The following is a 72089-nucleotide window of genomic DNA, read 5'->3' on the forward strand; positions in this document are numbered from 1 at the left end:
TGATTCTGAACTCGAAATATTTTTATTTTTCGTAACTTAAAAAAGTAATAAATAATTAAATATCAGTAATAGATAATAATCGAAATTGCAAATTAAACATTATTTTCCCGCTGCTGATCCTAATTCCAGACATGGCATCCGATTCCCAATTTCGATTAATCTTCTTATTACTTGATTTTATAATAAGATTATCTATTGCATTTTTCAGCAGCAAATATATATATATTTTTTTTTAGTTTGCCATCTGAAGAATTTAATTTTAATTTAATATCAAGATTAAATTTCCCAACTGATAATGTTAAGATCTATTGGAGAAAAGTTTCAAAAACTCCCAGATGTTCTCAAAAAATAATTTCTTTGGAAAACAATTTCAAAAGTCCCTAGCTGTATGCAAAAAAATTTCAAAAATTGAATGTGTAATGTTTATTTAAAAAAAAAAAAATTAAAGTTACATTTTTTAAACAAAAATTTCAAAACCTATAAATATTGAGAGAAAACTTAATTTTTTGGAAAGAAATTTGACAAATTAAATTTTTTGGATTAAAAAATTTCTAAATTAAATAAAATTTCCAATAAATCGTCTCATACTAGTTTCTATAGTGTTCTTTAGTGATGCTAATCGTTTGCATTTTTCAGCTTGCCTGTTGTTTTTTTTTGAGTTGTGAACTTGAAGAATGAATTTTCTTTTCCTATGCTGCTATTATTATTTTTTAAATTACTGAGGAATGAACTTCATTTTCTACCATATACAAGATATCATTGATATAAACAAAACACCGTCATGGAATCTCTGATTGTACTCATAAAAGACAGAGGATTTGTTGCAGAATTATAATTTTATGTCCTTGTTGGACTCAGAGTAGAAATAAGGATCGATAATATAATTCATTAAAACCGGAAGAAGTTGACTTTTATATCCTCTAAAAGATAGGACCAAAGGTAGATAGAGGGATTCGAAGGTAATTGAGTTGAGAATACAACGCCGGGTAAGCTATTTTTGGAAGTCCGTATTTCAAGGAAAACTAACAGCCTTTATTAAAGGGCGCAGTCAGCCTCTCCCCTCCCAAGAAGATTCCAGGTTTGCAATATTGAAGAGATCCATTCAAGATCAGTAGGGACTGACATTCTTTCAAGTATAATAACTAATTACTTTATTTGAATTTGTTCTCAGCACGGTGTTATATTGTGATATTTACTACAGGGTGTGATGTCATTATCGTTACATTGAGATAGTAAAATTTATTAAGATAATGTTTTATATTTGCTAGTACACCCAAACAAAAAATAGAATCACTCAAAAAAAAAAAAAATCGAAACGAAATCCTTGCTAATGTAATTTTTAAAACTAAATATTGAATATATTTATATAAAATAAGCTATGATATTCTCAATCAGGGTCTACAGAAGAGTGTCGTTTTCCTCATTTTTCCGACTGAAAAAATATCTTCTTTTCGAAGTGAGGTACAGAATCAATAAATATATCATAATAATAATAATGAAAATCCCTTAAAATTCATTCTACTTCAATTTGGTGATTGTCTTAATGATGAAAAATGACTCCATCCGATAAGAATCCCAAAATAATATAATCTCAGTTATTGCTGAAACCTGACAAGTCAGATAAAGACTGAAATCAGTTTTGAATTCTGCGCTTGAAGATAAGGTTCTTGGCTTTATTCCATTGGTAGAAATTCTGTGTAATATAATTGTAATGATTTTGCACATGATAATATGGTCTTAAGATTACAATGTGATTGCTTTTCGGTGATATTACCCATAGCATTTGTGGACATCAAATATAACTTACTCTACGATTATTCTTCTAAACTAAATTGCTCCGACAAATAATCTGCTATAGCTTTACTGGTATTCACATAGAAGTGATGATAAATTATTTAGTTGCATATGATTCCTAAGAATCTTGAATAAATTGGATTCTTCAATTTTCAGAGGATCAGATGGGTATTACTTGCTTATACGTAACAAGTTTGGCGTAGCAAGCCACAGAATGATATCTGAATACCGACTCATCATTTCCAAATGACCAAGAAGAATCAAATTTAACATAAATTTTGAAATAATATAAAGCTTTACTTCTCTCAATTCTCCTTTGAATAAAAATACCCACATGGTAGTCAGTACCTAACGCTATGATATAATTTAGTGCATATTCAGTACTAAATCAACTATGAAAAGTACGAAAGACATCTCTAACAACACTCTGAAGTCAAACCCTTTTTTTTGTAGACGTACACGTACTTCACTTTTAGCAATATAAGTCAAATAACGATACATACGCCATCTGGCATAAGAAAACAATAACTGACTAACTCTTATTTACAAACCAATAGATGATAAAATATTACATTATTAGCAGTTTGCTCCGATATTACAATACTATTATGAAATCATTACTTTATAAACAAATTGCCCCCAACAAAATAACTCTAATAAAACATGAAAAACTGTCCATAATGCTGAATCAATCGAATCCCTGAGCTTGTTTCTTTGAAACAAAATGGTCCCATATCAATAACCAGACTTGTCAGTGTTCCATAATTTTGATGTTCTAATCAAATATTTTTCTTTGTTCAGTGTTTATCCTTATGCCATTATTTCTGTTCTGTTCTGTGTTACAATCATAAGGTAGTACCATCCACACTGTATTTGAGAACCAAGTTTCTAGATTTTTAAAACAATCATCTGATGAATATTAGCGTTCAAATGAACTACAACTGACAAAAATCGGTTCATTCATTGTTGAAATGGAAGCCTAAAGGCAAAATTCATCCAATTTGATTCACACCCAGAAGAACAACGAGACAAAAAAACCCAGAGCGTGGACTAGTCGAGAAATCCCAAGAACGACCACTATCTCACCTACGTGGTCGAAAAAGTTCTGCCAGTCGACCAGACTGAGTTTCCAGCCTCTGCAATTATGCCTGGAATCTACATGGTTTCGAGTTTGAACGGAACCCTACTCTTTAAAAAGTTGACATCAATCCATGATTGAGTAATATATCTCTGTATAGAAAATTTGGTTACATCAATGGCCGTAGAAACAATCCAATGAAATTAAAGATATGATCTTTACAATAGACGAATACGTAAATTTGTGTGACACTTAGTTAGGGAGTCTTTTGACAATTTGAATAGTCTAGAGTTGTTAATTGTTGGAGTCCTTATTATAATTATTCTTCCAAAGAGACCGACCAATTAATATTTCAAGACTAGGGCAGTGTATTTAATCCCTCAGTAGGAGATTGATAGCACCATAATGAAAAAAAAAAATCTTAATTAATTTACAAAAGTGGTTATGGCGCCACTGATTACGTAATTATTGCAAGAAATTTTTTGTTTTAATTATGAAATAACAGGTTTATGTTTAATGAAAGTTAAAATTTTATGGAAACTGGTCAAATATTTCCATTACTTATAAGTTTCTTTGGTTCCTATATTTATGGATATATGTACCCTGTCTACAGAAAAACATGCAAGAATATTTTTTTTTTTTCAAAATTGAGTTTTGTTTACATATGCGTCATCGTAAAATTATAGCAAAACTCACATAAATGCACCAAAATTTTCATTTAAAGTAACCAAAATTGATCGTCACAATAAAAAAAATGATAAATTGATTGATTTTATTTGATAGGAGTCATATCTGAATTAATATAAGTTTCCTCAATCAAATAAAGATTTAAAACTATTTATCAAAACCCTTGAGTATCTTAACTCTTCCCAAAAGTTAAAAATAAAAAATATAATTGACTTAAATGTACTTAAGAAATATTGAAATTTATTTAAATTGAAAGAAAAAAATTATTTGGGAATTGGTGATTTTCTTGATTATTGTTCAAGATTGTTTTAAGGTTGATCCACCATCTATATGGATTTTAAAAGGTTTTGATTTCTGAATGTTTGATTTATTTTTCTTATAATAAATATAATCCACATGGTGGCTCACTATCGATTGATCATTAACTCTTTACCAACGAATAGTTGGCTTAAACGAAATGGAGTGGATTGCTACATACTTTGTAATGTACGGAGAAAAAATAATATTCATCCTTTTCAGAGGTGCATTTATAAATGAATTTAGTAATGAAAATGTATATTTCAATGGTCAGAGGTATATCAAATATACCCTAGAAAGCGGGAGTGGATTTTTCTAGTTGGAAATCTGAACAGTACCAAGGATGGGTGGTGATTTATGGGATCATGCACTTGTCATTATTAAATTCAAACTGTCTGATTCAGCTAGATCCATAACAAGCTTAAAAAAATAATGTATGGAGGTATGAATGCTTACATGGGGTGAGACCAATAGATTGATTGCTATGTTTTGAAATATTTAGTATGTTTATTTTTTATGTGATTATTTTATTAAATTTTGTGCTTGTCTTATGAAAATATTAAATTGTTTTTATGTTTAAGCTTTAGCTAGGTGGTCTAATTTTAAGCTAAAAGGATTTTTCATGTTAATATAATACAATTCTAAGGGCTTGTTGAACTTATAATAGAACTAAGGATCGAGATCAGAGTAATTTTTGCCAATGTTAAACGTTAAAACCGGAAGAAGTGGACTTCTATAGTCTCCAAGAGAAAGGAACAAAGATAGATAGAGGACATTCTAGAAAGATACATCTAACTTGATCATACTTCGCTAAAGGTGCTGTTATTTGGAACTCCATATTCTAAGAAGGACAACGGGAAGAAAATTCATCCAAGAAAAACTGTCAGGCTTCCTTAAAGAGCAGAGCAGATTTTTTCCTTGGGAAGAAGTTCCAGGATTGCAACAATGAAGATATCATTTAAAATCAGTAGGGAATTTCAATATTTCCAATATAATTAGTAATTACTTTATTTGAATTTGTTCGAAGCACGGTGTTATATTGTGTTGTTTATTAAACAGTATTTCGTCATTATCGTTACATTAAAAAACATTATTAAAGTAACGTGTTATGTGTCATAGTTCACCCTCATAATAAATATAATCACTCAAACAATACAAAACCGAACCAAAATCCTTGTAGTTGCATATAATAAATAATTCTCTTTTTTTTTAAATTAAACATTGATTGTTTTTCAATCATTTAAGCTATGATATTCCTTATATTAGGAATGATGCATAAGTTATAAGGGCCTGTAGAAGAGTATCATTTTTCAGCCTGAAATAGCAATATCTTCATTTCAGAACAAGGCACATATAATAATGAAAAACCCTTTACATCAGTTTTGTTCAATTTGGTGAGTGTCTTAATGATGAAAAATGACTCTAATCGAGAAGAGTACAAAAATAATATATTTTCAGATATTTCTGAAAGCTGACAAGCCAGATAAAGACTGAAATCAGTTTTGAATTCTGCACTTGAAGATAAGGTTTTTGGCTTTATTCCATTAGTAGAAATTCTGTGTAATATAATTGTTATGATTTTGCACATGATAATATGGTCTTAAGATTACAATGTGATTGCTTTTCGGTGATATTACCCATAGCATTTGTGGACATCAAATATAACTTACTCTACGATTATTCTTCTAAACAAAATTACTCCAACAATTAATCTGCTATAGTTTTACCAGTGTTCGAATATAAGAGAAATTAATTATTTAGTTGCATATGATTCCTAAGAATCTTGAATAAATTGGATTCTTCAATTTTCAGAGGATCAGATGGGTATTACTTGCTTATACGTAACAAGTTTGGCGTAGCAAGCCACAGAATGATATCTGAATACCGACTCATCATTTCCAAATGACCAAGAAGAATCAATGATGGCATAAATTTTGAAATCATCTAAAGCTTTACTTCTCTCAATTCTCCTTGGAATAAAAATACCCACGTGGTAGTCAGTACCTAACGCTATGTATAAATTTAGTGCATATTCAGTACAAAATCAACTATGACAAGTACTAAAGACATCTCTAACAACACTCTGCAGTTTAACCCTAATTTTATATAGAGGTACACGTACTTTACTAAATAATATAAGTAAAATAACGATACATACGCCATCTGGTATATAAAATCCATAACTGATTTTAACCTTTCTTTACAACAAATAGAGGAGAAATTATTATCACATTTCTCTAAAATTACAATGCTATTATTATTCTAGGAAATAATTTCTTTATTAGTACATAGCTTCAACAAAATAACACTATCATTATTTTTCGAGATGGAAGCCAAAAGGCCAAGTATAGCCAATTTGATTTGTGCCCGGTACAGCAACAAGACAAGAAAAACTGGACCGTGGATTAGTCGAGAAACTCCACGAACGACCTTTAGCTACGTGGTCAATGAAGTTCTACGGGATAACCAGTCTAAGTTTTCGCCCTCGGCGATTATGCTGAGAATGGTGGTATCAGACAGAAAGAGGATGCTCTTATATTGGTTCCTGAAAGGCCTGAAAAAATGTAATTGAAGGCTTATTGTCTGTTCATTTTATTATGAAAATTTATAGTTCTTGTAGATATATGTGAATTTAGATCAAATAAAAATTATGAATGGAAGATAATTATACTTTAGAAGCCCATTCACAATTAACTTAGTTACAAAGCATTCCTGTAAGAGGTATTTTATCTTATTATCAAATTGGCAAATATATGTACACAATTAGTGTGCCATTATGAGACTACAAAAATAACTCTAGGAAAGATATAATTCCTTGTTTCTATAGGTAGGTTTTTACACGTTTTAATTGGTTAATTTATTCAAATGATTCTTTGGTAGTTCCTTTCGTACATACATGTGGCTCTCATAAATAATGGCTAAGAAACATACGATAGTTCATATTATATATAATAACCAAATACCCAAACGAATGCCCACCTATTCTTCTTGGTAAAAAAAAACAAAAAAACAAAACAAAGCAACCTTCTTATTATTTATGTAGTAGATAAACTATTTATTCTGAATATTTACTTCAGTAAATAAAAGTTATTTGCCTTTTCTTATCGTAAACATCAGGACCATTTCTTCGACCAAGTCGAAGGAGGAAAAAAACAACAACAAAAACACGAATTATATTTTATTTAAAACTTTATTTCATGTTCCTACGCACTAAAAATGAAAAGTGTGTATGGTCGTGATGGAGAATTTTGGGTTTGCAACTTCCCTTCTAATGTGTGACAATATTAAAGACACTGCATTTCAATTTACATAACCACAAAAATGGGTTATTTCATGAAAATCCTACAACCTATAAAGTCAGTTGAAAGTTAATTGAAAATACCTTAAATAGATCTTTCAAATAATACCATATTAATTGGTATCAGAATTCTGGTTGCCCTTTCTGTACTTTGGGGACATAATTTTATGCCATCCTCTCTGTCTAATCTTAAGCCATTACCTTTGCAATTTAAGAAAATGGCTTAGCGTAGTCGAAATCAGTTTCTAGGTAGAGTAAATAATCTCTGATGACAGCCACAGAAGCCACATTGGCAAAATATTCCTGTGGACGTTTTGTACAGTAGAGTGTATACCTATTAAAAAACGCCAAAAATGTATCTGTCCACAAAAATGATTAATTTCTAAAAACCCAAAGACCTACAAGGTGAATTCATATTTCATTTAAAAGAACTTAAATAGATCATATATATGACGGTATATTAATTGAGCTCATACTTCCAGTTGGACCTTATGAACACTTTTGGGAGAAAATCTTTTGCCTAATCTTAACCATATTGACTTTGTAATGTAGTAAATTTACCTGTCCATAAAAATCGGCCATTTCTTAAAAACCCTATCACCTAGAAAACAAGTTTATAGTTCATTTAAAAGATGTTAATTTTTCTTTTAAATGATGCAACATTAGTCGGGATTAGACTTTTGTTTGCCCCTTATGACCACTTTTGTGACAAAATATTTTGCTACCCTCTACGCTCAATCCTAACTCTATTAAACTTGTAACGAAGGATGTACCCAAGGGAGACTTCAATGCAGCTTCTAGGGTCAGCAAAGACTGCGTGATGACAGTCGCAGATACCGCGTAGGCGACTTATTTACGAGGACATAGTTCACTGTATAGGAATTTGAAAAAAATTACGTGTTCACAAAAATCGTGGATTTTTACCCTAAAAGGTATTACACAAATGTATACTTTACTTAAAAGAACCTAAATAGATCTTTCAAATGATGCATCATTCATTGGGAGCAGAAGTGGGTTGGCTCTTGAGATTAGAATGAAGTAGATTTTGCATTATTAAGAGATCCAAAGTGCAAGTGGATGTGGCGCTCATATGCTAGAATCTGTCCGACTGAAACTTTAGTACAGAGGGAAAGCTGCCAAATACTACTAATTGTACCCTTCTTGGTCTATGGGGTATGATGCCCCAGACTTTAAGACCTAAAAGATATTTATTTTCTAATACGTTGAAAATGTAATTTATAAAAGTTTGCGTTGAATGTTTTTGTTCAGTCCAGATTGACCAAACATATTAATAACAAAGGATTCAAGGGAGGTGCTTTATGTTGACGTCTGTGTTTCTTTAGCGAAGTTACGAGCAAAAAACTGCAATAAAACTTACACGTATTGCAGCTCTCTTGACCAATGGACACAAAGTCAAGGACATTAAAAACGGAGAATACATAAAGTCGTGATAGACAATTTCGTTTTGCAATCCCCCTCCAATGTGTGGACAATATTAACGGCAAGTCTCATGCATGTATTTGTCATTAAAGTCATGAGTTTATAGTTATACAATAAAATACCTATATATAGTCAATGGTTTTTGCAAAAAGTGAATATACAAGAAGAAAAAAGATACAAAAATTCATTTATTAATTATGAACGCTCTTGCCTTATATTTTAAAAGTAGTAATCCTTTTTTCCTCTCCTCTCCCTTACTCCTCCATTTTCTATGCATGCATATACGTCATTGTGTTGATATGAGAAAAAAAATACTTTTGAGCTCTAATAATAAACATTTTCCCGACATTTTATGACTGTGTTTGCATATTTATATATGTGTGTAAATACAAAATTGACTCAAATGTTTGTTACTCGTAGCTAAATTGTAATATCTACATACCGGGTTGTCCATTGAAATCTGAACAGTAACTAATTTTATATTCAATTACGGTTGAATGATTGAAATTTATTCAAATTTCGATATATTTAAGCATAAAGAATTAGTTACAAAAAAAAAAAAAAATCTGAGCATTCTAACTTAAGTACAAGTTGAGAAGATGCCAGTTGAACGTGATCGACGAATTTCCATTCACATACTCAAAGTAGTTGGGGATCTCTAGGATCACTATCTACACCGTCAGCATGTCCTTCTATTGACATGTACAATGAGTAGTGTTGAGTTTATTCTAAGGAAAGAAAGAGCGCGAGGAAAAGACGAGAGCGAGACATTTGCTCCCTTACAGCCCTGAGCAACACCTCCTCCACAGCTCCTTTTTGATGCATGTCGAGAGGAATGCCTGCAGTGTCTGTCATCTAAACACCGATGCCCCTTAAAGCCACTGTCAGCCAGCAATGGTACGCCATGACAGAGTCATTAATCTGCAGTGGGGATCAGGCATCTACCACCCCATTGAACCAATCATTGCCACTAAGGGTGGCTACATTAATGATTAAAGGAGCTCAGACACACATCTATGGTCATGACTTTAAAACACCATCTGGTACTAAACATTTTCTATTGACAACTTGGTATGAACATTATATTATGCATAAATACTCATATTTTCACGTTGTTAAAACCTATGAATTACGTAAGGGCTAAGTGTTTTTTTCTTTTTTTCTTCTACAAATGTGCATACGTAGATTTGAGAGTTTCCTGTAGTACTTCAATGAAATAAAAATATATGATAAATTATCTAATATTTTCATTAAATATATAAATTAGCAGATTTAATGATCATATTATATTATTTGACTCCTTAATGACTGTAAGCCTGGAACACAAAGACAATCGAATTTTCTAATAAAGAGATTGTGCAAGGAAAAAAATCAATCTTCATCACAAAGAATATCATAATACCTTGAAGATAGAGTTATATTGACTCGAACAGCTATCGACTCGGTTAAAAAAACGCTAGTGGAGCTGTGGTAAATAAAATCTCCAGGTTATACAATTAGAGATAAATGCAATAAAATGCCGGACTCCAACTTAAGAACTCAAAAAGTGTCACGAGTAAATCCCTCTTGAGATTGGAATCTCGTATCCAGGACAAGCTTTTATCAATTGAGTATTTTAAATGTCACTGACTCTAACTCCAATACACATTTTTTTAATAATATAATTTATAGCCTATATAAGTGCAATTGAGTCATTTGAGTCTAAAGACTATAAATATAGGTTTAATATAAATCTGTAGGTAGTTATTAGTTATAAGTAGTAAATAGTTTTGCTAGGTATAAAGTAATTTTTTGTATTATAAGATGTTTAACAAGATCAATAATAAATGCTATGGATTAAAGTATATCTATTGCTAATACATTCATAAGCTTCTGAACATAATTTATGTACTCGTAACCAAGGAACAACAATAAAAACAACCTCTCAAATCCAAATTCTCCCCACTCTGATGACATTGACTATTCACAAGATTAAATAATGAACTAGCATGTCTTGTGGCTATAGTCTAACCAAAAAATTAATTTAGCCCTTAAACACATTCGAGAATCGTGATTGTATAGACTATAGAACACGTTTGGAATATGTGAAGTAAACTTAAAAATGAGTCAACTTTCTAGTTTCTTCAATTAATAGTACTTTGTACCTATAATTAATAACCATTTAGAAAACCCTTCACAAACACTCAAAGCCTTTCTTTAAATATAAACTGCGTTCATTTGATCCATTTTTTTAAAATTTGATTGTGGGCCTTTGTACCTATAAGTAGCTTCTAAATAAAACACAGTATTTTATATTATATCATTATATTCTACACGTACTTAAACACAAAAACATAGCATCAAATACAAATGGGTCCAATGGACCCATTAAAAGTTATACACTTATTTACAAAACTTAAAAAAATTAGAATAGAATAAGTAAGGTAATAGAAGTTCCCATATTTACAAAGATTTAAAGATAAATCATTCAAACTTTTGTAGAAATAATCTATAAAAGCTCATTGTAAGTTCTGTTTCTTTCCCCATAAGTAAACAGCTACTAACCGGAATAAAATAAGTACTTTATTGTAACGCACTTTGTTTTTTTATTCAGATAAATCTAATCCGAATAAAGGAAACTTTTATTTTATGGATGAAAGTTAACTAGGTATATCCCGCTTTTTTCTAAATCCAAAGTATGTAAAAACCACAATTTAGCAAAACTTATGTAAATCATCTTATAAAAACAAATTTTTACTATTAAAATGTACTATTTACCTGTTGATCCATTAATATCTGAACACTTTGAATCTTAAACTTCAACAAGATACAATTTATTAATTAACAATATAATTTGAACAAAATTTATACTATAAATAGATGTGTCTGCAGTCTCCTAATCATTAGCGGCAATGATGGCTTCCAGGCAGTGGAAGGATGGGCATCCGCTGTGGATCTAGTCCCCTATTATATCTTCTCAGTGCTGGCTGACAGTATCTGACCGTATTTCGATTCAACTTGATAATTTTAGCGGAACATAATTTTTTTTTTTGATTTTCTACGGAGTTACAAAACAAAATGTACCACTGATGGATTTTTTTACGAGGATTGATGGTTATTTTAAATATATAAAATACAGACTATCCTACAATACCAAATTCTGAAATTTTGTCATTTGAGTCAAATATAGGTACATTATTCACATTCCTGGAATAAGTTAAACCACTTCAGGATTTTATCTATAGTTCAAAACCTTAATTTGATTCAAAAGACATATATATTGGATATATTGGCCCCAATATGTAGTGGCCCCAATATATTAGAGTCAACTATTTGCTTATTATTTAATTATTGGCATGAATTAAGATACTCAATAATTTCAGCTATACTTTAGAACTTTTAAATGATAAAAGAGACATATAGTTGGCCTAATATCCATCTTTCTACAATAAAAAATGTCAATTTATCATTTTTTTTATTGGAACGATATATTTTGACAATTTAAATTGCAATTTACGACACACCCAAATAGTTTATAAGAATAATTTGTTTATCGGAAAGGACGAGTATTTTTCAAAATATACAAATGTAATCTATACTAAATTTTGAGAAAAAACTACTTAGGCTTGTTTTTGTGTTGACTGTGGACATATGAAACATCGAGTCAGAAAATAAACACATAATAAATTCACCATCACCCGCACCAATAAAGAAAGCAATAATCAAGTGCTTACTTACATAGGCACATATTTTTATGCTTAATATCCATATTTCATTAATTTGAGGCTTGTTGTACGTTCACATGCCATAATAATAATAACAAAAAAAAAAAATATAAAGAACTCTTTCCCTGAATTTTTCATTTATTATTCCTGAAAAATATTTTTTTTTTCTACACATATTATATCATATATGTATTACATATTATGTACTTAAAGTATGTATATCAAGGTCACCTGATAAAAATAAAGGAAGGTTCTATACACAGTATTACACTAGAGAAACTACTTTTTGTACATTTTTCCACTCTCTTTACCTCCATATTCCAACGATTTTAAATATATATGATATAGAAAGTGTGGATCATTTATTAGCATTTAATTACGATTGTAACCCCGTTATTTTTGATTCCGGGGTTTCATTACACAACAAAATCACAGCTGAAACAAAAATAATCAAGTTTTTTTTTTATCACATGTCACTAAGGATAAAAATGTCAGAGCAATAACAAAATAAGCAACGTGATATCCTCCACCAACTGTAAGCATGAAAAAGGTTACAGAAACCCTAGGTATCTCCATTTGGATTGCTAATAACAAGTCATTAAAACCGTGTGTATTTTAGACATATTAAATATAGATGGTAACACTGACAGTTTGAAGAATGTTTTGAAGGAGAGCAGCTACGCTATCAATACATTTCATTCAATCAGCTGTCACAAGGGAGGAGGGGGAAATAAACAAGGACAATATTTACTCCAACGTCGATCCTAAATTATTTTCTTTGCCCAACAAGGACATATAATTATGTCTCTGCAACAAATCCTCTGAGTTACTCTTTTATGAACATACACAGTTTTGTTTAAATCAATGACAGCTTGTATGTAGTAAAAAAGGATGTTCACACTTTAGTAATTAAATAATAGCAATAGCAGCTGTGGAACAGAAAATTCAGTCTTCAGGTTGTCAATTCTAACAAAACACTAGGCGAGCTGAAAAATGTATGTACTTGATTAGCATCACTAGAGATCACTATAAAAACTATTATAGAACGTGTTTCCTAAAAGGTTTGAATTTTTGAAATAGTGATATTAAGTAACTCTGTTTCTAAAGAGGACTTACCATTATAACTCCACAGCAACCTCTCAAGCTTACTCTCCGTTTTTTATATGCACACACGAATGTTTGACCAGGTAATTATACTAATGACAACAGCTTAGGAAATGAAAATTCATTCTTCAGATCACTAATTCCGTAAAACGGTCAAGTAAAAAAGACCACACGTTTAACATTACTAGCTTTAACATCAATAAGTCAGTTACTGCCCCATACATCTAATAAGAATCAACACTTCAACTCCAACAAAACAGCTGACTTCTGGCTTGCCTCCATGTAGCCCTTCTCCAACACAAACTTCAGTCCTTCGGACTTTGCAGTTTACGGTATCGTGTAGAAAAATGTCTGCGGATCTTTCATCCTAATTTAGAATCGTACCGAGTTGACATTGCAATGAATATGCTCTATAATATCCAATCTGTTCACCGGCGTGTCCAGACTGTTGTTTTATCTGAAGAAGGATAAAATGAATAAAGGATACAGCCAAATACATTTTGTAAACATATCACAAATTGGTTTGGAGTTGTATTTTCTCGATCTCATTAAAATCTGCTTGTCGTAATTAATTCATTTTTTCTCCACAATTTTTAAAACAAATTTTATGTTATATAATATAAATATTTTATTTTACATTTATATAAGCTGCGTTATTCAAAATAATAAATGATTGTTATAGATTCTTCATAGCATATGAAGGGCGGGTATGTTCAATATGGAACAATTTTATGCATCAATATCTTGGCAACCCTGAAATCTATGTTTATGAAAGTATCAGAGTAACAACTGTATAAGAAGAAATACAAAATTCCTGAGATTTCCTCCGAAACCGAACCCCGTGGGACATTATTGTGTGCCTTCGTCCCTGGCGCACACCCAAGGAATTTATTGAGTTAACGAAGGTGTCCAAATAAAATGTTTACGAGGAGGTTTGTATCAGACAGAAACTCCGGCCACTGTTATGGGGTTAGCCCTGATTTCCTCAGCAAGAAAGAGGCCGGTGCACACCATCAAATCAACTACCACTTATCTTTGTTGCGTTTGCATTAAACTTTTTTCTCAAAATTGAATACATCATTGAGAAGGAGTCCTTCTATTAGTAGTAACGTCTCCTATAAACTTTTATAAATAAGCGTTTAATTTGTTCTATATAAAGGGACAATAATTATGTACCACCCTGTAAATAAGTCTAGTAGGTTTCCGGAAATTTAAATAATAAGGTAAACTCATGAATATCCCCATGACTAATTAGTCATGCCCTTTTTTGTCTCGATTAAGTCGTGAGGCTATTTAATTGCTTATTGGACGGTTTACCTTGATTATAGGATATACAAATATATATTTTAAATTTGATTCCATCTATATTAATTCCTTCAGAAAAACACACTATTGACATAGCACGAAATATACTAACTTATATGTATATACTAAGCTCATATTTCTAAGTTTCACAATTGAGATAAATTGTGACTATTTTACATGTACCATTAGCTGCAGTGGTGCTCAATCTCTATTATTAGCTATTAACAGATATAATTATAAGAATAATTTACTACAAGAGCTACATGTACAAGTATACAAGAATATTTGTAATAAACTGTATCCAGTCTTGGTCCAATAAAATGTTTATCATCCTTAAAATGTAAACTTTTTAATAAAATTCAAGCCAAATAGCACAATTAAGCGCTGAATTTAAGATATTTTACCTTCAAAAATGTACTATTACTAAATGTTTATTTTGAATGAAATATTTGTTACAAGCATAAACAATTTAGCAAACTGAAAACTTGTCACTATATTATCCTGATGATCATCACAAAATTTGAATCTTGTAGCTTCGATATTGGTGAAGTTAACTTTTTTTTTGTTCAAGCTAAGCTGCTCTCCTTTCAAACATTATTCCAATAATCAGAGTAATCATATTTATTTTCAGTCTCTTTTATTTTTTATAATACGGAAAAAGCTACCAAATGCACCCTCAGATGTTGCATATCAAATTATTCAAAGGTATTTGTCTTCAGCAATGCAAAATTGATTGCTATTTAGAATATATATATATAAAGGCAACGTCTGTAAGATCTCCATATTTTTTTAATCTCCCTCCGAACTGTTTACAGCATCACGAAGTTCAATTAGGGATGGTAATTTTGTTGAGAGGGCTTCTGGCATAGAAAAGGGTCAAATCTTATCAGCTATGATATGGCTTACTTTCTGTCTACCTCCCTGTGACCCTCCTCTATACCTGATCTCAACCCTTTGGACTATACACTATACAGTTTGAAATCCCTTATACAAAAACATTAGCTGCACCTCCGAAGGGAACTTGGATTCCCTTAGACGTTCCGTCATGACACCATGATATGACATGGACACAGTCTTTATCATCAAGAGTTAAAAATCAGTTCCTTCGCATGTGGAGGCTGCTATTTCCTTTAAAGGAGGGTATATGAAATAAAGCTAAACATAGTATTTAAACAAATTAGTGTTAAGTATTACTCTCTTGAGTACATACAAATCACGTCTTTCGTCATTACGATATGCGTCTGCAATTTTTGTGTCCCCACTTTGGTAACAAAATTCCATTTTATTATTATTAAATCGTCTGAATCTGTGTTTCAATTTCACAAAACAATGTAATTCTGAAAATTTCTTTGAATAGCTTCTAGCAAATAATCTATAAATTAAACGTCATGCAGCTGAGTTCCTCTCCCCCAAACATCCTTCCAATTATCATTCATTTCTAGGATTTTTTTATATATATACTAAATAAAACTTGATTGTGAATTCTAATAATGTAGATTTCCTTCTCTAGGAGAGACGTGTGAATCGAAGCCACAATACACATTAAGTTGAGGAGAATAATGTCTTACAATCGCATTGTCGAAGAGCTACGTATGTATGCTCCTTTGTTCTTTTAATTGTATATGTATATACAACCCTGCCCTTTTATTTATGCAGATATGCACATACTTTTTTTTAACTGATTGATTTTATCTTTCTCCAACCCATTATGGATCCAATGATTTGTAAGTTCTTTGGAGATAAAATTAGTTATAGGAGGTACATAGTTACATCAATTGGTCTTTGTTTGTGTAGGTAGAGAAGGGACTATTTATAGGTACTCTCTTTATGGATAGGAAATATAATCTTTTTTTTTTTTTTTTAATTTGTATCTTTTGGAATACATATTATAATCTTATTTTGGGGGTATCGGCTATAATTATAAGGAGTTTTTTATGGCTATTCGTATAATTGCCTTTGGTCCGTGTGGGGAAAGGTATAAGTTAATTAGTTGGAGTAAAATAATAAAAGTATATGCTTCTCATCCGGGATTCAGAATAGATCCATAGATCGATAATAATATTGTGATGGAGATGAAGTAAATGGCCTGGAACGCTTCTGCCTTAACAAAGAAAACCCATTGTTTTTGAGCCATATTTTTGGAAACAACAAAAGTACCGGCACACTTTGAACAATAACTCACAAACTAAAGAACAGATTGTCATGACATTATGTCAGCTGTCTTTTGAAGGTTAGTACTAACTGGAAAAGAGGTGAATGAAATAAAAAAATAGCGTCGTCTATGTGTGAAGACCGGGAATTTTCAGTTCATGGTTTATGTACTTTTAAAATCGGCTAGTGCCAACAAAGAAATGGCTAAAAAATCGGCTAAATATATACTATATCTAGAGGGATTTAAATTTTTTTCAGCTCCTTAATACATTATTTTCAAAATTTTAGCAGGAGGATTGAGGCTGCACAAAGAAAAAATTTACTATACCTTAACAATATTAGAAAATCAGCGAGGCTGTCTACAAAGAAAAAAAAAAATACTCATAAAAAGGTGTTCTTAAAACGCTTGGGCGTCCGACTCCTTTTCTTCTCTTATACTTTACAAAGATATCAATTGTAGCTATTACATTAAAACTCTTAATTTGCATATAATCACTTTACACGCTCAAAATCGAACCAATAGTTTTTATTTATATATTCCTGATATTAGTAAAATTCGTTCAAAAATCTTTTAAACTAATGCAAAGATCAGCTAAGCTTTCAAACTACCAGCTAAAGGATATCTTATCAGCCTAAACAAGTATAATATCAGCTGACCTAGCAACACTGTCAATAATAATACTGCGATGTAATATAAAATCCCTCAGCATAGGTTTTAATGCTATATCAATATGCAACAACATATTCGGTCGACGGATAAGACTCACATTTATAATTGTTACTTAAGCCATAAAACACGAAAACAGCCATTAAAATCTTCCACCACAATAGGTTTAGTAGATATTCCACAAGTTATTTAATTATTTATCTGAAAAAATAAATCAAAATCGACCTTTTCTTCAACTATTTTTTTAAAGAGTTGTAATGTAAGATTTATTGTTTAGTTTTAGATATAGTATAAAAAAATTGACAAAATATAAACTTCCAAACATGATACTTCATTATACAGGATCTTTGTTTAATTAGACACATTTTGTAGGAATTTTATTTAAGATAACTTAATAAATGATTCATGTTTTGTTGCTCGAATGTTTTTTAACAACTATTATTACCTTTAATTTTATATAATAAGTTGTTTCACATAGAAATATGACTCTGAACCGTACCTTTATTCTAAAAAAGTGATTTAAAAAAAAAACCATTTTGTGACAATGTCTATTTTTGTTGAAGATTTTGATAGTAACTTTTGTGTTCTGTAGCTGAAATGACAATAATAATAAATGTGGCTTTGAGCCGGTGAGCGATCTAAGACCTAAAATTTGTAATTAAAGTTGTACATAGGATCCTAGATATTATAAAAAAAATGAAATCGAAAAGTGATAAGGTAACTTTAACAGTAGGAAACATGTTTTGGAGAAGAGCAACGAAGGTGTCATGACGTTATATCAAACTATTTTTGTATAATTAGGCACATTTTGTAGCATCAGTATTAGAATAACTTAATTAATAACTCATCTTTGGTTTGCTTGAATTTTTTAATTGTTATTACCTTTAATTTTCATCTACCGTAATGCCAAAAGTTGTGAATTTAGTACTCCGGATATTTTTTATTTAGTTCCTCTCAAAATAAAAATAGTCATCCTAATTCCAATAAAATGGTCCTTCATGGACGCAGTTTGATTTGAAAATCTGTAAAATCTTGAATAAAATGAAATTTTTTTAATGTTGTTTCGTTAAATTTTTTTACTTGAATCCAGTTACAGTAAGTATAGCTACTTGGAATTAGGTAATCGGTAAAAAATAACAAAAACTTTAAAAAATAACTATAAAGTTAATTTAAAAAAATTATATAAAATTAAATTCCATTTTTAACATCCAGGGGATGTAGCGCAGTGGTAGCGCGTTCGCTTTGCATGTGAAAGGCCCCGGGTTCGATCCCCGGCATCTCCATATGATATTTCTTTATATTGATACATTTTAAAATTGAATCACCCAAAATTATGTAATTTTTGGCTTTAGCGTATTTTATATTGATATTTTTTACGATTGAGTCACAGGAAATTAGGTAATTTTTGACCTTAGCGTAATTAATGCTCATAAGTTGGAAATAAATCAATATTTCACTATTTCTAAGCTACTTTTTATGAAAACAATTGAGATTAATACTTATAAGTTTAAGGTATTAAGTTTTTTCATACCATCATCGATCTCCTCATCTGAATCCAAACATGGTAATGAAAATAAAGAAGATTTATCCAATTAAATAATGTATCTATTTATTTATGTAAAAATTTGAAATCGTTTACATTAATTTTGAAATTAGTAATTCGTCAATCCAGAGCAAAAGCATCCTGGTTATATCAGACTTAGAGCTGCTATTTTTTAATAACCTTTCTTAGTCAATAGGTTATCAGATTTTTAAAAATTATTTATACCTGTTAAAAATATAAAATTTATACAATACATTTACCCGATAGCATATTTTTGCAGACAAAATATCTTAAATTTAGCGCTAAACTGTGCTATCTGGTTTAAATTTTAAGGATATATAACAATTGTATTATATTTAGAGATGTTACACTGCTAATATTCACAAAAAATGAGTTGTATATTATTACGTTTGGCTATTGAAGTAAATTATTCTTATAATTATATTTGTTCAAAGCTAATAATATGGATTGCACACCACTGCACCTAATCGTCATAATATATCTCACTTTTTAACTTGGAAATTAGAGCTTCAATGTAGGTCCTGTCATATTCACTATTGTGGAACTTATTTTTACAAATTTTTGAAATATGATATATTTATGGTGTCAAAATATTCATTTTAGAATATAAATATCATTGGCTAACTTTAAACTATTTTTGAAATTTCACTCTTTTATTAGAAAAAAATGTGTTTTGTCTTGATGTCATATATTTTTCTTGATCTGTCTACATTGTAGCTTTTTGTCAAAAAAAAAAATATATATATATATATCTACAATGTTCCCAAAAAGAAAGATAAGTGGAGCAACATGAATTGTTGGTCTCTGCCTTTCTGTCTGTTCTTTTGCGTGTCAGTGCCAAAACTTCAACTGGTACATACACAAATTTCCGAGAACATGTATACTTTACTCAGATAAACTAAATGCACAAATATGGATGACCTTAAAGAGCTTATTATTACGTTCATTTGAAGAAAAAAAATATATAACAAAATTTTGTAAAATAAATCAAAAATTAGGATTTTTTTAGGATGCCCTTAGTAACATATTCAGTCCTATACTACATTTCTTTTTGTCAACAGCTGAAACTTAGATCAAGTTCTTTCGTCAATTGTCGTCTTTATATTTATAGGTATTTGTCTATGGGCTTAGCGTATGCAAACTCTTTTATTTGAACGGATATGTACACGTACCCCTTGGGATTCTTGGAGGTACTCCAGGGGGTACAAGAGATTTTGAAACAATATTTTACTCGTGGGTGTAAGAAAGTGTAGGGTGTCTGCAGGGGGTAGGCTGGAGAGGTTGTAGTCCCCATACTACCAGTTAAGGAATTATTTGTTTTTTACAAGAAAAATTTTATAATGAAATTTTTTTATCAAAAAATTTAATTTTTTGTGAACAGCTGTAGATTTTGAATTTTTTTGTGAATAGTTACGGATTTTTGAAATTTTCTTCAAAAAAATTTAACTTTTTGAGAATTGCAGTTGATTTTTGATTTTTTCAAAAATTAATATTTAAAATTTTTTTCAAAAAATTTAGTTGTTGATTTTTTTTTCCTAAAAATTCAAATTTTTAGATTACTTTTCAAAAAATCCCCAAAAAATATATATAGTCCTGCAGACACTCCTATCATTGAACCTAAAATCCTATGTGCTAAAGGGGATACTTGGTTTAAATAAATATTTTACATGTGGTACATCACTAAAAAAAGGTTGAGAAGCCCTGATGTACAAGATACAATTTGTATAAATAATTAGACATTTTTCGTCTTAACATGCATAATTTAATAAAACAATTGGTCCTTCTAATTACCTTCTATTATTTAATACTATCCTTTCCTTTTGATTACTTAGAATTATATGGTTATTAATTATTTATGAATAATATAACTGTGGGCATTTGAACACTTTATAATGTGCCACGGAATACTTATATTTCACTAATTATACATTAAAATAGTCAAAGATTACACCATTAATATATCAATCATCGATGATGGAATATTCAATTAATTACATAATCCTCTGATCAAAAGAATCACTATAAATCCTTCCTTAACAATTAATGCAACTTGTACATATTGCATACACAAGTTCCAATTTGTACACAATATATGAAATAAAACTACTATATTAAATCATTAATTGTTATTTTATTTAAATCAATAGAAGGGAATAAGCTCCATCTAGCGACACAAAATGAAAAAAAAATGAATAAACACTTTGATATGATATTTGAAACAATATTCAAACCTTTGTCATTTATAATTATAAAGCTTTCAAAACCATTCAAATCACTTTAGCCCTTTAAAAGGAAGGTTTTTCTTTGTGAGGCATTCGAGTCAATAAATTACATTCAAAATATGCCTGTGTCTTTGGGTCAAAAATAACAATCCAACAAAGACAAGGGAATTCAATGCGATTTTTCAAATATAGTATGTACATAAATGCTCATTTAGTTGAGTTGTTCAATTAATGGAATAATTCTATTTGCATACGTATCTTTAAATCCTTTCATAAAAAACCATTTCTGTGACACTCAATTTATGATGCTTCCCCCAACTTCTCCTCATTTGAAAGAAGTTTTTTGAAAATGTTAAAGGCTTTGGGTAAAGAAGTTAATGAGGCGTAGATTTAAGGTTGGGGAAGCTTTCAAAAGATGAGGGGACATGATATTTGGAAGAATATACGTTTTTTCATATGTACGTACATTATAAAAAAGTGTGCCTCAAGTGAGCCTTAATGGGCTGTGAATATGTTCATAACTTCATTTATTTTCTATATGCATCATTTTATAAAAATCATAACTTCATTTACATATATAGTAAAAAAGAAAATATGGTTTCATAGAAGATTACCCCCTTATAATAAATGTGTCCCGTCAAAACAAAAAAAGCTATAATGATTTTCTCAAAATTTGACAGTTGTAGTCTCTGACAAATTATCCTTCATTTCTATGAACAAATTATTCTTATTAACCCTTTAGGTGTGTCCCAAGTTACGCGTAAAGACAGCAAAATGGATCCTAACAATAAAAGAATGATTCATAGACATATTTGATGGTTGATAGGGGCCATATTGGACCCAATACAAGTATCTTCAATTAAATAAAGATTTTAAACTATAGATAAGAATTAGGGAATGATAAAACATATCAAAAATTTGAATGCAAACCCTCTAATATAATCAAATATGTCTATAAAAATTGTGCTGTATATACAGGGCTTCTTATATAAAATGAGGATATTTCGACTAATACTTTGAATTTCGCGCTAAAAATTGCTTCTCTCTGACTGGTTATCTTTTATGTTTGATATAAGAGTTTGTTTATAAAGAAGGTCAAAGCTATGAAAGTTTTTGTATTACTTGAAGCACAAGTTCATTGCTATTCTATTTCTGTGAAAAAGATTATATTCACAGTTTAAAAAAATAATCCTGATAGAGTAAATAAAACTTTATATCACAGAAATAATATGACTTGACAATTTGGAGAAATTTTGTAGAGGAGTAGCTAAGCTGTCATGATATTTTATTGGATTTGCTGTGAGCAGATATGGGAGGAGGGATGTAAATGAAAAGTTTGTGTATCTAGTCAGGACTTATGCAGAAATTAAAAGATCCTCAAATATACTTTGAGTCTAAGAAGAACTTAAACTTATAATTCTCAAACAAATCCTCATTGTTAATCTTTCTTTTTCCCGAACCAGTGATTACTTTATACTTATATTTTATTTTTTAAAGAATAATCATAACAGCTTTGGAAAGTATGAAAACCCCTGTTTAGGATATAACTACAAAAGAGTCACACTCGACAAATGTCCTATTTTTTACAACTCTACTGACACTCCAGCTTTTTTTTTTATCCTCTCTCAACCTCAGCTCTCAAAGGGGAAATACAAAATTTAGAAAAAAAAGATATAGCAGATAGCCTTCTGTATTTTTAATTGTTGCCAACGGTTCATTATTATTTAGAGAATATCTATGTAGATTTAAGTTACTATAAATGTACATTTAATTGGTAATCTCATCAATGACTTTCAAAGACCTTTGATTTAAATAAAATAATTTAAAAATCATCTTTACTACCCCTAGTGAGTTTATAGTAGGTTGAGTACACTGCTTCAAATCATACAAATGTCACCTGATGACAATTAATGAAAACAGATTCAAGGAAAATGCACTGAATCCTGGTATATTTCAAAAAGCTGATTGCTTTATACAAGATGTGGTAGATCGATCAACAGCTAATATAAAAATGCAAAAGAATTCCTGGGGGTTGTAAGGATATCGGGTGTGACGTTGAAATCTGAACAATCTATACTTTTACCTTGAACGATATATATTTGTGTTGTCACTAAATATGCTCATAAAAAGTATTTGAATACTAGCTGCAAAGTTATAATGTATCTTCTAATATTTAATGTAGCCCCTTTTAGGATCGACGATGGCCTCGAGACGCTTGAGTACGTTTTTCTTATATATACTTTGGACATATCGACCAAGTGTTTGTATACATGGTTTTAATGTCCATGATGTCTTCGTGCCTAAGGGTGCAGGTCACACAACCAAACGACGTAGTCACAGGGTTGGAGTAGGGTAATTACGGAGTTTACTTTTATTTTTGCCAGAAATCGATGTTATCGCTCAATTTTCTTTGATAATAGGATGCAGGAGCGCTGTATTGTTGCAGGACCACACACAGAAAGTTTGCCCGAATCAACAGTAGCAAAGGAGACTCCATATTTTATTTTCTGCGTCAAGAAATGTAAGGATCTTCATGCAATTCATGCACCAATTTTTTATATAACTTAAAAAAGATACAGAATTGAAATATCGGATAAGTACTATTTCAGCGTCGCACCCCGTTAAAACTTCATACAATTTGAAATTATAAATACCTCACAAGAACATCACGCAACCTCTTTAAATCACTTCTTTTTTCCCCCCTTTACAAATCTATATAGTATACTTTTAATGTACTTTAAAGAAAAAAATCTTGAATCATTGTTATTTAAAAAACACCACCCAATGAAAATGGGTTAATTTAATCCATTTATAAAGAATAAGTATACATCTACTGCCTTAAACTACTTAGTTTTTATATACTTATATATATACCTACAGAAAGAAATGAAAGTTTTTTAAATTTATGAGAAGGAAAAAAAACAAACAATTTGGTTGTCAGTTTATTTTTACTCCATTAAAGACAATTTCCTATAGGTGTTCCAATGTAAATACAAACATAGGTAGGTAGATAGATGAACGGTAATTGATTTCACTTCATGTTTTTATAAGTGTATACCTACATTTATTTTACAGCCCTGTTGTATAGATAAAAAATCAGATCAGTTTTACAACTATTGAATCTTCTTTTCCTTCAAATAGATGCATGTCAATACAAACTCATATATACAGTGTCAAGTACTCAATTTTTTGGTTTTAGTTTTGACTAGGGTCTATCGATGTATCAGAATAGGCCAACATCAGCCTAAATAATACTGATTCGACTGATAACTTTACTAATTATTTTATTTAACTTCCCCTAATGATGCAAAGTTCCCATTACACTTTTCAAGCCATTACTTAGCTTGAACGGTACTTTTTTCTCGTCGCAGTGTAGTGTAAAATACAAACACTAACTTTTTTTTTTTTTGATCCATTGTCTTGGAAATAACAAAAGTAGCGTGACACTGGCAGTTGTAAGCCACGAACTAAAGTACAAATTGCCATTAAATTTTGACAACTGTCTTTTGAAGGTTGGTACTAACTGAAATTAAGGCAAATAGAAACAAAAATTGGGCTATCTATGTGTGAATCCTGGGACTTTTCTCCCATATTTTAGGAAAAAAAAATATAATTTATATAATTATAAACTTGAGTACAAAGATGATCTTACACGTCATTTTGAACCGATATTAAAAATGATATTTTATTTTATAAATAATTTTAGAAAATCATATACATATCTAAGAAAACTCATAGGAATGTTGAGTTATATTCTTGTAGAGACAAAAATCTAATGAGTACTGTGGAATCAGTAGATTTAGAATGACAAATAAATTTGAAACGGAATATGTATTGTATATACATGAACACTTCTCAAAAGTAACGTGTAAAAAGTTCCTTGATGAGGGAGAATTTCAAGATCCGGACTTTGAAAAGAATGTATCAGATGAAGAGGATGTCGATGAATACCTGACTCATTCTTAAATGAAGAAGTCTTCTTTTTTTTCCCTGAATGTGATATTTTCTTGCTAAAAGATGGTTAAATTGAATTAACCTCATTGGCAAAAAATAGAAACGAGTGTAGGAATTGTACTCGTAAAATCATAACAATGACTTTTGAGCCCACAAGATTCGACATAGTCCTTTCAAGGGACATCTTTCAACATTTTGCCTATCCATCACTCCCAATATTGAAAGAATCATATTGAAAATGGCTCATTTAGAGGATTTTACAAGATACGGCGAGAATTGAACAACCCTTCATAAGACTGAACTTACATAAGTTTATTGGCATAGTGTGTTATCCATCTTGTGGTGTGGCTACTCCTAGTTTTTAGAACACAGAGACTAATAAGGCAATTTTTAGGGCTATAAGCGCCGTTGAAAGCCTTGCAGACCTACGCAATGATATCAATTTTGCATCTTCAAAAACAACTGTAGAATAAGTTCTTCATGTACAAAATTTAAAAAAAAACAACAAATAAGATTTATATATATTACCCAACTTGTTCAAGCTCCTTATAGTTATCTTGTATATTTTAAATTGGTTTTTTTCATACTGCTTATTAATAAATGAAATAAATATCAGAAACATTTCATGGGACTTAGAATTATATCTGCATTTTTATAGTAATTGTTCATAAGGAATTAATTAATATCTAAATTAAAAATTATATATATAATTTATCTTAAACTGAAAATAAATATGGTGATTATTGTAAATAAAAGAGTGGATCACATATACGTGTAAGGCAAGGGGATTGTATAAAAAGTAAAGACCACACAAGGGTTGAATAAATTAATCTTAGTAACATGAGTTTTGGGTTTCAATAAGATATGAATTGATATTCATTTAATTAAAAACTTTTTAATTTTTTATTCAACTTTTTAAGAAATATTGTAAATTGTTGTTATGAATGGAGTACGTCTCAATCCTCTCATTGAAAAAAAGAAAAATCCAATAAATCAAGAGAAAATACAAAGGAACGACTTTTAAAAAAACAGTTAAACAAATTCACTAAACCTAGATTAAAAATTGGTGAATATAAAGAATTACATACAATCTGATTTAGTGTTTAGAACATCCTGTAAATTATTGTTCATACAATGTAGATTGAAAGGAATAAGAAACTCTTTTGTAAAAGAAAGTACTACATTTAGACAGAAAAGAGTTCGGAGTCAACTTTATTTTCACTCAATACGGAGCTCTGTGTCATTGCACCGACATGACTCAGGCTTTCCTGAGATACAAGATTCCGGTATTTGGGGACCTCAACATGTGGCATCTCTCCTCTATAGACGCATACCCCTTGAACTACTCTATTTAGGTACGTCTGGGGAGATGGTGTATGCTACACTTTACGGGAGTTTCCAGTCTCTTGAGCCGTACATCAAGAAGGAATGGACCAAGCTCAAGCCTGACTAGATTGTCAAGGCCTGCAAGGGAGTTAGTCCTCGTATTGAGGCAATTATTAGAGCTGAGAACTTACATATTGAAGCAAAGTTGTGCCGATAATAATTTATGGAAAAGAATAGATAAGATCAACATTTCTAGAAGATTTGGGTTTGAAGACTGAATTATAACTTACATCAATCTCTAAATGGTATCAAAAGTTATACCATCGTTTAAATATTTAATCACTTTAATAATTACTTCCAAATGGAATTCTAATTGACAAATAGAGTGTTCCAGATGATACATCAATAACGAGAGCATCCAGAAGTGGGCGAATCTTCTTTGCATGTTTGTGAATAAAGGCACACTGCGTTATTTTTATTCTATTTTTTTTTTTTTAATGAATATGTATTTACTCAAATATGTCCTGTCAAATGGTCTAATTTGAAACACGTTAACATTCAGTAAAATGAGTATATTATACGGAGAGGAAAAAAGAAGTAGGCTTCATTGTTTGATGAGGCTTGCATGCACCTACGAATATATTTTAAATTCAATATACGCGCATAGAAATTATATATACATTAGGTGTTTTGTTTTTCAACTTTTTTCGATTTTCGATTACGACTGGTGCAGATAATTGTCATGTGGTGAAGTAATAACCCATGAAGAATTTCATTATACTATAATGTTGTCTTTAGGCAACAGATCCCTTTAAAGTTTGAAAGGAAACGATAATTATTTATTTCGTCAAAAAAGTTATAATACAGCATTAATCATTATAAACATAAATTAGTTATGATAGATATTATTCTAGCCTATAAAAGATAGTTAGGATGTTTTTTTCTAAAGCTACCCTATGGAGCAAAAAGAGGGAATGAAATTCGAAAATTTGGATCTTTCCATATATAAAAATGTAAAAAAAAAGATCCGTGCGAGACACAGATCATCAACTTGTCCTAACTATTATCTCTTTATTCTGTTCCATAAGAAAACTTTAGAAAAAAGAAATTGAAAACACTTTTTATATCATTATAAAATTTAATCTTTTCTTACTAAAAATGCAAAAAAAAGAAAAAGATGCGCGTTATACACAGATCATCAAATCTTCCGTACTTTTTTCTCTTTTTTTTGTTCCATAAGACAGCTTTAGATGAAAACTTTTGATACACTTTTTATAGGTTAGATAAATGTCTGTCGAAATTATTCAGTGCAATATAACTAAAAATGTAATCTTATATATATCTATATATACAAAGAAAATACTTTTTGCCCTCATTCCTAATTTGATCGAGATGTGCCGCCTAAAGATGACCACATATGGCAGTGCAAATTTACATACATAATTTTAAACATATGACGTCTTTTCCACACTGAATGTAATTCAAATTCAAAAAAAGTTAAAAATCAAACCACTCTAATATGTATACAATTAAAATAATAGATGGAGTCATTGTTACTGAAAAGACAATTGAATGAACTATGTTCATGAAGGAAGCAGGAGTTAATTTCATTTTGTTACATTATGATTAATTAATCGTCACTATATATGTAAGTATGTGTCAGCTGTGCACCACCATTTTGAATAATATGTTCTCTACATTTAAGTCATTTTTCTTTACTTACTTAAAACTAAAGTGACTATAAGCTTGAGGAGGAACATGATCGTAGATAGATCTTTTTCCCATGCAAGATGTTGCTTACTATGATTTGTCAAATGACATAAATTAACCTTCCGTTTCAAACGCAGTTAGTAAACTATTGCACGATTATGAGACATAATTTAAATATGTCATTTAAATTTTGTATAATATTGTATATTTGATTTAAAAATTTGTACAGAATGATAACTTTATCTTTGTTTTTTGTCCTTTTAGATTAGTCATATTAAAATACTCTTTATTAGTAGATAGATTAGCAAGTGAAGGATGTAAAAACAAATATTTTTTATACTTACTTTACTATTGAATGTAGAGTTGTTCATTAGTTGAAATCAATCAAGAACAAAATATTTTTTAATTTTTAGCAGGGCTATTAGTAACCAAATTTATAGCATTTTGGACAAAACATACAATGTTGATTCAGAGGACATTGACCATTCCTTATATGATTCTAATATATCTAATGAAGAAATTACCACAGAGACAAATGGAGTAGATGTTTCATTGAACCCAACATTTACGTCGTTATTATGATACTATAAAATTTTTACTATAACGATGCACTCAATGATGATCAGAGTGATTAGAATATAAAGTAAAATCCCAAATAGTCTATCTGAACAAAAGGCTAAAAAAATTTTTTGTCCTAGAATTGTACAGCTCAACAACATCGCCATATGGTAATAAATTGATCAAATAACTGCTGACACCATCTAGGATTGCAAGTCATCAACACGATTTTATCTAAAAATATTCTGTTGTAACCTACATAAATAATTATATCGTTTATAACATTAAATACCCAAATAAATTATTGCTTCTTGACCTCAAAGTTGTAATTGACAAGAGTCTGATTAAATATTATAAAGGGGGTAATAAGGCAACCCAATTGTCTGGACCAATGAAAAGAAAAAAATTATCTGTTATAATAGACTCTTATAGTGGACATTTACCCGATTTTAATAAAAAAATGTGCTTACTCTGCAATCAAAAATATAGTAAATCGAACTTTGCCATTCATATGGCTAATAATCTTGCTTTATCCTTGATAAGAGATTGAAATTGCTTCCTTATCTTTCACATGTAAAACATTAATTATATTAATATTAATCCATTTTCCATGGTAGAATTATACTTGTTTGAATTAGAAATAAAAAATAAATCAAGATAATAAATAAATGTTAAGAATTCCCCTCCATAGCAAAACTTTAATATTTTGTTTAGATATAAAAGAAAATACAATTCACACCCCGAGGGACACCAGTGTCCCATTCAATTCTGGCAAACCTTTTGAAGTTATTAAAAAAATCAAATTAGTTTTAATATGATCCAAAAGATGACGAATTGACTATAATTTTTTTTTTTTTTGATTCTCTTTTTAATTCACTACAGAATAATATTGTTTTAACAAAATATAATTTGTTATTTTTATAATAAAAATATTTTATTTTGACAAAAATTTCTATGAAACATATTTTACTCAATGCAAACTTTTGTAATCAAATGAATACCCATCAGTTTTTGAAGAGGTTCTCTGTATTATATAAAATAAAAGATACAATATGTTATTATAAATTTGGAGCTACTTTTGTATGCCGTGGTTATCAAAAGTGATGAAAATCAGGTGTATTTTTGCCAACAGAAAATCAACATGGTAACCCTGAGAATTTATAAAATGTTTTGGAGGTGAGCACTTATAATCAGCTGTGACAAGGGAGGAGATGGAGAACGAGCTAAACAAGGACATTTGCAAGAATAACTCCAATATGGATCCTCAATTCTACTCTTAATTCAAAAAGGACTTTCAATTACAACTCTCCAACAAATCATCAAAATTACTCTCCGTTTTTTATAAGCATACAAGAACTTTCAATAATGTATTGAATATAATTGAATCTAGTACGAAAATAAGTTGGCTATTTAGGGATTAAATAATAAGGACAATTGCTAAGGAAGAAAAAACCCTTCTTCAGATTATTAATTACAAAAAAACGGAACAGCTAATAAGTAGTCTAAAATAGAAACAAAAGGAACGACTCATAAGCAAAAGAGTTACTTCTATTCACTAAAATGGATTAAAAACTGCTAAATCTATCATAAATCATCAAAAAAGCATTATTAAGATAAATAAAGAATTGCTTGTTATAAGATTAAGTACTTCTGGAGTATACTAAAAAGTATTGGGGATAAAATATTGATTCATAGGAATAAGAGTTTATTTTGTATGTTTATCTTGGGGTCTATGATATCTCAGTTCAATTACATAGGGTGAATCATTTTTTGATGATTTCTCCTAATGTTGTATGCAAATTTCACTCAGTTAAGAGGGGAAATTCATAGAGATTATATAGTTTTTCATGGAGTAATATTTAACACTTCAAACGAAGAAAAAAAATGTCGTCACGACTAACTCCTTGATCACGTGGTCTTCATTTTGTTACTTTTTTTTAAAAGGATGAATACTTACAAGTCTTTACGGTAGGAGGGGATGCGCTCGTTAAAAATATTGAAATAATGAATCAAAAAACATTTACTTCGAATATGCTCACTCATGCACATAGTTTGATGAGGGATGGGACTTTTGTAGAGCAACAGGAGAATAAAATTATAATATTTATCTATCAAAAAATCCATCTTTAATATTGACACGTGACAAAAGATGAACATTGCACACTTTTGATATTTTAAACATATCAACATTCAATGTGATATTTTTTTCTTTTTCTTTTTTAGACATGACTGACATATCATGTCTTTAGATTGTCTTTAGTTAACACGACATTATTCCCACTCACATTAGAGTTTATATCATATCTAATGTCAGATGTTTTCTTTCATTCTAAGCCCTTCTTTTTATTCTAAGCCTTTCATATTATTGTTTTGAACGTGGATTGGTTGAACAGAAATTTATCATTTTAAAGGTGTGAACATTTTCTTATGATGTGGTAGGATTCTATAATGTTGACGTTCCGACTAGTTCTAAATCTTAAGGACGCTTCTGAATCCTACGCAAAAGCATAATCTATTATGAATAACGTCATCATATAAATCAGTAAATGACGTCATCACTAATCAATCTTCACCCATTGAAAAAAAAACAAAAACAACTTTGATTAATAAAGAGAATAATAGGTGCTTAAACTTTTACTGAAGTATCTTAATTGATAAACTTTATTGTAATGATATTATAAAGGAGGTCTTATAAATGACGCTTTAAAGTTTCGAACGTTTTTCAAGGACAAATAACATAATAAAGTTTTAAGTCCTAAATTTTGGACTTAGATAAGTCTACTATTAGTCACTAAATAGTAGTCTCACGTTCTGGATGACTTGGGTAGCTACTAGTGTTGGGTATAGGTTTGAAAATGCATCTTAGACTGTTATAATTTTTAGTGAACCAATCTAATTACACAAATAATTGATACAAAGTACTCAGTCAGGTTTCTTCATGGTAGCTCCCAACCTTTTCTATGAAAACAAAAAAAATATAAACACAAACTACATAGCTGTAAATAAATCAATAGCTGATAAAAAGACTAGTGTTGGGGGTGGCTCCAAAAATCCGAGATTGTTCTAATACTGTTAGGATTTTTAGTAGACCGAACTAATTCCATCCTTTAAGGAAGTTTAAAATACGGTCTAGATCTGTCTTACAAAAGTTCAGTTTGAATGGGTATTATTTAAAACTCTGTCTATCCTGATTCAATAGATTAATTGCTGATGACATAATGTGTGTATTTCAAAAAATTTCATATGTGTGCAATAACGCCATATGAAGTGAAATATGTTACATAAATCATCTTTGCATAACTCAAACGTCAAGGATGCAGAGAAAATGGATCCAGGGAGTGAGGGCAGAAAAAAATGGATACATATATTGAGACCTACAATATTGATAATAAATAACCATATGTTTCTACATTCTCATACTAATTACCTTTTCAATACCTTAAAAAAAAGCACATAACCATTAAAACTGGCCCCATAGATACTCATAAGCTTTAGGGTTTGGCTTGAAAAATTGTAGTACGGTTATGATTTTGAGTAGACATTACTTATTTGGTCTTTTAAGGAAGTTCGGTTGTACCGGTCTCATACAAAAATTCGGTCTAGATCAGTCAATCCAAAAAAAAAAAAGATCGGTCGCATTTAAAATACAAAGTAGACCAATTCTATGGATCAATAATTGTCGATGACGTTTTCTGCTGCATTCATACTTGTAAAACTTATAAGTCAGGATAGGCAAGAAAATCGGTTCATACATTGAGACTGACAAAAATTGTTATAAATATTGTGAGCCAAAAAATCGGTCCACGATTTTTAAACAGTTCAATTTCTGTTTTCGGTCTGATATAGTGGTTTTGACCCTAAATATCGGTCTATAAGGAATCCCTATAAAGAACATTGAAAAAAAATATTGGTCTTTGACCCAGTCTCAATACTATTAATTTAATTTGGGCTTATTCCCCCCCCTTTTTGAAGGAAAGGTTGCGAGAGGGAATAAAAATAACATCAAGTCCAAAATAAGAAAAAAATAAATCCAATTTGAAATACGATTAGAATTTTTGATAGTCGAGCATTATATTATCTAAATATTTTTATGATAAAAGAAGCATTGGTTTTATGTGGAAATGAAACTATTTTTTTTTCCATTCGTTTTACTTGAGAGAAAACATTTTTTATTACTTTAAACCAAGTAAAGCTCTATAATAGTTATTATATTATTATTTTTGAAAAAAAAACAACAAAAAAACATAATTTTTATTTTAAAGCTATAAAAAATCATTGGTTATGGCAATCATGAAAATGACTCAGAACACGCGAAATAAAAAGGAACTCACCTTGTCTGCTTGGTTATTATTATTATTATTTTGAACAACAACGACAACAACTAACCAACAACCATTGGCTATGATTACTGTTATTACAATACTGTTTATCTTATTACAAGTAAAATAAGACGTAGTAACTATTACTAGAATGATATATATTTTAAGTTAATATAAGTATTTTAACTTTTTAACATAAAAATTAAAGATATAACAGTCTTTTCCTATTACAATTTTTATTGTATCTCTCTACTTTTCCTTACAAAAAGAAGCATTAAATAGGCCTGAAACCAGTTGGTAGCAGATAGCAAATACTATTGGCATAATTCCTAAATGACTTAGTGTAGACAAAACTACGATTTTTTATATATGTTTCATTCAAATAAAGCCACCAAATTAGATATAACTCTTGTTCCCACCACTAGCCTAAATCTTTATATAACAATGAATCTGTCATAAAAATGAATTAACCCCAGCAGCCACAAAAGAACAAGAATTAACCAATAAAAACACATGAGTTGGAGCAGCAATTGCAGCAGGATATCACAACCTAAAGGGCCACTGGGCCCTTTAGGCACAAGTAAGAAAAAATAGTAACAAGCCTAATCTAATGAAACACTTAGACCGAATTCACTATAAACCCTTCCTTAGTAAAATGGGATTTTATGTACCCCAGTTTATATAAAACTATCTTTTATTCTATTTAATTTATTTATAATTATTATTTCCAATGGGATTATAAGTACTTATAAAAAAATCGTTAAAAATAATGAGTTATTAATATAAATAATTTAAAATCCCAAACTAATAGCATTAACAATCTTGTTGAGCAAAGGATATATTTTTGAGAAATACTTTGAGTTCATACAAGTATTTTCATTTATTTTATTAGTACAAGATAGACGAATGGTTTAATATAATATTAAAAACTTGGTTTAACTATGAGTCTATGTGGAGAGTGTTAATTTCTTGATTTATTTTTAGGGCAAACATTTTATTCAATGTGTACAAAAAAAAGAATTTTGACTAACAAAGGTTTAAATAAACCATGATCAACACACCCATTAGCAAACTAAAACATATTGATTATTCGTAGTGTGGAAGTCTGAAGACTGTCAAATCAATTTGCTATAAAACTTTGTTTAATCAAACTTGAATTTGTAAATTATATATATATATATAAAATATATTTTTTGGGGTTGGGTAGCACTTTTGTAAAAAAATAGTGTAATTTAGAATTCGTTTTTTTTTGTGTGTGCGTTTCTTGTGAAGAAAATTGAATAGAGTTTTGAAATTATGAACGAAATAGCACAAATTTCTCAACAAAGGTACTACAAAATAAAAATAAAGCCCCAAAATAATGTGGGAAAAAAATATTTAATGCACTTTCATACAATTATTTTCAGTTACTATTTTTAAATGGAGTTTTTTGCATCTGATGTATAGAATATTTCCTTACAAAATTTAAAACAAAATATATGATATTGATAAATATAGTCTCCTTATCCACTGTCGTATGAAGTTTATTGTTTAAATTAGTTGATTTTCTCAGTGAATAAAATACACCCAATACAATCATTCAGGGAGTTGTATTATTTTGCCGCAAGGCGACAGCACAATCCCTCGCTTTCTTTACAAATTTATATAAGTAAACAACTTATATTAATTCAAATGCAAAAATGTATTCGATGTCCATAGAAAAATAAATACAACCGAATTTATTTATTCATTTTACGCCCAGAACTTCATACTCTCATGCCATCTAGTGAATAATATATTTATTTTTTAGTTAACTGACCTCCACTTTTCCCCAAACTTAAAATAAGATAATTTGAATACAACCAATTAACGTTTAAAACAATAATAAGGATACAAGAAGCTGACAAATCGAGAGCTGCCTACAAAAGTAGAGTGCAAAGATACAACGTTCGTTTGAAAAGTATGCACAAAGTCCGAGAGATGGGAATAATGGGACGTATTGAGGTTACTTTTAGTTAGTAGAATATTTTGGAAGAACACACACCACCTTTCAGCCAGATTGGTCTATTTCTTTCTGTTTGTATTCGTTTGAATGAGGAATAGCCCGGAAAGATTATGGTGACTCTACTTTGGATCTGAAAGGAATACTCCTCATCGACTATTTGGAGAAGGGTATAATTATTACAACTGCAAAATGTTAATCGTTATTTGTTCGTTACTGACCTACAAGAAAAAACCCCACGATTTGCGAGTATAAAAAAAAAGTCATTTTCTTTTACTACAATGAACCAGCTCACACGTCAGCAGTTGTGGTCCCAAAATTAATGGAATAGGGTTCCAAATTAAGATGCCCACAGCACTAGCAATCTCCCGCACCTCCTTTCTTCTGTCATCCATGATCAATTATTTCTGGGCTAGTAACCCAAAAAAAAAAATCCGAAATTTTTGAATCCCCTTATAAACTGTTTTAAGCGATGGTGGAGAGTTTCCATAATGTTTATTAATTATTTTTTAGTCACCTGAGGTATTTTTCCTTGCATAAAGTAATGTTTAATCAAAAGACGAAATTATTTTTGTCATTTTTTTTGAAAATCACTCCACTTCCTCGATTCAAACGAAGGTCAAATAGAAAGAAATAGACCGATCTATATGAAAATTGGAGCGTGTTCTTCTAAGAGTTTTTACTAATTAAACATAACCTCGCTACGCGCTAGAAGTGGCATCCCTCGGAGTTTCAAATGAACCTCGTATATTTTATAGCGTCCAAATATATTATATAATTACAGTCAAACCTGTTTTTTAGTAAGGGAAACAGAAACTTGCTAAGAGCAAGTGATCCCTTAAACCATGTTTCTTATTTTGTAAGAAATCTAAATTTAAAAACCGAATATGGCATCTAAGTGTAGTGCACGCTTAAAACAAATGTCCTTTAGGTATGGGTTGACTGTATTCATAAATATCACGCAACCCCTTCTGCATTAAAAAAAATGTATATATTTTATTTTAATTGATATATTGGTAAATAGTTAGTTGCATTAAAATGTGTACATATTATATAAGCCTCCATTTACTCGATGAAATACTCGTAAAGCGAGGATAGCATTAGGGTATGCCTTGACTTTATTGCGTAATGGCATGCATTAAGCCATAATTGAGACATGCTATTATTGACTGTTTTTCGTTCATTAAAGAATAGACATAATAAATATATTCGAAAAATAAATTTATGAAACTAGTGGTTTTTTCAGGTTAACTACTTCCCTATCAACACACCCCCTTTTGTTCGTGTGCCAGTGGCATGCAAATATGATCGCCCCTCCTCCTTGGACAGGTGATGATCCTGTGACAACAAAATGCCTCCTTTTTTTAAGGGATATGGTTGAATATCTTTGAATGAATCTATTCTGATAGATAATACATATTATTATAAAGATATGAATGTATTAAAAACCATCTGGATGGTTCAATTAGACCATTGTTATATGTTCATAAATGGTGCATTAACCTCTAATGATTTTCATCATAGGGCAAAACCAATCAACTATAGTTAGAACCAAACAACAAACAAAAAAAACCTATTAATACCAAATACGACGGCTTACAAAGACTGACTCTTTGTTCCATGAGGAAATTCACCTAGGAATGGGTTGAATTGGGCATCCATCAATGAAAAAGTGTTACTTTTAAATACAGTTTATTCATTCCTTCTACGTTTCATTCAGCTCCAAGCATCTCTGTTAAGACCCTTTCAATAACCAAATTAGTAAGTAATTTATTCAAAATAAAAGAAATTTGAGCCTAAGGCTTGAAAAGAATAGGCATTTATATATGCCCAGAGTTTAATATAAAAATATACTATTTTATATATAACTGACCCATAAGGCATTATCGCTAATTCAATATGGTAAAAAACTTTGTTTTTTTTTACAAATTTTTCAAGAAGTTACAAATTTATGATCGTATCTTCCCACCACCAAACAAAAGGTAGGTCCCTTAATTATGATTAAGAAACTTCAAAAGTCATAATATGCTTCATATGGTTCTAAAATTAACACTTTCTGTCTTTGGAAATTCAAATGACATAAACAGTCGTCCTTAACTCTTTTACGCACATCAAGCGTTATTTGAATTTAATTATGTTTACCTCCGCTAACGAAGTGGAACATAGTTCAATTCAACTCATTTTCTGTTTGAGTAGGATTGCGTAAAAATGCAAGGGAACCATTTTGATAAAACTTTGTAGAAATATTATATATTGGTCAACTGTTCAGAGTTTATTAATTTTTGTGAAGTAAACCTAATTTTTGAATAAATTGAGATACATAGCTCAAATTTAACAGATCAAAATCACAAAATTACGGAAAATTATTGTACTTGAAATCCCTGTTCCTGCTTAAAATTAAAGTCCTTGTCCATTGCTATAGACAAAAATGTTTGAATTTGTAAGTCGATCAAAATCAAAGTTGTTTTTTTTTCAGTTAGAAATATAGATTTTTTTAAGATTCAAGGAATTGACTTTGTTCTTCCAGATGTTTTTAGGAGAGTTACAACTCGAATAATAATGGTTTTATATGGAAATAAAAAAACTATTCATTATGACCTTTTTGATGGATATGTTTTTGAATCGTAAGAATTTTTGGTATGTAAAAATGTAGAAACCAAACATCAACAAAAAGTTAGAAAAACGCATTTACATATTAGTTAGTAATGAAAGTCACGTGTATTTTGGGCATGTTAAAAATATGAATCCGTAAATCAACATGGTAACCTTGACAAATAGAGCAATATTTTGAAGAAGAGCACCTTAGCTGTTATGAAGTTTTGTTAGATCAGCAATAATCAGCTGTGCCAAGGGAGAAGGAAATAAAAAAGGATATTGGGAAGAATAAATCTGATTTAGATCTTAAATCATACTCTGAGCCCAACAAGGACACACAATTATAACTCAACAACAAATCCTTGAGATTACTGAGCGTCTTTTATGAGTGCACTGAAATGTTCAATCAGGTTTTGAATATAATAGAATGAAGTTCACTATATAGGAATGAAGCAATGACATTCGAAAGAACTACTTTGATATCGATTCTCAATTCTACTCCGAGGGATAAGACACTTACACTTATAATTCCTTAACAGCTGCAGGTTGCCAAACGAAAAAAAAACAAAAAAACTTGAAACGAAAAATTATAAGTTATTATTTTGATTTTTTTTTCTGCTTAATCTTCCGCTAATTATATATTTGCAATTGTATCAAATACGTTTTAAACCAAAAAACAAATCAAGGAATCCAAAACTCACTAATCAAATATGTCGCTCTAAGTTTAATAAAATTTTAATTATTTATCCAGTAATCACAAAAATTGACATTAATTTTTTATACGAAACGTCTTAAATGTATCAACATAAGATTTTATTCATTTATTGCTTTGTTTGTTATTGTTGTCAAAATAAATAACAATTCATTTGAAAAAAAATATAAAATAGAATTAAAAAATAAGGCATGACTTATATTAGTTTGTTTACGACCGAGAGGAACACCGTCTTTTGGCAGGATAATAGCACTCCCTGAAAGATAATATTACTCAATGTATTCAGTATTTGTAAATTCAAAATCAAAGTTGTATTTAGTGAAAATATTTTTTTAATTAATTATGCTGCGCTTCCAAACTACATATTTGGAACACAAAACTTGTAGTAGTATGATTATATTATGAAAAGTCTGATTTTTAATGAATCAAGAAAAAACAACACAAGACAAATTCGTGATATCATTGAAAACAACATTACCTATATTTTTTATTCAATATATCCTCTTCACAAGTAACAACTGCCTCGACACAGGGGCGAATAAATTGGCTGCTTTTGACGATAAATGCCGTATCCAGGACGTACCCCACTTTTATGATGACAGCTCAGAGCCAACCCAATTTTGGATGAGGGGTGTAGCATACATTTTTCTCCAAGGCAGCCCAAATTGCCAATTCGAGAGAGTTGAGTTCCAGGCTGGAAAAGGTCTACATAGAGGAAGGCCGGAAGTCAACAATAATGTTTTAAATAAGATTTGCTTTTTCTTACTGCATGGGACTGTAATGGACTTTTTGATAGCTATGGGAGTCCAAATGGAGATGTCAATGGGGTCTTCATCCTTCTGGGTGCCAATAACGGCGCGGAAGAGATCGCACACGCGTTGCTTATTTTTGATTATGCTCCCACACTTTAACAATAAGAGATACGGGATAAAAAGAAAAACTTGCTATTTATGTTTCAGCTGTCACTTGGTTACGTAATAAAACTGGTATACTAATATAACGTGGATAAAAACGTAATGACAAGGTTGATTTTATCTATTGGTATCCATTTTATCAATTTCAATTTTCAAGAGTGAAATTTAAAGGAAAGGTTTTGTGATGACATTTGTTTATCAAAATGATTTAAAAATAGTTTGTGGAACAACTTTTATACAATATGTTGGGCCTCAGCTATAATGATTACCTCAATAAGAGGCTTTTACCCCTTGCAGACTTAGACTATGTAGTCAAACTCGAGCTGTGTCCGCTCATTCTTGATGAAGAATGACTAAACATTCCGGTAGGAAGTAGCGCACACACCCTCTCCTCCAGATGCGCCTAGATAAAGTAGTCCAAGGAGTTTGTGTCTTTATAAGAGGGAAGTCACATTTTGAGGTCACAAAAGTTGTCTCATAGCGGTGAAATGACAAGGAAGCTCTGTCTTAATTTAAACAAAGTTGTGCCAAATTTTTCTCTGGACCAAGGTAGCACTTTCTTAGCCAGAAGTAAGAATCTGCATTGAGCCGGCTGTTTCTCTTCACAAAAATGGGAGTGGAGTTTTCCCCTCTGCTTACCACAACGCCCAATAGCATAGTAGTGTTGAATAAGTTCTTGACACGATAAACAAGGGTACAGCTGCACATAAGCTCCTTGGATATGGCCATGGGGATATGCCACGAGAGAGAAGCTTCGTTTGATTATTTCTCGTTCATTTTGTTATTTCTTGAGTTGAAACTTTACATAACCAATCTTGAGTTATAAAGCCTATTTTTTACCGAGTTTGACGACAATCCACGAATAAATTTCTGATTAATTCAAATTTAAATTAAGTGTATCACAAGCTCCGATCAACCCTCTACGTGTTTTTACAAGTGTTGATACCCCACTCTGTACTTGGGATAATACATAATAATTATTTTTTACTTCTCTTGTCTCACATTGGGAGAAAATAAGTACATAAGTATTATTGGAGTCCAATATGGACTCCAGGGATCCTTCCTTGACCTTTACTTACAGAATACTTTATTCAATGTATTTACAATGAAAACCGTTGGTATGATTTTGAATGTCATAGTGAGTAGGAAATTGATATACCTACATACTTCAGTTTATGGTCAAAGGTACAAAAACAATTGTTGAAAGAAAATAATAACAAATCAGAGATATCGTATGTTCAAATATGGAATTACCTCAGGAAGAAGTAAAATACAAAAATGTTAAATGATATTTTTTTCCTACTTTTTTAAATTACAAATTGAATTTATTTATGATATTTTATTTATTTATTTATAAAAAATGCAAAGTTCAATCGATATATGTAAAGAAAAAAAAAGAAAGGTATATATTTATATGAGGGCTCAACATGCAACAAAAAAGTAAAGCCAAAATATACACCCATAAATAAAATGATTGTTCATGGTGGCAAAGTAAAATTAAAAGGGTTTTCGAGAAAGGTTTTCAAAAATATATAAAAAACACGTTTAATTTATTTCGTTTTCAAAATGAATAAAATATATATGTTATATGTACATACGGCTATGAATGCACTTTCCATTCGAACCTTGAAATCCTTGCTTGGTTCATTTGTCCGGTGATTGAAACATAATTTTAATGCATTTCATTAACATTATTTACAAGTTTGTTTTTGAGTTTGTTAGAACTATTATTAAATACTTCTTTTAATTTGTAATGTTGAAATAACATCCTTCAAAAAATAAAGTTTTTATTTTACTAATATATTTTGACTCATTGTCTACTTAGAGTAGTACCTAGCATTTTCTGGAGTAGTTAGACATTGACCAGCAGACATAGACATAATTTGCTTCAATACCGAGTGGTCCATTAAAATCTGAACACTTTGAATTATTTACTTCAACAAGATATAATTTGTTAATTAAGAATATGATTTGAACAAAGGTAATAATACCATAAATAGATGTGTGTCTGAGCTCTCTTAGTCATTAATGTAGCCGCCCTTAGCGGCAATGATGGCTTCAGGGTAGGGCGGAAGGCATGGAACCTCCAGCGGATGTAGATCTCTGTCAAGGTCTCCTAGTGCTGGCTGAAAGTGTCTTTGAGGGCCTTGGTGTTTATATGACGGACAATGCACTCCTTCCCCCGACATGTACCCAAAAGGTTTAGTATAGGGATTTGTCGTCAGGGCTGGAAGGGAGCAGAAGAGTCAAAAATGAGTTTAAAAGAACTCAAAAAACTCATTTTTGTAACGAAGGAGATGTGTTTCTTTCATTGTTTGTGTCAAAAGTGGCCTTTTCACCCAAGTAAGCCTCTGTCCACCTACTTTTTGATAGTTCATTGTCAGTCTGGTGTGAAACACCGGGATCTCTTCCATGGGATTACATGGACTTGAGAAAATTGGCATTGTCTGTTTTATTTAAATCCTCCAGGTCCATTTTTGCCTTTTTGACAGAGTCCTTTCCTCTCCAAGCTTTTGGGTTTGCTGAGGGTGTAAACGGTGATCTTAGAGATGCCCAATTGTTTGGAGTTCGCGAATGTAAATTCGTTGATCATTTTTCAAGTGTCATGGCCTCAACGTTTACGTAAGCTAGAGAGCTCAGATTTGTTTTGTTTGTAACTTAAATTCAATCACTCCACCTAAATTAATTAGTAAGAATTCAGATTTCAATGGACCACCCGGTAATACACAGAGTGGGGATAGGAAATCCTGAACAAGTTAAGACCTCAATATCATTGTAATGCATATGAAAGTATGTTCATGAGATTCAGCCGACAAAACTGTATAAGAAAAAAAGATTATATCCTTGGGATGTCCCCCGAATATTAACACCTCGTCCCTATTATTGAGTGCCTCCATTCAACGAGCACACACACATACAGATGATTGAGTTTACAAAGCTGTCCAACTCAACTGTTTACGATGTTGCAAAGGCTTTCAAGAAGCATGAAGGCTTGAAAACACGTAATCACATGATCGTTCTGTGACCAAATAACGCTCTTTATATTTCATGAAGGCCCTGCTGGATATAATGGACAGTGACCCTAGTATCTCCATGAGAAACCTGGCTAGCCAGATGATCCTGGGCCCATACACAATTATGACTGTCTTCAACTGTGACCTGAGGTGCAAAAATCCACAATTGTTGTTTTATAATTTGGAAATAGGAAATATGACTTCCTAACTTGCCAGATCTGAGCCATTAGACTACTTTGTATAAGACATCCTTGAGAGAGAGTCCAATAAACGTGCACATAACACTGTTTACTCCTTGTAGGCGTCCATTCTCGGAGACAGTGGTAATATGGACAAGGAGTTCTTTCATAAAGGCCTGTGCCTGGTTCAGGGCTAGATTGGAGGCTATGGTTGAATATTGAGAGCGTTGGTTTGAGGGATTTACTTCACTATGGTGCCCTACATAATTGTAAGTCGGCAAGATTTCTGAATTACAGAATTAATTACGGGAAAATAATTGTGATTTTATATTATCCTTAAATTTTCAAGATTTAAAATCCTCGGTTTGTAGAAAATCCTTCCAGGCATTTCCAAGTGTTATTTTTTGTTTTCATTAGCATACTCAGACGTAACTACTCAACTTTGTGATGTTCTCTCCTCAAGGATGAAAGAATTATACAAACAACTTATATGCAAATTGTCGAAATCCTTTGTGAGCATGCATTTAAAGAAATATAAATGTTGGTAATCTGCAAGATATCGTTCTCGTATTAATTATTTCTCCCAATTTTCCAACATATTAGTGAGTGAGAAGCACTATTATTTTTTTAGTGATCTCTCTCAACATTTAATATGATATTTATCAAAGTTGCTAAATTATACTTTTATTTATATTTTACACTCACCAAAATCTATACATTTTGCACATCCTAATAATAAATCCTTGATATTTTATCTAATATGATGTGATGACCGAGAGAATAATTTCAAATTTTTAAACTTCTAGAGCGCTCAATTGCCATGCTTTACTAATATAGGCTCTTTGCTAAACCTCATCTTTAATCACATATATTTTATTTCAGATAATGTATTACCTTTTTATTTTATTTTTTAATATGAGATTTTTTAAAAGAAGTGTCATCCGACACGAAAATAAACAGAAATACAGACAGGCTTTGCTTTATTAAAATATATATGAATATACAGGAACACCTCAACCTATAAGAAATATTGCCATTAATTTTCTTTACATTCTCATTTGCCCAAGGTGCATTTATATATATTGTAAAATAATAAATTAGTATTTTCTCTTTTTCATGTGTGTGCTCAAGATTGTTTTTATGTTCCCGTACCACAAATGTAAAGATCTTATGTGCCCCGCCCTTTAACACAAGTAATCAACACTCAAGATATATACCTACATACATAATTAGATCTATATATTGGAAAAGAAAACAGTAATTCCTAGCCGTATATTTGAAATATATATTTTAAAACTTTGTATCATTTGGATTTAAAGTGGTTTAATATCTATTTACCGACTTTAAAAAATAATGTGTATATTGCTAAAAACATTTTTTACAATATTGAGCACAATTTCATTTGAAATATATGTCCCAGTGACGTAATTAGAACCACTATTTTCTATTGTTATATATAGTCCTTCTCAACAATTAACTTATTGAAACAATAAAATTATTTAATATGGATACAGAAATACCTTGAATTACGTTCAAAATTTGCGTGGGAGAAGTAAAATACAAATGCAATACAAAATATTTTCTATGCAAAACTGACTTATTGTTTGTTTCTTAAAATTAAATTATGAACAATTATATGGTAATTTTTATTAAAATCCCTAATAATATAAAGCTGATTTATTCGTGATTTTTGTCTAGAATTAAATGGATATATAATGGGGCATTATATTTGTATTAAAGAAATGTGACCTGCCAGTTTAAGGGATTAAAGTAATTAAATATGGTCGTTTAATGTCCAAGAGTTTCTCAGCCCCCTGAAATATTATTATATTTTATATTGAGCACATGAAAAGCTGACGTCGTTATCTTTGAAATAAGATACTGCAAATAAATATGTATCCCTCCTGGAGATGGGAGATTGCAACTTTGAACCACGCTGGCCATGGACATCGTTAAGTAGCTTGGGGTTAACTGCTACACCTTATACCACATACACAAGTGTCTGTAAGATGAATCCGATGTCAAAGATAACTTTTAAGCGGTAGCCCAGTTCCAAAGCTCCCAAACACTCATTTGAAGCTAGTCCGGCCATGTGATTGGTCGAATTTGCAAAAAAAAAAAAGGGGGAAAAAAGTATCTATACCTGACTACCGTGTCAAAAGTGATTAAGGGTGATGAAAAGGGAGATGGATAAAATAAGTTTGAGAAGAGCCCAATCAAAAACAACAATAATTCTATATGGATTGTAGTAGGAGTCTTTTTAACAACTTCTTAATTAACTTCTGACCAACCCAGAGCCTGAACCTAACCCCACTGAACTACAGCATTTGGTCTTAAGTAGAGTCCAAAGCCTGCCAAGTGCATCACCGTTACATTACTGACCTCAACTCCTCCGTTAATAATGGTGAAAAAGGATGAGCCATAGTCTCACATGTTTGCAGCCTTACGGTCTGCTTAGGGGCTATCATTGCTACCAATGACGTCCAAGTTAACAGAAAATGTTCCTACATATATATTGGATAAATCTTTATAGTATGTGCAAGTTCTTTTGACTTCATTAAGATTCAAATGAAGACATCATGAAAGTTGGTGCAATAAATATTCACTAACCGGTAGCTGTCTAAAGTATGCTCCAATTTAAAAAGGTAGCCAATAAATATTTAATTGAAAATTTGGAGCAAAAACTATTAACAATGTGTTGGCAATTGTATGCCCAACATACAAGTATATTATAAGAAATAAGATATAGTTCATGGCTAAATAACGCTGGCAGATAGCTATATAAATGCAGTAGAAGCATGCTAGTGTATGGCCAAGCTCTGCTTCTTATATATCAACAAAATGTTTACTGGATATTCAGCAATGAATTGATATAAATACAAATTGCATTTATATCGAATGAGCTTCTAAAATGGAGTTTCAACTGTCTACACTTCCAAATCCATCTCATTCTATATATATTGATGTCGATCAACTGTGCATGTAATCATAAGATATCAAATAGCAATCCAACAATATCAAATACAAGGAGTGGCAAATATATAATTAAAACCATTTCTTAGAATACCAATGACTTGATTGCATACCACGACTTTTTCTCATCATGACTATCAATGAACCTTTTAGCCATATATGTACATACATTGGTACAAATGTTATGTATTTAGTGAGTTAAATGATTCCATCAATATTCGTAAATACCTATACTTTTTTTTAAAGCGACCATTCCCCCCCCCCCTCTACCAATGATTGTGACCTTTATAGGAAACGAAAAAACAAATGAATTTCTCAATACTACATACGTATGCATTGTGTAACAAAAAAAATATTGAGCATGAAAGGTAATCCAGTTTTGTTCTTCAGTTTTACAATAATTATTTTTCGATTAGAATAATAATTTAACATTTTAAGAAGGTTCAGCAAATGATAGGTTGGAAAGAAGAAAAGGTCACACTTTATTAATGTAACACCATTGATTTTCCCTATATATAATTTTAATTCAACAAAAAGAGATATAAATGCCATAAAAAAGTCATACATGGAAACTTGCCCTAGATAAAATTGTCACGAAGAACACTCTCATTCGGGCACATTCCCGTCAATTAATAAAACAATCCTGAACACCTTAGCCCAATACAATAGTAGGGCCACAATGCAGCTTCAAATCCACTGCCGCCACATGTCAAAATTTTTAGCCTCTGAATATTTCAATTGCACGTCAATTCCATGGGTTCAAAAATTCAAAACTACATTCACCACGGAGCTAACAATGAAAAACAATTATTTATATAGTACGGTAATCTTATATGGTATGGTCAGGGTAAAACCGGAACATCTAGTCAACCAACTATAAACCATATAAAAAGTAAGATACTTACAAACTACAGGGGTCCGAATTTATTAAGCAGTATTTGGAGGGGGCTTCTTACATACTTTGTCGAATATTGATGGTGGTTTTTAACTTGTTTGGTGGCCCTGCTGTACTCTTAATCAACCCATGGGCTGGAAGTTTATTTGATAACATATAGAAGGGACCTTTATGCTTTGTGATGTAGTGGCTGTGGTTTTTAACCTGTTTTATGTCTTTGTCATACCCTTAACTAACTCATTGGCCTGATATCCATTTTGAAATATTAAGATGGAACCTAAATGCTTTTTAAAGTAGCGGAAGTAGTTTTTAGCCTGTTTGGCCGAGACATTTCGATCTTTCATTATATGGCAGGAAATTTTCCCAATGGCAATTTTCAAAATTAGTAATTTTTTTTCCAGGGCAATTTCCCTATAACTGAATAAGTTTTGATCTCTTGCCAATTTTATAAGCTTACTCACTGCCAAAAAAAGAAAAAGAAGAACGGTGAGCCATCATTTGATAACCTTTAATGTTAGAGTAAAACAGTTACTTTATTCATCAACTGAACAGAGTATTGCTACCGATAAAAACAACCTTTTGGGGGGCATGACTCAACTAAGAATAGATTGTTATTGGAATTACATTATCTCCTTAAAAGCCGTTAAAACTTTTTTTTGTAAAAGTTGAAAAGGGTTATATACCCACATCCGGCTTTTCTACCTATATATTTTTTATAAGCTAATGATTATCTATCTATCTATGGTATAAAAACGATCAAGTCTTAATGAGAGGTCAATAGATGACAGATTGAAGATTTTTTTTTTTTTTCAAATCGTAATGAGGGATTATATTTATTTTTATTTTTTGACATTTGACTCCTAAATGATTTTTTTGGAGATGGATAAATTATTTGATTCACAATTACTTTTAATTATAGCTTTTCTAAATTGTTTATTGATTGATTAATACGGTTTGGTTTGTAGGTGTGTATCTTGTAGTTTAGCAATAGTTTCTATAAGTACAGATTGAGAACTCAAAAATTAGGAAATTTTAGAAGTCGTTTTCACTTCTCCATATTTTTACTTTGTGCATTTTTTTACGGAAAATTTTCAAAGCAAAAGTTGGTAATTTAACCATTTTCTACGATTTTTATCGTAGAAATCGTAGAAATTTTATCGTAGAAATTACATTTGAATGTGATCGACAAATTTCCATTCGTGCCCTTCAAGCAGTTGAGCCTCTCCAGGATCACCTTCTACGCCATCAGCAAGTCTAAAAACTTGGAGAGGAAGAAGGGTTCTTCCAAAAAGGCAAAATTGTACCCAGAGAGTGAAAGAAAACAGCCCAGGTCAAAACCTTCAACGCCCATGAGGACCTATGCAAAAGATCTCGGAGTGGGTGGAAAGAGCCTTGTGAGTGTGGAGAGGCCACTTGTGACACCAGCAATGAAAAATACCCATATGCTCCACTACAAAACACTTGGAATGAGTGTTTTGAAATCTATTTTGACACTTTTGGTAACTTACATCCCTATTGACGAAACCTTTTTGATGCATATCGAGGGGAAGGCCTGCATTGTCCGTCATCCAATCATAAATGCCATCAAAGTCACTGTCAGCCAGCATTGGTACGCCACGGCAGATGAATACATCTGCAGCAGGTGACAGTCATTCAGAAGCTCCTGGAAGCCATCATAACTGCAAAGGGAGGCTACATTAATTATTCAGAGAGCTCAGACACACATCGATTTATGTATAATATTCATTTTGTTGAAATTCTATTGTTAGTTAATAAGTGATATCTTGTTGAAGTCTAAAATTCGACGTGTTCAGATTCAGTATTTGCCGTCAATTTTCTACTAAAGCCGATTTCATCAAGAACCATTTCCTTTCTTTTTTAATCCGTTTGCCAAGGATTCAATATACAGGGAACGGGGATCAAATTGTCGGCAAAATATTTTTCTACAAAAAACAACACAAAATGTACATTTTTTAACTTTTTTATTGAAAATCAAAACTATGACGAGCATATAGGTATAGAGTAGCCATTCATTCGATATAATCACCGTTGGCATCAATAACGGCCTCAATACGGCCTCTGAACCGGCCGCAGACTCTTCTGACCATGTCATTGTCCATGTTGCCGAATACCTCCTTGATGGAGTCCATCAGGCTGGCCTTGGTGCTATGGGGATGTCTGTTGGGATGTCTCTCGACATAGTCCCAGACAAAATAGTCCAAAGGATTAAGGTTGGGAGAGTTAGGAGGCCACAAATCCTTGGTTACGACGTCATAACAGTTCTCGGTTCACCACTGCATGGAGATTTTGGACAAATGACATGGTGCTGAGTCCTGTTTCCACACCCAGGGCCTGTCTCCGGCCCAGATCCCTCGCCATGGCCTTCATGGACCTGGTAGGGTCATCCTCAACCATCTTCTTCACCTTGTCGACAAAGTCGGTGTCCCTGACCTTCCTGTCGGCGCCCTCCTCCTTGGGTGCCCTCTTTATAGTGGCATCAACATCCCAGGTGTCCTCTAGCTTCTTACGGATACGCTGAACAGTCCGTAAATTTACTCCTAAGGTTGAAGCAATCGTTGAATTGGAGATTTCACCTCCACTATTAACCAATGCCATGACTACGGCGGACCTCGAAAGCTCCTTGTTCCACTTACAGCTCTTTATCTCCTCATATGATTACAGCATGATGCTAACTGAACTACGCATCGTCAGCTGACAAGAATAGCTTTCCTATTTAGTAACCGGTTTTTTATTTGATAATGTCGTCTTCAAGTTATCAATGTTTAAAGTAGGCGACACTTTGATCCCCGCTCCCTGTATATTTGGATAGGATTTACATATTTTCCCTGTTAAAATATTCCCTAATGAGTTAATATACAACATAGCTTTGAGGAAAAAACAACTTTGGTTTTTGAGAGACTATACTTTAATGCATATATATGTAGGCAACATACATACAAATATACTTAAATATAACTCAAAAACTCTGTACGTGATTTGAAGGATTCAAATGAAAAAGGTAAAAAATTTATTTATTCTTTTTACGTTTTAGTCTTGAATAAACCTTGAATTTATATGATTATGTAGATATATGAAGAGAGAAAATAAATTCAATATTATCAACTCGTCCTGATTATATATTTTTTCTTCATTTTTCTCTACTTCAATCTTATCACTTGCCTCCCCCAACATCTTCAACTTACTTTTAACGAAGTATATATGTAAGTAAAATACCCAATATAAATTTAGGTACATACCAAACCAAGAATGTTCGTACATAAACGTCTTCATTTGAATTTATTTTATTCAATGTTAAGATTGGTATATCAAATGTCTTTATCAAATATTGGTTTAACTTTGCCCATATTAAATACGTATTGATTTGATTGGGGTTGAATTAAAAACAGGAGAATGTAATTTTTCTTTTTTAAATTCACAAAAATTTGAGTTGCATTTGTTAAAACATATTATGTAATATATATAGATGTTCTTTACAAGTTGCAACTTGTACAATACCATTGTACAAGTTGCAATTTCTTTGTCTTAAAGTGCATTATTTAATTACCACATTTTTTTGAATGTTTAAGTAATAATTAAGCCCAGTGGCGTTACTATCACCCTATTTTTGGCGGAGGTGAGCTAAATTGTATTAAGTAGTCAAAAATTACACTATTGAAATGCCATTAACGTATGGGTATTCAATTATTGCATTAACCTCATGTCAAGTACAAAAAGTCCTTCATTATAAATTGTTCCTCTTAATTTTTTATTTCAACTTATACAGTTTGATTGTACAAGTTACAACTTATACAAAAAATGTACATATAAAATAAACCCATTTATATAAGTAATTGTATTACGGTGATGATAACTCTGGGACTTAATAAAAGGTAGCAACGCCCCCGGTAGTGGGTATCACGGGAACCAAGAAGAAAGGCTATCACGGGTTGAGGCAGCTAAAAAGTTCCTAATTGTAAATATAAATTAAAGATTTACAATGAACTTTCAGGGGGCACCTACGCCTACCCTGCCCTTCTTTTTTGTAAATTGTGTATTTGCATTTAGTGTGATACAAAACTACAAAAACGTGAATTTTATGGAATCAACAAGAGATAACTTGAAAGCAATATTGGATATTATGTTTAAATATATTATTTAGCTATAAATTATTCATAATTTACTATTTAAACCGTTCACCATTATATAATTTTATATTTTGAGCATTCAATTTTGCATTCTTTGGTTTAAAATAAATACCACATTAAAAACTCTTGATGAAAAAGAGAAACATAAAATACTGTCTATTAAAATATCAATGTTCGGTTTATTCAGTGTATAAATTATCTATATGTTAAATTTGAATGCTTGTGTGTGTATGTCCTTCAATCACGGCCGGAACAATGGATGGATTTTGATGAAATTTTACATGTAGGCTCTTAAGTCTCAAGAAACGGTTATGGTATGTTCAAGGACCAGCAACCTACAACCCGCGGGGGAGGGGTATATCATTGCATATTAGAAGGGGTTCTTGGTGCTTAGAAATCCGGTAGGAGTGCAGTTTAAATGGTCTTGAGGCCCAGTACTTACCCTGTACAACCTGAGAATCCGGGTATATTTTGAGATGTTAGGAGGTAGGGTTTCTTGATTATCAGAGAAAGGACAAGCACTTCACAAGCACAACTCGTGGGCTGGAGTTTATTTCCGAATATTAAAAGGGTCCCTTGGTAACTAAAAACGTGGCTGTTGTGAAGTTTCAATTGTATTATGGCCCAATACTTAATCCTGTTCAACCTGAGGACCAGGGTGTATTTTGGCATATTAGGAGATTTCCTTGGCACTCAGGGATGCGGCTGTGAGACTTGGAGTCTGGCCCAGAATAAAGAACTACATCCTCATTGCGTGAAAGAAGATTGTCTATATATTAAGATATTCTTACTCATAAGACCAACATGAGAATAATTTTTGAAACTTTACGGTCTTTATTTTTGTTTTGTATGAAGTAGAAGAAGATTTACTTAATTTAAATTTCTTAATGTCCCTGACAACGCCGGACAAAACTACTCTAGTCTTATATGATTTTCAAAACTGTTTGAAAAAGAAAAAAGTATTGTGTACAATCAATATAAGACACAGATACAACTTTCCTAATATGAAACTTATTTGATTGCCTTTAAATAAAAGGAAAGATATATTGTTTTATCCTGTTTATGTATATCGTGCATTGACACAAACACTAGTGATGTGACGATTTAAAAAAAATCCTGATATCGACTCTGATTCGTTCATATTTTAAATAATAGTTAAAAATATCATTTTGTTATCATGGGCGTCCACAGTATTATATTTTTTTTTAAATTTCAATATTTTAATTTCAAATTTAAAAAAACAATTATTTAAAGATATATTACAGTTCTCAAAAATTAATTTTTTTAGGGAAAAATTTAATAAAAAAAATTTCCGAAAAGTTTTTAACAGAAAATTAAATGTTTTGGAAATAAATGTGAAAAAAGAAAATGAAAAAATTTAATTAAATTTCCATTTTTAAATAAAAATCAAATATTAAATTTTCTAGTAAAATCAAAAATTTCTTATTTCCATCCCCTAAAAAATTTAATAACTTAGAAAAGTAATAAGTAGTTAAATGCCAGTTGAATAAAAGTTTAATAAGAGTCGGAATTGCAAATAAAACATTGTTTTCCCGATGCCGAGTCCGATTCCAGAAAAAACAATCGATTAATCGTCCCATCACAAACAAAAATAGTCTTGTACACACAAAATAAGAGAAGTTAGATTAGTAATTAATTTTTATATTTGATAAATATGACATATAGACGACGCAATACTATATTGGTATATCCTTTTGTTTATTTATCAGATGAATATTCAAATTTCTGGGATGGTTTGAGATATTCAAGATTGTTTGATCAATAAAAACCTTCTTTTGATTTATGAAACTCTATTTGGCTCCGAAAAGGCCTTTGAAATATAATCATTTAATATATTTTTAATTTAAATATGACCTGGAATGTTTGCCAACTTTAAGAGCAAATTACGGCACTTTGAATAGATTAAATTGAATATTTTTGTTATTCAAAATGAAAAATAATATATGGAAGAAATGAAATGCATAAAATAAATTTTTATTGTAAAAATATGCCTGTCTTAATTTTATGTTGAAAGACCTCATTTGTCAACAGAGTTGTTGGGAGCTAAAACTGAGCAACAACAAAAAGGAAATTCGTGTGCGATCTCCTCTGCGCCTGTTTCAGTGTCAAGAAGGATGGGCATCTCCATCCAGACTACCTACAACATTAAAAAGTCCATAACAACCACAAACAAAAAAAAAAAAAATTATCCTACAACATTACCACTAACTTCTGGCCTGCTCCTTGTGGCCCTCCTCCAGGCCTGACCTCAACCCTCTGGACTTTGAAACTTGAGATGTCTAGGAGAAAAAGATCTGCCAAACTTTTATTCCAAATTTGTACTCGCTCCAAGATGCCGTCATCTGTTCGCGGCGTGTCGAAGCTCTTATTGCTCCTAAACAAAGACATATTGAACCCAACATATAGCTAGATATAGTATTCAAACGTATTGCAGATTGGTTTTGGGTTGTTGCTTCTTGATTGGTTGGAATTTTTTTCCTTTTGAGTATTTTTGTTGAAGATTGTTTCTATGCTGAGACACTATGTATTAGACATAGAACATGTGTACGGCCGGTTTTTTATAAAAGTACACCCTATAATAGTCAATCTGAAATATAATCAATGGACATATTTAGTCCAAATTATTTTATTTGTTGTTCTTACAAAGAGCTCGAACGTAGAGGTTACACTGTACGCCAGTACAGCAAAACATACAAACATAATGTTTTATATGTTTATTCTGTCCATGGCTTCTATTGGTGGTTATTTATCACCTTTCAAAAGTAATGTTGACGCTGTATTTGAGGCTCTGTAGGTAAATACTGCCTATCGAAAAAACAGAAAAAGGAAAGATGGTCTCATAAATCCAAAAACTAATCTCTGAGGCATAAATTACTCTACTTTCCTGCGTCAAAAATTACGACGTGAGCTCATTAAAGTTTCTAATCAGCTTAATGAAGACATCCAATGCAATAATTACTCTGCAGATAGAAACAAAATATCGAATAACAACAAGAAAAAACCCTAACAGAGCTCAAATGAAAGCTTACTTAAACACACATCAAGAAACTCAGTCATGTTCCTTGTTTAGGAAATAAATCTTAATAAATAGTTAATAAATCAACTCCTCTCCATAGACGTTACTACAACTTTTACATATTCCCAGTGGATACAACACATATCCACAAATAAACAAAACATCCATCATATACACCCCCAATAATATTATTTTTTAAGGGGGGGGGGGAGTTAGGAATTGAGGATGAAGTCAGTTGACATTGTGATTAGTTTGTATAAAGAATCGTTTGTTATGTTATTGTGATTTAAGATGTTTGGGTCGTTTTTCTATTCCCTCGTGAAGAGTCGACCCCGTTCATCAAATCATTTTTCTTATGAAAATATAAAACATCTTGAATCATAGTGATTAAACATTTGTCATTGTAAAGAGAAATGACTATTTTTTTCTATATATAACATAATGGGTTTTAAATAGGATTTACTTTCAAGACAGATTTTGTTGAGTTTATTTTTAATTTTTTACTTAGAAATAACCAAGGAATACTCACGAGAAAATATTTAAAAAAAAACCATTTTATTGTCATTTTATTTTTAGTCCAAATTATTACAAATCTACACTTTTTGGCGGATCATTTTATGTTTGTAACTTGATATAAGATACCTGTCAATTTCTTATTCTTTTATAGTGACATCCAATTTTTAAGTGCAATTTGCAACACACCCTAAGGGCTAGTTAGAATGATTAAGTGATTGAAATTGACGATAATTTGTATAAGAATACAAATGTCATCAACGCTCAATTTTGAGAAAAATCTTTAAAGCTTACTTTCGGAATGACTGGTCACATGTGTTGATTATTTTACTATACAATTAACATAAGTGACCATAGTAATTTGAAAACTAATATTGATATATCTTAGGTAGATAAAAAACAGGCTAAATTAGAAATAAAGAAAGTTAATTAGATTTATATTCTACTGAAATAGTCAGGTTTTTACGCAGTGTTAGAATCGAAATTTTTGTATACAGCCTTTTGAACTTTAATGACTTTATGGAGCTCTAACAAGCGCTGTACCATTTGGTTACGCACACTGTATTTTAATTTTAGAGTGGGAGGATTTGAGACCAATTACAAAAATTTTTAAACGTAAAATGGGTCTTCCTTAAGCTGGAAGTCCTTTGTAATTCATTATTTTTTTTACACAGAATAACTTCAAATGAGGAGATTTTAATTCGATTTTAATATATTTAAAATGTAAAATATTTAATCTTTTTAAAATTAGTTTGACCCGACTTTTTTATTGGAGTTAAACACTTTTATATTTGTGGTTAGAAAAAGTGAAAGTCCTGACTTATAAATAATTAGATCTTTTTTAATTTAAGGGTTAATTCATTAGGTATAACAAAAATCGGCTCGAACTCATTATGAAAAGGTCCAACACTCATATTTGATATTTTCTATTTGAAATCTAATAAAAGTGAATTAAATGCACTCATTTTACACTAATGAATGGAAAATGCATTAAAAATGACTTCAGGTAGAGGGAGACACATTTGAAACCTTAAATTATATCATAAAGAAGATATGTTTTTACCACAAGATATACCTATATGAGGTTGAAACTTCCCTCGGTCAAATATCCTAGAATCCTTGTTCTTAGTCCCTTAAGAGAATATTTGTCAGTTATTAGCTCTAAAAATACTAATAGTATGATGAATAATCCTTCAAATTATTATAAATCTGTAGTTTTAACACACTTATATGTCATATATGACGCCATCAAGCAACAATCACGGATCTATACTGAATTTATGTTTGTACACAATCTACATTAAACTTGCAAATAAAATTATACCGATCTCAGTCAAGGCTCGAGGATTTCCAATAGTGATTGGAAGATTTAAAGAATTAATATTTTTAGATTTTTTAAATTTGGTGCATTTTTTTGTTTTAGATTTTTTTTAAATCCAAAAATAGCAATATTTTTAAATAAAATTTTAAAATTCTGGTAAAAAGCAATTATTCTGTAATTTCGATTTATTTATATTTCATAACTTAAAAAATTAATAAATAGTTAAATATCAAAAATAAATAAGAATCGGAATTGCATATAAAACATTTTGGTCCCGATTCCAGTAAAAACACCCGATTCTCCAATTTCTGATTCTGATTAATCCCCCCCCATCACTTATTTCTAGAGACAAACCCAACACTTGATGAATAAAAATATGTTTTCTTTTGTTGATTTCTTAGATGATTATTTAAGGTTCTAAAGCCATGACTTTGAGATTTAATTCAATTCTTTTTTTAACATGTTATTTAATCTGGTTAAATTAGAGCTGTACAGTCACATCACATCAAAACAAAATATGTCTCATTACTCGAGTGAAAATATATAGTAATTTTGAAAAATCTAAGTCATTCTTTATAGTAATTATGAAGCATGATTTTAGGTTTTTTTTTTTCACCTTATTAAACATATTGCAAAATGAGTTCAGTATTTGTATTTTTTGATATTTTTTCAACAACGTCATAATTTTTTGTATTTAATCTCCACTTAATTCATGTCATTAAACCCTAGGAAAATTGTTTAATTTTTTTATAATATATCAAAATATTTGTATAGGGAGGAACTCTTTTGAAAATCAAATAATTCTATAAAATATGTATTTTGCTGCAAAATAACAATAATTTTTTTTAAACTTTGATCATTTCGTTAATAGATAGTGAATTTGAAGCACAAAATCCGTTTAGAACGACTCATTTAATAATCATATTAATGGCTTGTTCAATTAATTTAAAATGACAAGTTAGTTTGTAAAGTAGTTTAGTTTTTTACTTGGAAGGGATTCTAAGAGCTCTTCCTATAAAGTATTTATAAAAAAATTATTTTACAAGAGAAAATATAATTTTTCCTTGATTTTTATAATCTACATATGTAGTGGGTTAACATAAAAACTATTATGAAAAAAATTAAGGAAAGTAAACCAACTCTTTTTCTATATAGGTATAGATATATACAAACAGTTTATTCCTCAGATGAAAAATCTTAGTAATGAGTAACTGCACCCGAGCATGCTCATTAACAACTGAGGATTTTAGGGGGAATAATCTTCTAGATTAATATTCCAAATTTTGGCTTTTCATTGACGCTTAATAGCTCTGAGCAATGCTGAGTAATACCTGTAGTAATTAAATAAACCGTACTCCGATGAATACATTATAACTTGTACAAGCAGATTGCAATTTGTACAGAAAAAAAGTGTGTTTTATTTGAATTTTTGTATAATTGTTCATTTACGTACAAATAATTAAAGATTTTATATCCTCAATTTAATTTAAGACTAATTATAATTCGTGGTCAAACAGTTAACTTTAGGTAGGTATTTTGGTAGTAAAAAGTCTTAATTAGAGGATCTTTCTTTATTCTATAAGCAATGGCATCTCAATTGTTATTTTCGTTTTTTGTTCTTCAAACTGATTCTTCAGATATTGAATTCTCGGTTTTGAAAGAGAATCATAAATATTTCCTTGCAAACATATTCATACTTGGGTATAAAGCCATATATCAATTATATATATTGGCTGTTAAGCCAATAAAGATTATCAGAAGTTTTATTAAAGCTTCAAACTGTACATCCTAACTTTTTTCTCTTAATTAAAAAGGTTAAATTATTATATGGATGAAACTTATAGTATTACATAATTAAACAGCCTTATGTAGAAACGTATTTATATTTGTTTTTTTTAATCAAAATGTCAGTCCACATTTGGTCAAATCCCCAAATCAACCCCATCTTTGTACATAGTACCTACTTTCAGCGTTTGGCTGTTCTTTAACAACAAACTTTGAACGACTACAACAACTGTACATGCGCAGTTAGGACTTTTTTTGTTGCCTTAGCAGCTAGCCAGAAGTGTTTGTCGTCAGTAAAAAAATGACATCGATTAACCGAGTATTTATTCCACATTGTGGAGTAGGCAGAGTATCCTGGTTGCAATCGTTGCTGGACGAGACAATTATGAGATTGCGAACATGCTATGCCTGGTCAGGTCCTTTGTCTGGAGAGTAAGGAAGGAAATAGAAGAGTCTGGAGGTTATTGTGAATCAACATCAAAGAGTTCTGCTTACAAGTTGAGGTCAGACTGACAGAGGGATCAGAAAATCATTGCAAATTTGCAAACAAAAATAAAAAAATCATTGATTATGAGCCATCCAAATCGATCAAGCCCGTTGTTCAGGATCGCAACTGTTAAAAAGGCTAATAAGGAAGTGTGGGGCAGATGATTTGTGGTAAAATTCATACCAGATACAAAGAGTTGAACTATTACCTAGTTGTCGATGTTTTTGACTATGTTGAACCCAGTGTTTGGCGTCCAAGCTACTCAAACCTGATCCCCATAGATTTGTTTTGGGTTGGGTGCAGTTGAGCAACGCGCCAACAGATCCTACCGCAACACAAAATCCAAACTGAACTCCGTAATTCGGGTGAAATTTCATAATCAGCCAATGAAGGCTATCATCAAGACCTCCTTCCGTTTCTGTTGTCGAGTCGAGCCTATTATTGATGCAAAAGGTGAATACATTAACAAAAAAAAAAAAAAAATTATTTTTTATATTTTAGATTCATTTGGCATGCATTAGTTTAGAAAAAAACTTTTTTTTGTTGAATTGTCTAAAAACTTTTAACAAATTACTTAAAATTCCAATGCGACATTTTTTTTTACGATTCCATTTTTATTGCCTGCTACAGTGAATATAAGTTTAAGCTTTTCATGCCCTCAAGCCCTTTAAAAATCCCCTTCATTCCATCTACCTAAAAAGTAAATATATAGACATAATAATAGGAAGAAATAAAAAGGGAACAAATCATCTATTACCTGTATAATTGGAATAATTAATTACATCCTTGAGGTATTTTTTTATAATAAGAGAGGTAAAAATTTCAACAATACTTATAAGGAATTAAATTATATATAAATACATATATGAACATTGTACAGTTAAAATGGATGTAAAATTGTTAAAGCAGTAATTGTGAATTTTTTTATTCAATCTAACCACTTATGAGGATATTCATAAAAGGAATGAATGACCAAATATCCAAAATGGTGGTTCATAATTGTTTTTTTAGATATTAAAAAAAAAGTAATAAGAAAGCGTATTTATATAAATAAAATTCGTTAAATTACATAAATTAAACCCCTTGTTACTTCTCTATCGGGAGTACTTTCCTTGGGTGTTTATCTACTCCAACATAAAAATGCATAATTTAGTAACATTAAACGTTATTTGTTACATAAGAATGTTACTATCATAAAATAAATCGAAAATTAAAGTGGTAATCCTGACAATTTAATGATTGTTTGGGAGAATAGCAGCTTAGCTGTCCTGATGTTTTATTGCATCAGCTGTAACCAGCCGTAAGAGAAACATGTATCTTAGGAATGTTTAATAATGGCAATTTAAGCTGCCAAAAAAAGTTGCAGGAGGTGTGCACAGAAGTCCAAAAGTGTTTTGGGGATCTCCATAGAAATACTGGACTTTCATTGTGTAAATAGGGAAAACCAATTTGACGACATTTATATTTAATATAGATAATTTCTTAATATTTAATTTTTTTTCTTTAATAACTTGCTTCGTTTAAATGGTATTATATCCTGGGAACTATGTTACCTAAAGATAGTGTTCAAAACTTAAGATAAAGGTTAAAGGATCACAAAAAAGGTATAATGGACGTTTAAACATTTATTTTACAAGTATCTTTTAAGGTTTTAAACATATCTGTTGATTTAAAACGCATACATTTTAACCCGACATTAGCACCTTATAACAGTAATATATTGCTCGTCAACACAAAAGCAAGCTTGAATGGGCTGTTTCTAAATTGAGTGTGGATTACATTTGTATTTGTGGAAGTATAATAATCAACTTCAAAAGGGTAAATTATTCTCAGTTACCCTTTGAGTGTGCCGAAAAATTACATTGCTTAAGTAACCCCAATTTATTGTCACACTAAAATATTGAGTAATTGAGAAATTTTATTTGAAAAGAGCTATATCAGGGACAATATAATAATCATCATAAATCAAATAAAAGATCGGAACTAGAGAGATTAAACTCTTAATTACCTTAATTCATCCCACAAATTTGCATACAGGGCGTATAACTAACACAAATATGTCAATGAATAGGGACAGTTGATTCATAATTTTCACATTTGTAGAGAAAATAATTTTAATTGCACTTAAAGAAGCCACAGTTGATCGTCACAATACAAAAATCAGAAATGGAGAAATTTTATTCAAAAATGCTCATATCAGGACCAATATATATATATATATCTGAAATCAAATAAAGCTTATAAATTATCCCGATTTATTTTTTATTTTGTTTATTTATTATACAGAACATACTTGTATAAATAAACCGGAGCAATTGCGTAACAAGTACATAAATAAACATTATAGTTTATACTTATTGCTCTGGTGTAGAATTGCAACTGCTATTCTAAAAATCCCCCTTTAAAAAAATAGTAAACAAGCAAATTATATATATATCGATAAAAATATTTATAAAAATTATTTAAAACCGTATTAAAATATTTATATAATTACAAGAAGTCAATGGGAGGTACAGGGTTTATTCGCCTGCCAAATTTCATGACTCTTATTCTGATTTAGGAATGTTCATTGCGAGAGAGACAGTGGAGGAGGAAGCCCCCAAGTTGATACCTCCCAACGAATCTTTCCGAATAGTTTGATAGGTAGCTTATTCGGCTGGACATGAGGTCATTACAATGAAGAATGGCAAACTACAGAGCCCTTGCTACCGTAGAAGTTTCTTTATTCTTCTTTGAAATTCCAAAAAGAACAAGATCTAAAAATTAAGATATTTTAAGAGATGGCAAGGCAGTCTACAAAGGCATGAAGTGTGTTCTTATGGGTCTAACATATTTAATGCAATTTGTGGGGATTTGCAAATTGACGCTAATCTTTTTATCATCATTTATCCCCCTCAAAGAAGACACTATTCCTCTTCTCCAACTCATTGTGAGTCCAAAAAAAATTATTGGGGATCTTAACTATCCCAGTAATTTTAAGTCAAACGTAATAATCTACTTAAATATATCTATGAAATACCGGACTGTATGGATGAGTAGTAAAAATATATTGGATTTGTTTATTTCTTGCTCAAGATTGCTTATATGCTGATGTATCACATATACTTTCAACTTATATCAGGAGCTAATTTTTCAAGAGAATAAATATTGTGAGTAGTCGTACTCCAGCACTTTGTACTCGTTTATAAGTCAATTTTCTCCCCTACTGAATACAATTAACTAACGCCCTCTTACAAAGTGGTTTGCGTATCTACCTATGCATCTATCAACTTGAGGCCATAACATCCACCCTACCTTTAAGGCATTCAAAACATTTGCATACTAAATACTTTTTTATTTACCGATTTATGTGTATTTTTTATACACTTCTAATTAAACGCCTTATAAATTTGTTTTTTCATAGGTACAAAAAAAATGATTGAACTATTTATATATGAGGATATTTTTTACAAACAAAGCAGAACAAGTTGTTTTTGTTTGAAGCCATTTGACCGTTTATATAGAGCCTTTAAATATACACAACTGATGTTAATAACAATTCATAAATAGAATCAGTCTTCAGGGAATTTTAAGTGAAACTAATTCAGACCATTTTTTTTTAAAGATCGGTCTAGACTAAACTTTCTTTGAGGACCGAATTCATTTGCTTCACTAAAAATCATAACAATCTCTGACCAGGTCCAGGATTTTAAGATCAAAACAAAAACATCTATAGAATCGGACTAAACCGAATTTTGGATGTTAGAACGATCTACATCGATTTTTTTACATTATTTTTTTTATATTAAGATTGCTCTTTAAAGGAGATAATTATTTCATTCCACTAAAAATCATAATAGTCCCAGACAGGTCTAAGATCAACTGACCAAATCCCAATACTAGAAATAACGGAATTTTCTGTCCATATCGACGTATTTGTTTCGGTCGTAATATATGGACTTATTTTCTCGCCAACACACCTGATTGATGCTGTGTACAAATATGACTTATGCAACAAACTTAACTTCATATGACGTTATTGTAGGTTTATGTTAGTAAACCTGAAACACAACTGATGTCATTAACAATTAATATATTGAATAGGTATATGCAAAATGCTAATATGACTTATTATTATATTTGACCAATCTGATCAAATTTTTCATTTCCTACTAATCTAGAACCAATTTTTCTTTAACGCCAGTCCAACCTACACTTCTTGAAAGGACGGTATGAGTTTGGTCGACTAAAAACCATAATGGTCTTGGACCGGTCTGGATTTTCAGACCAATATCCAACACTAGTATTTACCTGACCCAATAATTTAATTTACTTTTTTTTTTTCCTTAACAAAAGGCATTTACAACCAAATTCTTATGCTAATTTTCTCTTCCCCTCCTCTACTTCTAACCTTGCTTTAAAAAAAAGATAAAAGTGGTTGTAAACCTATCTTTTGTACATATCTTTTGGGTGTAAAAGACAGGGGAGGAAATCACCATTTCCTAATGGTGTTTTTCATATTCTTCTTTTCCATTATTTTTAAGTTGGTTCTAAGTATATCTGTAGTAAGTATGTATTAGTGTTAAGTTTCGGTTTGAATATCCTAGACCTATCTGAAACTGTTAGGATTTTTAGTGGAGTACAGTAGTTTTGACCGGTCTCAAAGAAAACTTCAGTCTAGATGACGGTGTTACATTGCTAACATTACAGCATACAGTTTATTTTGTTTTCATCCGTTAACATTCCTACTTCCTTGTTCCTTCTCAGTCTTTGGAACGTTGATTGATTGAATTAGAACAAGCTTATTAAATAATAATTCCATAGTTGGGAAGATTTGGCTAACTACCAATTGATTTTTGCCCTTTTTTTGTTTCTTTTCGGAGGCAGGTTATTTGACAAAAGAATGGTAAAGACGTGCTATATATTGGAACCGAATAGACATGTCTCCTTTAAAATTTTGCATAGACTGATTATATAAATAAAATGTTGATGATTTCAGTTATGTGTTTGAAAATTGAATTGTGGACATAGGGCATAATATTGTAATATGGACTGTAAAGTATTGATATAAATTAGGATATAAGCCCCTCCGTCTAAAATATAACACCTTTTTGAACAGGGCACCTTTGTCCTATTTATTATAGTTTTATAATTCACCCAGATAACTTATTGTAAAAAATGGTGTAAAGAAACTGTAAACAAAAAATAAACAAAGTCAACCGAGAAATAAGCTTGTCGTAAATGAAAATATGTAACAGCACAGACCTGTAATGTTGCTTGGTATAGAAAGACTTAAGCGTTAATGCATACAAGAAAACTCTTTGTCAGTGTTTAAAGGCTTTAAATCTAGTAAATCATGCGACACGGTGCAAAATCCTCCTCAAAAGCTTGAAAAGTAAGGTTCTTTCCCTCCAAACATACACAACTGTTCTCTTTTGGACTTTGGCATTTTTAGGCACCTCAAGCCTTTGGGAGTCCAATACACAAAAAATGACCAAATGAGAGGCCTTCATTGTTTGATCCAAACCAGAGACAAACTTTATAAAGAACTCTTGTGCAGGCCGGAACTGTTTATTAAGGCAAATAACGGCTCTATTGATTATGAATGTCAATACATTGTCCTTTGAATATATTTATGAATTAATTTTTTTTTTTAATTTGATGATATTTTTTGAAATATAACCATTCTTTTTTAAATTTCAAAAAGTCTTACATTTTAGACAGAGAAACCTATATTATGCGAAAAGATTAGTACCCAAAAAAATTTGCAAATATAGAGACCAAAAAATTGTTTTACCATTTCAAAAATAAAAAATTTCGATCTACGGTCTGAAATCGCAATCTCGACCAAATTTTCAGCCCAAATCGCTCTAGAAAAATCATTTATGAGCAAAGTGAAATAATTCGGTCTCGGACCGAGTCACAACACTACTAAGTACATAGGTGTACAACTCTGGCTGATGACCTATTAAGAAGTCAAAACGGTAAGCAACAATAGAGGGGGAAATTAATGAGAAACGTTTCATTAGCGTTTCACTCTAAGGGCATTCAATATGTTTGATATATATAATGGTCATTCCTTGAAATACTAATAATTAAACCATTGGTTTTGGTTTAGAAATACATTCTAATAATAAACATTTATAAAAATGAATATTAGACATGAATTGGCTTCAACACACAAATGATGTCTTTGGGTTTGGAAGATAAGAGGTTGAATTTGTACATACCAATATGAAATATTGTAAAGAATAAATTATTGAATAGTTTACTTTAGGTTTAATGCTTATAGATCTAAGCAAATTTTCTGAATTGAAACCAATTCACGTGTTTAACTAACCCATTGGTTATTTTAATATTACAAAGCTCCATAAATAACTAAACAAACTCCCATTTTTTTAACAAACAATTCGGGCAGTTTAATATGATGATTGCCATTATTAAATAAACTTTATTACTCTTCTAGAAACTCAGATATGTAAAAAAATAATTATGGTAAGAAAAGACAACTCTCTTTTAGTCATAAAGGACCTCCAATCTTCAAAATTACTCTCCAGAAATTTCTTAGTAATGAAGATTGTAGATTAGTTTCATTGTTTATTCTTTTGTAAATAAATAAATTCTTAGTATAACCATTTAAAAGTATGAATATAACAGGTAAATTGGTTGCAAATCCCAAGATTTGCTTAATTTTATAAGTATTACATCTCGAAAAACTATTTAGTGTCAAATTAAATAAAATCAATACTAATTTAAAAAATAATTTTTACCTTTTTTTTCCTTAATCTTCTTGCCAATCAAAACGGTTGATACATGAGGGTTGGACTCAAGAATTTCCATTATTTGATCCACATTTTTCACAATTGGCTTTTCATCTTTAACAACAAAATTACCGGAATTGAATCGACGAAACCAAAATTGTGCATGATTACCTGTTATAGAATCAGGATCAAGAACACTATTCATATTTTCTGCCCCTTGCCTTGCGTTTTTCCTTAGTTTGAAGAAAAGTTTTAAAAAATGGTTTGTTTCCTCTTTTCTTGTGTCTATCTTCAACGCATGCTTAAGCAACAAAGGTGGGTTAAACAATCACTTGTCGAAATTTTATCTAGCTAACACAATCACGTGTGACCCAATCACACTTATACAACGTTAGATGAATGTTACGAAAGATATTTTTTGAAGTATATTAGATGTTTTTTACTACACCTACAATAATTATATCAACAAATTAAACATTTCAATCCTCTTCAGCCCTTAACCATTGTTATTTTTTTTTTCTAGAGGAAGATATTCATTTGATCATGTTTTATTAAATTTTTATCAAAATCAGATGATATCATGTTGGAAATATTGAAGATAAAAAAAATATGGTCAGATCAACCTTACAGTTTTATAACAAAATATTTAAACAAAATTTGTGCTAAGAATTTTGTTGCATAACTCAATAGGTATCAAATCAAGGGTCTTCAAGACGATTTATTATCACATTTACTATGAAAATGATCCCATAATATTGAATTAGAGCTCTGAAATTTCATTTTTGCGTGTCCAAATAATTGTTTATTTGTCTTAACAAATTTATTCAAATCCGATGAAAAAAAATAAAAGTTGTACATTTTCCATGGGTAATCCATTTTACTATGAGGATTGCTGGTCCTTTTAAAGGGGAATAACTTATTGTATTTTATTCTTATTTTCTGAATTATGTATATTGACGAATATTATTTATTTATTTTTGCTTTGTGGATTTTTTTTATTTGAGGGATATTTATAAACTAAAATGTTTTACATGATGAAATAATGACAAAAATGAATGATAACCTCAATTTAAAAGTATAATAAAATAAAAGATGTTATTTACTAAATTGGACTTCTTTTTGTAAAAAATACCTATTCCTCGTCAACCTTTTTTGAAAAGTTATTTAAAGAAAACATAAAGAGGAGAAAATAACTGAATATTTAAGTACTAAAGTTCAATGTATGGACAATAGGAGGCGTCATCTCTCTGATATGAGGTCCAAATCCAGAGGTGGACAAGTCCGTATCAAAAGTGTACTTCCGTACCGGTATGCAAACAAAAAATAGTACGGACATACAGATACGGAACCGTCTAAAAAAAGGTACGGCCATACGGTACGAACTTCATCCAAATTGTAAACCATATCGTGATTTTTATTTATATTAGAAACTTTGTATCTCAGTTTATTTAAGTTGATCAATTGGAAAGAACGAGGGGAAAAATGAAAAATATCTCCTAAGTTCCTATTAGAAAAAAAAAGTACACTCGAAACAACTTGTTTCTCCAGTAAAATATATCCTTGTCCTCATCCGCGGGGGTGGTGAGGCTCCTTATTTTGGGAGTTTAGGGGGAGGAAGAGATGGCATAAATTGTTTATTTCATTTTTTATTCATAATTTCTTATTTTAATATACTTATTTAATTTTACATATATTATTCATATTTTATTAATTCATATTTATTAGAAGATAATGCAATCAATAAAATTGCATTTTTATTATTATACTTTTTATGTGATGTCTTTTTGAGTATTTGTTACTGGAATATCCTTGATTCGTTATACATCATTGTGTGCAGTAAAGATATACGTCGTACGGAACAATAATCTGCAAAAATGGTGCGGATACAACACCAACAATTTAAGTACGTTGCCCAGCAATGTTTCAACCTGTATCAAATAAAACTTTGAATGTGTTTTATCATTATGAAACGACGCTAAAAGTTTTTTTATTTATAAAATTATTTTATTGCCATTTGGCAAAAAAGGAAGTTAGGATACTTTAGGATCAAAATTAGCTCCATTAGGATTTGACGACAAATTGCAGAGTACAGAAGACATTTGTACTAAATATAAGTACAATTTCCGGATACACTACTTCAGTGGACACTCCATCCAACCTCCTCAGTACTCTAATTTAAAGTTGCGCTTTTAACTTCCTTCCATTTGAGATGAGAGAGAGGAACGGAGCTGAAGTCGAATAAAACATGACATTACATAATTTGATGAAGGAATAGAGTTTCCTAATTATGAAGGAGAGTCATCTTCGAAGGCTTGAAGTTGAACCAACTCCTGATTCGAAGAGACAATCAATTGAGAGCTGCTCTGTCGAATTTGTCATCTCTAGATTCCAGACAGAATCACTGATATTTGACAAAGGATCTTGATCGGATGATGGATTTTGGGTCCCTACTTACTCTTTCAGCTTTCTTTTACCATTGTTTCAGATTAATCAAGGATCAGAGCTACGCACAGATTCCTGTTCCTTTCCACTATTGGATCCCATGAAAAAAAAAACCTAGAAAGTGATTAAACATGGTGTGGTTTCTCATAAACTTTAGATCTTCTTTCGATTTTTTTTTGTCAATTAAATAGGCACATCAATACAAAAAAATGCTAATTCTTATAAATAGTTTTTGTAAAAAAGATTTGTAAATGATTTAAATAAATTGTCAGGGTCTCCTTATTTTTTCATTTTTTTTTTCTTCTATCATTTTCAAGTCATACAAACGTTCTTTTGATGATAAGAAATCATAGGACGGTCCATGTGGTTATTAAATGTAAGTAAATAAAATAATTTTATGTCATGATTGATGATTGTCCAAGATGTGGTATCTCTAGACCTTGATATGTAGGTATTTATTTATGGACAATAATATCCTCAAGTCGTTTTCTTCTTCAAAAATATACTTTACGCATGTATATTTAAAATTTATTTGATAATAATTCTGTCAAAGAAATAGATATTTGTAAATATTACATATACAGGGTGGAGATTTTTAATCTGAAACAAGTTTAAACCTCAATTTCTATATTTATGAAACTTTGCTCATCATATTCAGCTCACACATCTCTATAATAAAATTTACAAATTCCAGTGGATGTCCTTCGAATACGAAGAATGTGCCGTCATTATTGTGTGCCTACGTGCCAGGCTCACGTCCAAGGAGATTATTGAGTTTATGAAGCTACTCAAGTCATTTATTTATTAATTTGCCACGGCTGGCATGGAGGCTGATGGGTCAGAAATACCAGCAAGGAAGACTCATGATCGTTCTGAGAGAGAAAAAAAACACACTCTAGACGTCCTGACTGTTTTGGGAAAAGTGTAAAATTCATCAAAGATTAAATATCTCTCTGAATGTTTTTAGATATGCAAGGTTGGGATTTTAAACGAAGAACAAGCTTAAACTTGAATATCTTACCAAACTTATGATGTTTATGAAAGAGTACACATCAGATTCAGCTGACAAAACCGTATAAAAAACAATTAAAAGAATCATTGAAATGTCCTTCGAACCCAACCACTGTGAACCCATTATTGAGTTCCTTCGTGCCAGGTACACGCCCAAGGACGCTAATAACTCCATAGATAATTATTCTAAAAGGACTTAAGTTGATGTCAACAGAACTGTTGTCATGCTAGAATTTTTAAAGTGGTGCATTTAATCCAAATCGGGTTATTGGAACCAGATTTTTCCCTGTAAAACCATAATCATTAACACTTATATGTGTTCGGCAAAGGAAATGTGGCCTTGTAGCTCGTTGAATCTGAGCCCCTTGGTCTACACTGTGTGGGGCGTCTTGGAGAGAGTCCAATAAATGTACAATTAATACTATTGACTTCTTGCAGATTTCCATTCTCGAGGCAGTGACCAACATGGACATATAGTTCTTTATCCAGACCTGTGTCATGTTCAGGGCAAGGTATGATGTTTTGGTTGAAGCACGAGTTGGTAGGTTGTAGTGACCTACTTTACTTTACTTCACTATGGCCCCTAAATGTTTTCCTCATTACACATACATAGACATATTGATGTACAATCCCCTAAAGTATGGTTGATTTTTTATTCTTAAAAAAAAACGTATTATGCGTATTTTTAATCGGAATATATTTGTTCATTATCTGTTGAAAATTCTAATTTATTATATAAATTGCTATTTGGTTCTCCGGCTTGGTTGATGGTTGTATATACCTATATATATATTATCACACCTGTAAGTAGGGGAGGGAGGGAAAAGTAATTTAAGTTTTCTGAGAACCAATGTAATCAATATAAACTTTTTATGAATAAGGGTATAGAGAGTAAAAATGAGCTATTTGACGAATTTTCTGTTCATTTCTTTAACAAATTTTAAAATAGTTACCGTTAAAAATGGATAATTTATATTGGAATATTGCAAATATTTTTTGATTTATCAAATCTTCTAGAAGAGAAGTTAAATATTTCAATTTACAGGGTTGGGGCATAATGTTGAATAAAATTAAAGTGAATAAACTATTTTTGATTAAACTTTCATTGTAAAAAAATAAGTAATTTATTATGCTTTAATTTAAGTTCATTTTAAAAAAAAAAATGGACATTTTGTTGAATCATGGAAGAGTAGAAGAAAGTGAGAAATAATTTATTCCCAGCGGCTTGTTTCCTTGATAAACAGAGCTCCAATTTGAATACTTGACTCAAAAGGGATTTTTCTAGATTAGTGACAGCGTTTCCTTTATCTGGAATTGCAAAAAAACCCTGGAACTTGTTCCTTCATTAAACTCTGCGTTTACTTTCACCCCTTCGTGATAGACCCACCATCCTGGATTAATGGAACCCAATTGTTCATCTATATTGCCTCCTTATTTTGTATGTAGTGCCCAAATTTGAAATACCAGAAATAGCATCTACAACATAAAAAAAATTTGGAGTTTACATAAAATGTTTTAAAGAAGATGCCATGAAAGAAAATTCTTTGTTCCAAAGGAAATAAAAAAAAAGGTAAACCTCTGTCTACTAACACCATTTGACATGTATCGACGATAGTCAAGTAATATAAAAAATTATTCATGATCTATGGACCAACTTCTGAAAGAAGATCTTGATGCAAGGATGAGGACCTCAAGACAATTGGTGGGCTCTGTGGTAAAAGAGAAACAGCTTGTAAGAGCCCAAAATACCATCAATTTGCTTAACAGCAAGTCTCTTCAATAAGTGTCGGTGTTCAGTTCTGAAACAATATTCACTCGTTACACCATCATCAACCTACACAAAAATAGCCCTATTATTCCCAAAAGGCTAGAAGATAGCCTTGCTTACATCAAAATAAAATTTTTGTGTCAAAATTGTGCAGAAATAATGGTTTTGGGCGTTGTTTCCATCAATGTCAACCCGCGTATGGGCAAATTTGTATCACTTTCCTTTTCTCTTCTGTGTGGCATTGCTTCGATAATTTTGTTCAAAATAGCCAGTAATTTAAGATAGCATTATTAATTACATAACAATGTACACAAACAATTTCAATTCAATATCATATTAATTTTGTTCAAAATTAAGTAAAAAGTACTTGAAGAGATATCCACTCATCTATATAATCTTGAATTGATTCTTAATAGTTAACCCGTCAAACGTTTGATTGTTCAAATAAAACATATAACTAGCTAAAGTATGCCGAGCTTTGGAAGGGAAGTTTATAATGTGTGGTGTGTTGACATAGAAACAAGCTTGATCTAAAGCTAAGAAGAGTAGAAAACTTGATTTTTTTATTTTTTTCATATATACAGGGCATTGCAGAAATATTAGGAATATTTTCTCGGCAAATTATAGTATAAATATATGTATAGCAGTGTCATTTATTGATCAAATCAAATGAAAAATTATTAAGGGATTGCCATTGATTCGTTGTTTTGATTTATTTGATGATACCTTCACCAGCTTCAAAAACTTTTGTGATCCTTGGCCTGAATTGTTCTTCAGCCTTGATTGCATTATCAGATTGGATCAACCTGTAGTTCTTGGTGATGCTAGTCTTAGGGACCCAACATTGCTCTAGGAGCGTTTGTTGACCTGTTTTTGAAGGATATTCCACATGTAGCAATCGAGAATGTGCAAATCTGGATTACTGTTAGGCCAGATTTCATCCTTTACAATAAAGACGATACCCTCTCATATGACTCAGTTGCTTTGAAGGGATGACACGGTGCAGAGTCTTGCACAAGTACCACATATCTGGAGATAAACTTTTCATCCAGGATCTTCAGCTGGGTTGACCTCAAGTCCATCCTCGATTAAATGTGGAGGTATGATGGAACCATCGCTGACCATAGCTCCAAAAACCATAACTCTCACCATATTCTGTAACTTCAAAATTCAAGTCGGATCACAGAAGAAGACTTTTGCATTTTGACATTTAATTTTGGTGTGTACCACCAACTCATAGTCTTGTACAATGATGTTCAGTAATTTAAAAGCTTTGGAAAGGTCATATGGTCTTAAGTATCTCTTTAAACAAAGTATCATAAAAAGAGATAATTTAGTCAGTCACAACAAATTGATTTGTAGCGATAAAAACAAATTGGTAGACCATTTGTAGACATTTAAAAATTTAAATACAAAGCCTTTACATACGGCTAAATATTCATAGACATAGGGGTTGTATTCACAACTTTGGGAAGATTTAAGATATCCAATATTATTAACTACTGTTTAGATCCTTGATTTGATTGAAAAGACTTATATTTGCATATTTGCCCCGATATGGGCTTTTTAAATCAAATCTGTCAATTTATCATACTGATATTGGGATGATCAGCTTTGCTTTCTTTTATCTTAACATATCGGCAGATCATATTTTTACTCAAAAATATAGCCGTGTGTTTCACCTACCAAGTGTTGAAAAAAAAAAACAGAAGAGAAAAAATAAATGCATTTTTCACGTCTATTTAAGTAAATGTGAATATTGAACAAATTGAATAAAATTATTGGAAAGAAAAGATATTGTATTATAAATTAAATTAGCATTGCTAATTTATTATGTGTATTGTAGAAATCTCCCAATTTATAGCATTAAATATTTAAGTATGTATGAAGAAAAACAATAGTCAAATAGATATTTTATGAATAAATATATATATTTTTTTTCCATATCCGAATGTTTCATATTAATAGAAAATTGTCAAATTTGAGCTATTTAAGTTAAATAATCTATTTTTCTCATATCTTTCGTGCTTCCACAGTGTGGATTGAAAAGAAATGGTCATTAGATCAAATATCACACGCTTATTAAGACATATTTTTCTTCTCATTCCTCCTGTTGCTGTTGATAAATACGAGACGAATACTGTAGTTGTCTTTTTAGATATATTTTTGTCCACGTAGCAAGGCTATAATAACAAGACAATAGATCATTCATCATCCAATCAATGCTGTGATAGGCGGGGAGAGGAAGATAAAAACCCAACTTTTCATCTTGATGATTCTTTTCCTCGTTCACTTTTCAGAGTCCATTTAATCATATAATCTATAAAGATGTCCATGCCTTGATAAGTTTTTATTTTGTATATATACAATATATGTAATCCTCTCATCTTTAGATGAAG

General features: G+C 30.8%; 1 non-coding gene across 1 annotated transcript; it reads left to right on the forward strand.

Annotated features, from left to right (window-relative positions):
- The first annotated feature begins 18736 nt into the window (after positions 1-18736).
- TRNAA-UGC (transfer RNA alanine (anticodon UGC)) lies at positions 18737-18808 on the forward strand. Its single transcript has one exon. It is a non-coding gene; the product is annotated as a tRNA-Ala (tRNA).
- The last annotated feature ends 53281 nt before the right edge of the window (positions 18809-72089 follow it).

Source organism: Lepeophtheirus salmonis, chromosome 11, assembly GCF_016086655.4.
Source record: "Lepeophtheirus salmonis chromosome 11, UVic_Lsal_1.4, whole genome shotgun sequence".
Lineage (NCBI taxonomy): Eukaryota > Metazoa > Arthropoda > Copepoda > Siphonostomatoida > Caligidae > Lepeophtheirus > Lepeophtheirus salmonis.